General features: G+C 48.2%; 2 protein-coding genes and 1 non-coding gene across 3 annotated transcripts in view; all 3 read right to left on the minus strand.

The window, feature by feature from the left end:
- Nucleotides 1-23,779: 23,779 nt before the first annotated feature.
- LOC126525908 (uncharacterized) lies at nucleotides 23,780-26,620 on the minus strand. The gene is made up of 3 exons (XM_050173878.2): nucleotides 26,594-26,620; nucleotides 25,640-26,294; nucleotides 23,780-24,956 (listed from the first exon to the last, which is right to left on the minus strand). Exons 1-3 carry the CDS (start codon nucleotides 26,603-26,605, stop codon nucleotides 23,941-23,943), a joined length of 1,683 nt encoding a protein of 560 aa, XP_050029835.2. The 5' UTR covers nucleotides 26,606-26,620; the 3' UTR covers nucleotides 23,780-23,940.
- A 39,049-nt stretch (nucleotides 26,621-65,669) lies between these two features.
- TRNAH-GUG (transfer RNA histidin (anticodon GUG)) lies at nucleotides 65,670-65,741 on the minus strand. Its single transcript has one exon. It is a non-coding gene; the product is annotated as a tRNA-His (tRNA).
- A 1,478-nt stretch (nucleotides 65,742-67,219) lies between these two features.
- LOC126525905 (uncharacterized) overlaps nucleotides 67,220-72,089 on the minus strand; it is a 13,395-nt gene continuing 8,525 nt past the window's right edge. The window contains exon 5 of the mRNA XM_050173874.3: nucleotides 67,220-70,648. Within this exon, the coding sequence (XP_050029831.1) occupies nucleotides 69,137-70,648 (1,512 nt within the window). The 3' untranslated portion in view covers nucleotides 67,220-69,136. The remainder of the gene's footprint in view (nucleotides 70,649-72,089) is intronic.

Here is a 72,089-nt window from a genome sequence, read left to right on the forward strand (position 1 = left end):
ATGTCATGAAACAAAACCCCTACAGTGCATGCCTCATTATGTTAAACATTGGACTGCGCATGCCTTTTATGTTAAATCTCAGACTTAAACATTAAAAGTGCGAAACAGTAATAGAAATCTGAAAATGATGCAACTTTTTTGGCGCGGCTGAGCACTGCATCCAGGATCGGCCCACACAAGAGGCCGCATTTCTACAGAAAGCTCGCCTTCGTGCATAGTGTTCGCAACCAGCGTTACCGGGTAAACATTACGGTTACATAAGCTGCAGTTGCCAGGAATTGTGAGAAGCAGTCGGGGATCTTTGAATGCTATCACATTCAAAGTTTAGCTCGGGTGCTCCTATCTAAATACATGTAAAAGGAGAATTCTATTTTCTCGCGGAAACCACTGCACCAAACTTGACTAGGCATGTTACATTAAATATATATATATATATATATATATATATATATATATATATATAGTGACTGTTGGTTTCGAATTTTTGATTAGGTCGTCAATTTTTTTCTAAAAATTGGCAAAGATCGCGAATTTTCAGAAAACCAAACTATGGAGTTTCCAACTCCGTAACTCGGCAATGAAAAATTATATCAATTCTGTGAATCGCATCTGATGGTGCATCTAAAGCGGACAAAATTGATATGTTACACATGAATCTCAATGAATTCATTCGTATCCTTGGCTTACGCATCCAACAAAACGGCAGAAACACGGAAATACTCAAGCAATTAGATAATCATGTACACCAAACCACTCGCCTCATTGCGCGCGTCGGAATTCGACATCACGGCATGAAAGAAAGGAACCTTATACGCCTGGTAACCGCTTACGCCCTGAGCAGGATCACCTATGTCGCCCCGTACCTTAGCCTCAATGCAACTGACAAGCTCAAACTCAATACCATGATCAAGAGGGCCTATAAACAAGCCCTACATCTTCCCATCACCACATCTAACGAGAAACTGGACGCCCTCGGCATTCATAACACCATAGACGATCGAGCTTATTGAAGCGCAGCGTATTAACCAATACGAACGACTCACCAATTGCACCACGGGCCGGCACATTCTAGGCACCCTAGGCATAACCTACACCACCCAATTCGGACCAAAAGTACCCATCCCTTCAAAAATTCGTGCTCAGCTAGTTATCCTGCCCATACCTCGCAATATGCACCCTGAACACAATCCGGAGCGACATGCAGAAAGAGCTAAACAACTACAAAAGCGCTACGACCAAGCCGCTGACGTAACCTACGTGGACGCAGCAGAATACCCCAACCAAAACGCCATGGCGGTCGTCGCAGACGCGGGTTCGCAGTACCGCCTCGCCGCGGCCGCATCAATATTCACCACGCAACACGAAGTAGGAGAAGAAACGGCCATCGCTTTGGCCTACGCGGCTACCAATGCACACTGCATCATCAGCGATTCAAAAATGGCCATTCGTAACTACACAATAGGACTGATAGCACCCCAAGCGCAGAAGATTCTCTCGGGCGCTCCTTCCTCAAGGCAACGCCGCGTGCAGATCATCTGGGCCCCTGGTCACTCGGGTCTGGCTGGAAACGAAGCCGCCCATGATGCCGCCCGAGCTCTCGCACACCGGGCGCATCATCCTTCTCCGGCGTCTTCCGATCCCGACCAGCCCTCTGTTCTGCATCGCGGTCACGCGCGGGACCGAATGGTCACGTTCAGAGAAATTCTCCTGCACTACCGCAGAGAGCGGTTACGCTACCCCCCAGCACACAAAACACTGAACAAGTCTCAATCCACCACTTGGCGACTCCTTCAGACACGAACTTTTCCGAACCCCATGCTTTACAACCGCATGTACCCCGATGCATACTCCCCACTCTGCAAAGCGTGCGAGGCCCGCGCTGACCTCACCCACCAACACCTCCCGCACTAACACACGCATCATAACTACGGCCGAGCAGTGGGAGACATTGCTGCTCAGCTTGGACCCGGAGGAGCAGCTCTGGGCCGTCCGGATGGCCGAAGACGCCGCCAGAAAGCAAGGACTGGCCGCCGTCTGAGGAAAGGGGGGATTGGGGGTTAGTCTCCCGACCCCCGCCACTCCTGAACCCCATCAAGGACATAATAAAGTTTTATCTCTCTCTCTCAATGAATTCAGTAATGTGTAAATACAGCTTTTGCAGAACCCTTGTACACAACGTAACAGATTCACGTAATATATAAATTGACATACCGAATTAGTCCGCTTTAAATTATGTAATGGATGCCGTTTAAACAACCGGAATTTCTTGACGGAGATCAATTAATTTGTAAACTTCGTGCTTATATTTTCTTTCGAATTTTCGCAAAGTATTTCAACAAGATTCACGCCCTAATTCGATATTCCGTTTCAACAGTTGCTAGAATTTATCTTTCTGTCTGAAATGCAACAAATTTCATTAAAATTGATCCAACGGTTATCTCAGAAAAGCGTTTTTTTTTTGCGTTTTACATGTATTTGAACAGAGAATTTTAGTGCGTCCGGTATTCCGGCAAGCGCGGACGGTTTGCCGGTTGAGCGTGGGCGTAAACGTGAGCGACCAGATTGGTGCCGCCAACTGGTGGTGCAAAGCTCAACCGCATAAAGACGGCCAATTACTATATTCTTCTTAGCTGCTGGTGTAAATTTTCGACAGCGGCACAATCTTGTTCACAATTACTGCGCTGCCGAAAATTTGCACCAGCCGCGAAGCAGGATATAGTGGGATACTGCAATTTTAATAATGTGTTTGTCTGGTTGAACTCTACGCCACCAGGCGGCTGCACCGCTCCGGCCGCTCACGTTACGCCCCCGCACATCCGGCAATCCGCTCCCGTTTGCCGGTATAGCGGACACGCTAAAAGCCGCGTCAGAGTTGGGCCAGAGTTAAAACTTCCTCTTAAAGGCGAAGCTTAAACCTCTTCCAAATTTTTCCACGTGCTATGCTTGTTTTCATATGCGACAATAATGCAGGTGCTGGGCTGTTGAGGTCGCGTGCTGGGCTGTGATAGCGTAAACATTACACAATCGTTCATAGCCTGAAAAGAGCGCTTGAAACTAGCGTCTTAACAGCGTGCTGGCCACGTATGCAGAAGGAGCACGTAAACACGCTCCAGTAAAATGGCTCCGAAGCGTGTACTCAGCGTCGAGGACACCCAGGACCAAAAGAAGCGTCGCGCGGAACAGGAGCATCTTCACTCCGCAGCGGAACGCGTGCAAACTTGGCCGGTAAGCTCATGCAGGATGACGATGCTATCACAGAGATCAACGTCGAAGAACGCGTTGGCTACGGACGGAGGTAGCCTTGTAGAGGCATGCCGGTAATACAAGACGGATGGATGGATGTTATGAGCGTCCCCTTTGGAACGGGGTAGTGGGTTCCGCCACTAATCTCTTGTTATTTTATGCTTAATGTCCTACCTGGGTAAAAAAAAAAAAACGATGAATTCCCATAACCAAACTTTCTGAACCCCTATTGTGAACATTGTTTTTGTACGCCTCCGTTGTTGTTTCTCTACTTCCACCAATCTTCCAATCGCCTACACTCTTAGGCAAAGTTACACCCTTTGGCTTGCCCCTTCTGCCACACAACAATAATCGTTATCTGCCTTGATGCGTTTCCTTTCTTTAACGCTGCGAGCCCGGAACTTTCCAGTAACGAACGGCACGTGCGTTATCAGAAGGGGCACTTCAAAGGGTGTAAACTGTTCTATGCTGATAACGTGCGTGCCGTTCGTTACTGGAAAGTACCGGTCTCGCAGTGTTAAAGAAAGGAAACGCATCAAGGCAGATAGCGATTATTGTTGTGTGGCAGAAGGGGCAAGCCAAAGGGTGTAACTTTGCCTAAGAGTGTACACTCTTAAGCACAATTACACCCTTTTACCACACAACGATAATCGTCATCTGTCCTGTCCGCATTTCCTTTCTTTAACGCGGCGAGCCCGGTACTTCCCTGTAACGAACGGCATGCGCGTTATCAGTGCTACGTCATGCTGATAACGCGCGTGCCGTTCGTTACAGGGAAGTACCGGGCTTTGCATTGTCGTAAGTAATTATCCTGTGCTGCGTGATTGCCGTCTGACTGACTTTAGACGATCGAGCGAAGCAGTCCTTGAATTCACACAACAGTCCTCGCAGTGCCCTCTTATTGCCCTCCGACAGCTCGTTGTTGATGTCGATATTTGTAACGCTTTCTTCATCACTGCCGCAAATTTCCTCACAAGCGAAACACTCACTGACGTCCTCCAAGGCTTCAGCGTAAGCGACGGCAAGACAGATGACGATTATTGTTGTGGGACAAGATAAGCCCCAAGAGGTGTAAATTTTTCTAAGAGTGTAGGCAAAGTTACACCCTTTGGGGCGTATCTCCGCCACACAACGATAATCGTCATCTGCCAATGCTTGCGTTTCCTTTCTTGAAAACGCCGCGCCCGCTAGATCTATGCACGCCCTGTTCACCAGCAGCCGTATCGTGTTTCGCAGAGAGAACGCGAAGCAATTCAACGACAAGGAGATGATTGACGATGGCGTCATCCAACCTTCAAACAGTCCGCAGTCGTCACCGGTTGTCCTGGTAAAGAAGAAGGACGGCACTCTCCGTTTCTGTGTTGATTACAGAAAACTGAACAACGTCACAAGGAAAGACGTCTATCCCTTGCCGCGCATAGATGACTCTCTCGACCGGCTACGGCGAGCCAAGTATCTTTATTCACTCGACTTGAAAAGTGGGTACTGGCAGATTGAGGTAGACGAACGCGACCGGGAGAAAACAGCCTTTGTCACCCCGGATGGACTTTACGAGTTCCGAGTACTTCCGTTCGGGTTGTGCTCTGCTCCGGCAACTTTCCAACGGATGATGGACACTGCTAGCCGACCTAAAATGGCAAACCTGTCTCGTCTACCTGGATGATGTGGTCGTATGTTCAGACAGCTGCTCCGGACATCTTAAGCGACTGCGGCAAGTGCTCGAGGCAATCCGATCGGCCAACCTCACCTCAAAGCCTCAGAAATGTCACTTCGATTATGAAGAACTCAAGTTCCTTGGAGATGTCGGGAGCGCGGAAGGCGTCCGTCCCGACCCCGAGAAAACTTCCGCTGTTGCTGCTTTCCCGATTCCTACCGACAAGAAAAGCGCTCGACATTTACTGGGACTGTGCGCATACTACCGGCGCTTTATACGCAAATTTTCTAAAATTTCCGAACCACTTACTCGTTTCACTAGAGACGACACGCCGTTCAACTGGAGCTCTGAACAGGAAGCGGCTTTCGGTGACCTTCGACACCGCCTGGCATCGCTTCCCGTTTTGGGGCATTTCGACGAGGAAGCCGAAACGGAAATTCATGCCGACGCCAACCGATGCGGTGCTCGTCCAGCGGCAGGAGAACGGCGAAAGGGTCACAGCTTACGCCAGTCGCACCCTATCGCGACCCGAGTCCAATTCCACTACCACTACAGAGGAGTACCTTGCCATCGTATGGGCACTTGCAAAGTTCCGACCTTATCTCTATGGCCGCCCATTCCGGATCGTGACGCATCATCACTCCTTATGCTGGCTGGCAAACCTAAGCGACCCTTCTGGGCGACTGGCACGGTGGAGCTTGCGCCTGCAGGAATACGACATGACCATCGTGTACAAGTCAGGCCGCACACACGACGATGCCGACACATTGTCGCGCGCGCCTGTTGTACCTGCCGATCAACACACTGAAGATGACAGCGCTTTTCTCGGCGCCATAAGCGAGGCAGACGTATCTACACGGCAGCGAGCAGATTGTGAATTGTGACCTATCATTGAACACCTAGAAGGCCGCAACGTAAATCTGCCCCGACAAATTGCTCGCGGATTGTCGTCGTTTTGTTTGCGACAGGGAATCTTATACAAGAAGAATTCTGCTGCCAGCAACAAAAGCAATCTTTTGATCGTACCAGCAGAGCTTCGTGACGAAATCCTGTTCGCATGTCACGACGAGACTGCGTCCGGCCACTTTGGTTTCACTCGAACCCTTGCTAGGGTACGGAAATCGTACTACTGGCCGAAACTCGCCAATTGTGTTAAAATATACGTCCAAGTCTGCCGTGAATGCCAGCGTCGAAAGTCGCCCAATGTGAAACCTGCGGGATTGCTGAATCCTATCGAGCCGCCTCGAGGGCCCTTCGATCAAGTCGGCATGGACCTCCTAGGCCCGTTTCCGTTGTCTACTTCCGGAAACAAGTGGATCATCATCGCCAGAGACTATTTAACCCGCTATGCTGAAACAAAGGCTCTTCCTAAAGGTACATTTTCTGAGGTTGCACAGTTTTTCGTACAGAACGTCGTACTACGTCATGGCGCCCCAACCTGTGTCATCGCAGATCGAGGAGCGGCGTTTACGGCAAAACTGCTTGAAGAAGTTTTTCAGTTGAGTTACACCACGCACCGAAAGACGACTGCCTATCATTCGCAAGCAAATGGCCTGACGGAAAAGCTTAACAAAACGATGACCGACATGCTGTAGATGTACTGTACATAGACGTGCAGCATAAGACGTGGGACGAGGTACTACCGTACGTCACATTTGCATACAATACCGCTACGTTAGAGACCACACGCTTCACGCCGTTTTCTCTTGTTTACGGTCGTGAAGTTCAGACGATGTTAAAAGCCATGTTACCATGTGTCAATTCTGACAGTCTTGATGAAGCCGCCGAGAGTTGTGCAGCGTGCAGAGGAAGCACGCCAACTGGCTCGCGTGAACATCAGGACACAGCAGTGTATTGACGCGCGACACTACAACCTCCGCCGCAGACAAGTTGACTACCAACCGCGTGAACTAGTGTTCGCACCCCCGCCCGCCGTAAAGGCCTTTCGGAAAAACTTCTTATTTGGCACTTCGGCCCCTACAAAGTGCTTCGTTGAGTGAGTGGCCTCAACTATGAAGTTCTTCCGGATGGCACCCAGGCAGCACGCCGCCGACAACCGCGGCCCGAGATTGTGCACGTCGTGCGGTTAAAACCATATCGCGCACCATGGTGTTTGGACCACTGCGTTTGTCCTGGGACAAGTATTTCTGCCTGTCAACGATTTGTTTAGCATCGAGTCGATGCTCTTCTGGGAGGAAAGGTAATGCCACGCGCCACTTGCTCCCAGAAAAAGACGAAGACCGACTGGCTCACGGGCTCGCGCCTTGGTCTTTTGTCGGCGCCGCGCTGCTCCGTCGACGACTCGGACGGCTTCTTTCAGAAGTCGCCTGACAATTAAGCGTGTCAATATGATCTAGTCTGGGCGATACATACGGAGGCGGGGAAATAAGTTTGTTGCGTAACAGCGGGTGATGAAATAACTTATGAAAAAGACACAGACGGAACATTTTGCGACGGGATGACAAGGATGGTAAGTTAAGGCTAGATTTCATCGCACGGATATTCGCGGTACTGTTATAGAAAGAATGAAGTGAGTTGAGTTATTTAGAACCATTTCCAGTGAGTGCGTTAGATTTTTTGACCTGGATCCTAGATTGATGTGGCATACCCAAGTTTGGGCCGTATTAGAGTTTTACAGGGGAGTAATTTTAAGGAAGAAGGTGCTTTGGAAAAGTTGCGTCGTAAGTAACCTAGTATTCGGTTAGCGTTACTATATGTGCGATGTGGGTATTCCAAGTGATATCGGATGTGATGTGAAGACCAAGGTATTTGTAGTTGTTACCAGATCTAAGGGAGCGCTATTAAGGGAGCATACAGATATAGTACATTGGTCGTTCTAGATACACGCATGAATTTACACTTCTTAACATTTAATTCCATTAACCATGAAGTGCACCATGTAAAAACTGCGTTAAGGTCAGTTTGAAGCCTGGTGGCAACACCATCGCAAGTTATTTCGGTGTAAATTACACAGTCGTCAGCAAATAGGTGGATTTGAGATTAAACACAGTACGGCAAGCCGTTAATATAAATGAGAAATAGGAGAGGTCCAAGCACCGATCCCTGTGGTATGCCCGAATGAACCGGGCTCAGATTCGAGGTTACTTCGTCAGTTTAGAGAAGCTGTGAGCGGTTATTGAGGAAAACCTAAAGCCAGCACACAATCTTGGGAACAAGGTTTAGTTGGCGCAATTTGTAGATTAATAAGCTATGGCACATTTTATCGAACGCCTTTGCGAAGTCTACAAAAATTAAGTCTGCTACTGAAGAATGGTCAAGTATTAAGTTCAGTCTATGCGTGAACGATACTAGTTGGATGTCACATCAACATGGTTTGCGGAAGCCGTGTTGTAATTCAGAAAAAAGAAACGAGTTTGCTTCTAAGAAGTTGGCAATATGAGAAAACAGAATATGCTGGAAAATTTAGCATAGTATAGTGGTTAAAGAAATAGGCCGATAGTTAAGTGGGGATGTTTAGTACCTGTTTTGTAGAGTGGAATCACCTTCCAATCGGCAGGCAGTGAACCTTTGTCAAGTGATTGCTGGAAAATTTTTGTAAGAACAACAGAACAATACATGTTAGTGTTATTTAGAAACATCGCATTAATTCACAGCCAGGAGCAGAAGAGTTTCAGTGACGCGATTCTTTTTGCTGCGCCGACGGGTTATAATATAAAGGGTTATATATAAAGGTATATATATATATATATATATATATATATATATATATATATATAAGGGTTATATATAAAGGGTTCAGTGCAGCGTAGTCTTAAGATAGTGTAGTTGGACGCGCTTCATGAGAGCGTTTAGAAAAGTTGCGCGTAAAAACGTCATTTAAGATGGATGCACAATCGGCAGGGGTTATCAGTGCTATCAACAGGGGTTATGATGTCGTCATGTCTTTGCTTAATAGTGCGCCAGAACTTTTTCGAACGCCCGCCGTGGTTGCTGAGTGGCTACAGTGTTGGGCTGCTAAGCACGACGGTTCGGGATCGAATCCCGGCCACGGCGGCTGCATTTCAATAGCGGCGAAATGCGGGAACACCCGTGTACAGTCGCGATCAATTTGAAGGTGATCGCTCGAGCGGCGACCGAAACTCGCCGCAGCGCCACGTTACGCCATCGCCGTCAGGCGAAAGGGAAACGTTATTGGCTCCCCTCTTGCTGTTCCCTGAGCAGCTGTCACTCCCTTCACCCTTCACGAGATAACCTGCGAATTCATTTCGATTGCCTTAACAGCTTTTGCACAGAAGCGTTATTGTTAGCCAAGATATGTATGAGACAGCGACGAACACACATAATCGTCATGAAAGGGAAACAAACACAAAAATGTGGCGAGTTAGTCTTGGGGGTGACGGTTGCAGCCTGGAAGAGCATAAAAGGGGGAAGAAGGCAGCGAATGTTCACCTTCGCAGTTCCGAAATCGGCCGCTATGATGCTTGGAAGGCCCGCCGGTCGATGCTCGGGTGATCACCTTCAAATTATTCACCTTCAAGTGTATCCATCGTGTTGGCTGGAACCCGCCGTGGTTGCTCAGTGGCTATGGCTGTTGAGCACGAGGTCGCGGGATCGAATCCCGGCCACGGCGGCCGCATTTCGATGGGGGCGAAAACACCCGTTTACTTCGATTTAGGTGTTCGTTAAAGAGCCCCAGGAGGTCCAAGTTTCCGGAATTCCCCACTACGACGTGCCTCATAATCAGGTCGTGGTTTTGGCACGTAAAACCCTATAAAACTTTTTCGTATCAGTAGTTAGCATGGATGGCAATGTGAAATTTAAAAAGTTATCTTTAGCTTGCTTAAGCGCTGTTACGTAGTCATATGTACCGCGTTTGTAGGCTGCCCATCTTTCACTGTTTGCAGATGTTTTAGCTAGCTGATCTGTACAAACGTTTCTTTTCGCTAGGAAGGCGCTTAATGTGGGTGTTGTACCAAGGAGCGTTGTCATTCTAGGAAAGAGGAAGGAAAGAGGTCATTATAGGAAAATTTTTACGTTAAGAGGAAGCTTCAGCTCGGGCCCAATTCCGACGCGGCCTATTCAAATACATGCAAGAGCGTTTCCCTGAGATAACCCGTGGACCGATTTAATGAAATTTGCTGCATTTGAGAGAGAAAGTTAAATTCTAGTGACTGTTGGAAGGGGAATCTCGATTTAGGGCTTTAATATTATTTAAGGAATTTTCGAAAATTCGAAAAATATAAAAGCACGAAGTTTACAAATTAATATCTCTCCGTCAAGAACAGATATCGCGGTTCTGTAAACGGCATCCATTAGATCACTCAAAGCGGACACTTTCTGTGTGTCAATTTACAGATTACATGAATTTATTACGTTGTGCACAAGTGTTTTGAAAAACCTGTATTTACATATTACTCAATTTGCTTAGATTCATGTGTAACATATCAATTTTGTCCGCTTTAGATGTACTACGAGATGCAATTCGCAGAATTGTGATATTTTTTTTATTGCTGCGATACGGACTTATAAACTTGATAGTTTCGTTTTCTGAAAATTTGCGGTTTTCACCACTTTTTAGTACAAAATTGACTTAAATCAAAAATTCGACACCAACAGTCACTAGACTTTGGGTTTTTCTTTTAACTGCAACAAACCTCGTCAAGTTTGGTGCAGTGGTTGCCGAGAAAAACGAATTCTCCTTTTACACGTATTTAGATAGGAGCATCCGAGCTAAAGCTCCCTCTTAACTGATTTTAGTGATAAACATACACCAGTTCGATTGCACACTGCGGTTATCTAAATAGATCAGGAATTTGTCAAGGAAAATGCAGAGCTAATTGTTTATTGATTCAAAGTCAGCTTTCTTATAGTCATGAATGGTCTTGATCTTTTTTTCTGATTTTAGCTGTGAAATGTTGATGTTGAAATGGATAAGAGAGTGACCGCTTAAGGGCGGTAAGTAAGTAATGTTCGATATAAAATCTGGTCGTGTTGTTAGCAAAAGGTCAAGGGTGTTAGCTACTCCTGGGGGACTGTGTTATCAGTCGACGGAACGAGAACAGTGCGCACAAGCGAAGAAAATCTTTTGCTCACGTGGAGAAAGGGTGCATCACAATGGGTTCGCTACGCCAGGCTATGTTTGGAATGTTGAAGCTGCCCAGTAGAAACAAAGGTAAGAAAGGATAGCGTGTTATGGCGATGTTGATTGCGCCGTGTAATTCGTTAGCAAAGGGGGAAGCGTCAGTAGGGGCGCGATAACAGGCGCCCATTAGAATTTTTTTCGTAATTTATTTCGATGATTGCCCAGACTATCTCTAAGCTAGTAGCAATATTAATGTGCTGCGAGAGTAGGTGTTTATTAATCGCCAGAATGGAATGCCACCACGTTGACGCATCGTACGGTCGCAGCGATAAACTGAGAAGCGATGTGTGGTAGAGAAGAAGATCTCGTGGTCTCCAATATGCGAATACAGCCAAGTTTCGGTAAGTACAATGATATCCGGATTAAACTTGCCTACTGCGGAAGTGAACGAGTCGCGTTTCTTCTAGATGCTTCGCATGTTAGTGAACAGGACAGACGCGGGGCACAGGTGTCTACCCCTCGCGCTTCCACATGGACGATTAGGTGGTGCAGCACACGGCTCGGTGTTAAAGGGACACTAAAGGTTACCAGAAACTCAAGTTAAAGTGGTAGACCAATGTTCTAGAACGTCTAAGGCGTCAATATAATCGCGAACAGAGCTTTAGTAACCGAGAAATTGAGGTAAATGCATGACACGATTTGAGACCCCCCAGCGACATTCCGGTACTAGCCCGATGACGAAAGCACTCCTCATAATTTGTGTTACTAATACTCAACTACTCGTATTAAAAATATCATTTCATTCGATTATAAGACGGAAAAAAATGCTACTTGTCTACGTCTATTCGATTCTAAGAAAAAATAACATTTTGACGTTACCCTTCAGTAATATGGGTGTTCGAAAGGTTTCGTTTTCGCTCGACTCTGCGCGCTCGACTCTGCGCCGCGCACGCTTTGGAGTTTCAGTAGTTTCGTTATCGCGTCGTGCTGTGAGGGTTCTGCTGGCTCGCGAAACTTTCATTTGGAACAAGCAGGGAGAATGCCACGTCCATGTGATGTCGTGGGAAGCCCTCGTTGCGTTCCCGCTCCGGAGAGCCGGTGTCGAGGCCGCCGTCGTAGTACGCAACGACGCCGGCAGTGCGAGCCCTCAGCAGCAGGTCGCGCTCGTCGGTGCTCAAATCGCTGAAGTTGAGCCCAGCATCGCGAGCCAATCTGTCGGTGTCAGGGTCCATTGCGACGAGCGTCGAAGTTTGCGTCATAGAATGAAGTACCAGCTTATGGGCGTCTTGCACTGGAGTTTGAGGTATAGTAGGGGCACCTGGTGGCGGTGCGGGAAACGACATCTGGGTCGTGCCAGCTTGGGTCGTATTGAGCCCTGGTTGTGGCGAAGCACGTTTCTAGACCGAGTTTTGCGTCGATTCGCACTTTGTTATGCCCTGTTGCGAGTGCGAAAAGGCTCGTCACTTCTCACAGACCACGCCGACCACGCTGAGAGCTCGCCGCAGCCTATAGTTTAACGAAAACGGACTCTCCGTGTGCCGTGGGACGTAATGTGGGACGTAATTCGTTTCTCCTTCCGCTAGCCACCATACTCGCGCTTTCGCTCTGCTGTCGGCTCTGTCTTGGCTCTGTTTCTGGCCGCGCGTTTGCGTTTTGCGCAGAAAAGCCGTAGCGCCGTCTGCGGACGCCGTTCTACTCACCGATGGCGCAACGTCACTATGAGACCATGATGTCAGTACTCCTCGATCGGAGGGCGGGCGATTTGAACTGCGCTAGAGGTACGCGGACGCTTCAGATCGCATTTTCTCTTAAAATAAGTCCCTCCTTGGCACGAAACAAGCGTTTCGAGGTTTCTGTGATGGTATTTCAACAGTCCACGTTGACTTAATAGTAACCTTTAGTGTCCCTTTAACACGCGTGTGTTGGGACGCTGTCCGTCACAGGATCGTACGTAAACTTCTTGTTTACGATTATTTTGTTCTATCAGAAATGAAAGAGGGATTTGCCCGGTAACTTCGTTGCAAAGGCAATCAGTACACTTCGAACATGACGGGTGGCAGGTGAGTAGTCGTCACAGATCGTGATGTCTTTATTTTTTAGCATCTTACGCGCAGAAAACGCCCTTTCTTTTACTTTGTGGTTGCTGAATTTCGCTGTAATGGTGCGTCATTTATCAGGTGAATACGGACCGAGACGATGAGCACGTTCGATTGCCATGTCGGGTAAATTGCCAATTACACTTGTAATGATGTGGGCCTCGGATTCTTCCCACGATTCACGAGAATCAGAGATGTCATGAAAAATTACATTATTTCTTCGCGACCTGTCCTCTAGGTTGTTAAACCGAGAGTACAAAGAACGAAGCTGAATGTTGCAGGTCTCTACAGATTTCTGGAGACCTGTGACGTGTTCCTTAAACTGATCAAATGAGTTCCCTTCTTTTTTTTTTTTTTAAAGAGCATATCGGTGGTCTTTCTTGGACGCAGCCAATCTTGCTTTCTATATATATATATATATATATATATATATTGGCTGGGTTTGATTGCTTTAACATCGACAACCAATTCTGTCTAGTTCTTTGAGCACTGAGCCGATCGCAACTGAACATCTTTCAGAATATGGAAGAGGACTGCCATTGGTTCCGAGGGCTCATCAGGTAACATCTGTGTTTAAAGAAAAAAACTGAACGTATGGTAGGCCCAGGATCGATTTCGATGTCACTACAACAAAGTAATACCACCGACATATGAAGACACTCGCAAACAATATCACAAAGCACGTGTGGGCATGGAAACAGCAACAAGCAGAGATCGTCGCTTTCTTTTTTAACGTACAAGGAAAAACGCTCGCACCTGCGAAGTGCCGGAAAGCGGAAGGTGAGCCATGTTGCTGGTGTATACTTCGCGTCTACTGAAGACGGTGTCGAACGGCCTGGAGTTTAAGAAGGCACCGGGGGTTGACGTCACCGTTGATGCCGTGCATGCGCAGTAGGTAGGGCAAGGCTGTCCGGATGGATTCAGTAGGGAGTAGTTATCGGGCAAGTGATCACCTCGAGTGATTCGTCTGGCAGTGCAGCATAGTCGAAACGGCCCGCTAAGGCGCCAGAGGCAAGCGCCGACCACAGCAGAAAAGAGCTGCCAAGGACTAGAAAAAGGTATTCCTCGATAAAATTTGCAGCTCCAAGTCACGTTTCGTCATCTAGATGAAAACACGAAATTGCATTTTGCAAAACTTGCGGCACAAATTTTAAAACTCGTGACCTCTCGACAGCCAATCAGAGAGTCAACATGACGAATAATGGCTGCCGTGCAGCCGCCATGCATATCGAAAAAGAGCCCCTGGACACGTGTAACGTGTAGCCCCTAGTAACAACACACTTGGCTTTAATTGCGCAATTCTCCTCATAGGCGGATAGTTTTCATTGTTCCGGGAGGTGCTGCGGCCTGACCAGCTTTCCGAACTTCACGTGTGAGTGTGTGTGTGTATATATATATATATATATATATATATATATATATATATATATCTTGCACTTGAAGACACTTCGTGCGACCTCGAAGAATTGATCGCTGAAGTGACAGCGTCATATATACAAAACCTCATTAGTAGGAGACAGTTCAATTTCACAGCCTGAGTCCTCTAGGTAGTACAATCTTCTTTCGTGTAATTGTCGTATGCTTGGCTATCACTAATACTGCTTCGCCTTTCCGTCGAAACTGCAGCCTCTCTCTCTTTCTTTCTTTTTCTGTGAGTCCGAGTATAAGCGCTCTTGACTGCTGTTAATTCGGACTTCGAGTGAATCCGGCTTGTCCTGATTTCGGTTACTGAGTAAATTATACAGTGTTTCTCAACTATCATTCACCAAGACTTAAAAAAGAGCAGTTGCGTTACTTGAATAAAACCTTGTGCATATTGTTTCCAGTACCGTGGAGTAGCCGCCAGTAATTCTTCCGTTACTGAGATTTAATTCGGTAATTGCAATTAATTATCCAACTTGAGAAGTACTGTCGTAATTATCAAAGCCACAATGAGGTATTTGTAGGCACCCCCAAATGACACACAACTGCGATGTTTTCAGTGGCGTAATAATTGCGTACAATATTTTCCAACTGGCAAAGAGACCTTACGAAATATGAAAATACCACGTGAGTGCGCTCCCACCCGCATTCATAAAGCAGCGTACTCAAATAAGCTCATTGAAAGCAACTGCATTGCCTGTTGCAAACCCGGAGAGACAGCGCATTACCTTTATTATGGTACGAAGGGGGCACCAGCAGCAGGTTTCGCGACTTCGCAGCTATTCCTTCCTCTTATTTCTACGTCACACTTATTATCCGTCTCTCAAGGCCGACTGATTACATTGATAACAAAACCCCCTTCATAACGCGGCCGAAGCGCCGCTCTGACCACGCACGAAATGCGAAAAGCAATACAATAGGCATAGAATGTTTCAAAATCCCGGCTTTGCTCGCACTGCATCGAAAGAGTGCACGCGAAGCTATATTTCACGCCGGATCTTACTTCGGACTAAAGCCAAGTTAAAGTGACCGTTTTATTTTTCATGAAAGTGAATACGTGCTGCAAAAACAGGTTCGTGTCAAAAAATAAAAGCGAGATAAATAGACCGGGAAGCGACCAACGTGTAGAGAAAAGGCAAAACCGATGCATTCAATAAAGTAACTATACCACTTCTAAGTGAGCTGAATTGACAATCAGGATGTGTGCCAAAAAAAAAAAAAAATACATCAGATTCCAGCGTGCCCTTATTATATATGAATTCGTAAGCTCCGTTGAACACCAGCTGCTGCCTTGAGGACGGGTTCGAATACATCTCCTTTTGCAGCTACGCAGTATGTACTCAGTCTGCATTATCGCATCTTCAGTGGCTTTCTTGATGACCGACGCTGGAATTTGACTGCAGACATCCGTTGTCCTTGCCCTGAACTAATCTGACGTCCGTCTCGATCACGTAAGCACGATCTTTCACTTAACGCCAAAGAAAGAAATCGAGTGGATAGAGGTCAGCTGACCTATAGCCGGCCAATTTACAGGCCTTCCAATCTATTGCGCATGAAAAGTCGCACCCAGCCAGTTTCGTGTTCGGCTGCTGCTGTGTGCGGGTGCCCCATCGTGCTGATACCACAGAAGTGGAAGATGTGACAGCGGGACTTCGCTGAGAAACACATCCACCACTCCTTCAAGGATTTCGTTCACAAAACGCTGTCCAGTTCAGTGTGTGAATGAAGAATATGGGACCGATTATAGCACCGACGTAAATTCCGAACCACACATTGAGCGACCACTGGTACTGGTGCCAATTGCGCTTAACCCAGTGTAGATTGGAGTCTTTCCAATAGTGTGCATTATGCAAATTTACCTTTAGGCGTTTCTGGAAAAATTGGCTTCATCTGTGCGCATGATGTTGCTCAAGATGTCCGGTGCCACATCGGCTTTTGTGAGGCACCATGCAATTCGAGAAATCTAGACGATTCTACAGGTCCCTATCTTCTAAACATTGGGGCTGGTTAAGGTGATACGGGTGAAAGGCCGTCATTTAGAATCCTCCAAACTGATGACTTGGAAATTGGTACCTGGGCGGCAACGTCCCGCACGCTATAGCGCGAGGGTTCGAGGCCACAAATGCTAGAGCATCCGTGCCTAGGCTAGGACTCGCAGATGGAGTCCTCCGCCGTTGTTTCTTGCAGCTGCCTGTTTGTCTCGGGTTCTCACAATTTCTGATGATATTCGATGCGTTTGGTCTACCGCCACACTTGCATGACCGATATATATATATATATATATATATTTGCGGCCTTCCTCTTATTGCCATATGTAGATCCCAAGGCAAAGATCCTGTTTACTTTCTGCTCATTAGAGAAAGACATGGCGAGTGGGACGAAACAAAACGCACCTTTAAACCTCTGCACTGAAGTTGTCAATTAGCTTTTGTGGTGATACACTCTTGAAACGGTTGCACCCTTTGGGGTGTATATTTGTCCCACAACAATAATCGTCATCCGCCTTGCTTGCGTATCCTTTCTTGAAAACTCGGTACTCGCTACTTTCCTGTCGAGAAGCTGCGTCACACTGATAACGCGCATGCCGTTCGTGACTGGAAAGTACCGGGCTCGCAGCGTTAAAGAGAGGAAACGAGGGCAAGACAGATGACGATTATCGTTGTGGGACAAGATAAGCCCCAAAGGGTGTAAATTTTTCTAAGAGTAAGTTTTATGGCAAAGAAAAAAAAAACATCCGTGCACTTTATGTATGCTAATTCTATCACAGCTTGTTTCCAACTAACACCAAACGCGACGTGTTACTTCGGCCGGGCGCAGAAGATGAGGCACTAGCTTGATCACGATGCTTTTCTTCATTTCCTTTATTTCGTTCTGGATAACTCAGAGGGAGCCTGTTCGAGGGCGCTGCTTTATGGTCCGGGTGGGAGCGCAGTCACGTGGTATTCTCCGTATTTCGCGGGGTTTATAAAAGGCTCTGTCGAAGGGGTCACTGAAGTCTATAGGTTTTTTTTTTTTTCATGGTATTTTTTCATGGTATTTATTTATTTATTTATTTATTTATTTATTTATTTATTTATTTATTTATTTATTTATTTATTTATTTATTTATTTATTACAAAAACCCGCATTCGCTCCAAAAGCATTACAGAGGGGGGGGGGGGGGGGATACACATATTTACACATTTACAGATGTAAAGAGAAAGCACAGTGTCACACAAGCGAAACAAGGTTTTATAAGCAGGTAAACAAAAGCAATAGATCGCTAGTACCTAGGTACCATACCCCTATAAAACAAGTACAGAAGTACAGTACAGTAAACAAAAGTACAAGATCAGGTAAAAGCAGCGCTATAGAGCTTGAACACAGATAAAACTGAGAATTCGATGCGATACCCAGAACGGTTACAGGAAACTTGTTCCACTCAGATGCCGCTCGCTGAAAAAATGAGTACTTCAAATTCCCTCTGGAAGTTGTCTCCCGGACTTTGAAAGCATGGGCGCGGCGATACGAAATGTAATGTGGTGCGAGCAGGTAGCTCGTTTTATCTATGCCAGAGCGCCCATGAAAGATATTATGGAATAACTTCAGCATAAGATAACGCCTACGATCGCTCAAAGTTTGCAGTTGCAATCTAGTCTTCATAGCGGTGACGCTATACTTGTGCGGCGATAGTTACCGACGATGCACCTGGCTGCTGGATTTTGTGCGCACTCTAGCAAATATATCATGTTCTCTTTACAAAGATCTCACAGTACACTCGTGTACTCGAGAATAGGACGAACGTATGACGAGTACAGCACCTTTTTCACGCCTTCTGGGCACGCGTGGAAAGCACGAGCCAAAAATGCAAGGGTTGTGTTGGCTTTATTTGCGATTTTTCTTACGTGTTCATTCCATGAAAGGTTATCCGTAAAATATACACCAAGGTACTCTGCCTCATTTACGTACGGTAAGCTGACATTGTTGATAACATAGGAGTTTGGTGAGTCTAGCTTTTTCCCCTCGAGAAACGTATGTAATTGCATTTAGTTGTGTTTATAGAGAGCCATGTGCCAGGTACTACACCATTCATAAATTTTATTCAGATCAGATTGAAGAATTTTGATATCATCTGGAGTGTTAATTGGGCGATAAACAACGCAGTCATCCGCATACAACCGTATTTTCAAAGTAATCCCTTTTGATATGTCATTGATGAAGATTAAAAACATCAGAGGGCCTAACATCGATCCCTGCGGTACGCCAGACGTGACAGGAACTGATGACGATTTCAAGCCGTTCACAATGGTAAGCTAACTATACGAGAAGAAAGCTAGCTCTCCAGCCATTTGAACACATCTTCAGGAAGACCAAGGTAGGCTAGCTTGTAGGATAAGCAACGATGACTGACTTGATGGAACGCTTTCACGAAGTCTAGCAATACGCATTCCACCCCCAATCCTTTATCAATTGCAGACACAAGGTCAAAATGGAATTCAACCAGTTGTGTGTCACAGGAGAAGCCCTGGCGGAATCCATGCTGGTTCTGGAAATAAATACGTGTGCTCACCGAGATGTTTAGCTCTGTTGCTATACAAAATATGCTCCAATATTGTTGATGCTTCGCATAACGGAGAAATTGGGCGGCAATGTTCAACCTTATATTTATATCATTGTTTATGAACCGGTACAACATTTTCAACTGTCTATTCGTCTGGAACTGTTCCTATATTCAGAGAAAGTGCGAACAGACGATGGAGAAGGCGACTAATGGGGCGTGCACATTCCTTCAAAACTTGGTTCGGTAACACGTGTGGGCCGTTTGCCTTGCTAGGCTTTATGGCGCTCAGGAGGAGAGAGCGTCCATCGGTTACGTTACTTGGTTAACATCTGGCAAAACGGCACTATCTCCGGGCGAGTCTGCCCGAACCACTGATTTGAAGTAATTATTTAGGACGACAGCTTTGTGTTCATTATCCGTAATAGTTCCGTCCACCGTAAGAAGATGCGGTATACCTATATCGTGTTTACGATTACTCTGAATAAATTTCTAAATTGATTTGCTGTTACTTCTATGGAAGCTTCCATATGCTAAAAATAAGTTCTTTTTTTTTTTGCTTGACGAATTTTGCTCTTGAAAGAAAAGTGAAGTCCGGAAATTTTATCTAGTATGGCAACTGATTTGACCTTACGAAAGCGAACTAATAAGCGGCGTGTTTTATCAATAATGCTGCGAATTTCACGCGTCATCCATGGCTTATCCCTTCGTCTCTTAGAGCTAAGCATTTTAGATGGGACGTGTCGCTCAATCAAAGTTAGCACTTTAGATCTCAGGAGCAACCATGCATCGCTGACGTCATGACGACTGCGTACTGCGTCAAACGTGGAGCAAAAAACGTCTAGCTCGTCCCGGATTGTGTCGTAATTGCCTTGATTGTGGAAGTACACTTTTCTTTGCGACTGTTTACATTTATGCCGATACGGATACTTGAAAGAAGATATAACTATCTTGTGGTCGCTTATGCCAGGCACGCACGTAGTATCCTTTATAATGGTGGATTCATTTGTGAACAGAAGATCCAGAACGCTGAGCCTGAGCACACCTTTGTCGGCTCTAACACATGCCGAGATAAGTTTAAGCCGTTAATAAGGCTTCCCAGGGCGTCGTGCAAAGATGAGTCTGTGAAAAAAGTGGGTTCTTCACGATTCCACGGCACGTCCGGGACATTAGTCACCACCTAGCAGTATAATATCATTTAATGTCGTCATAAGTTCTTCATACAAGTTTACTATGGCCTCAGCGCTCATACCAGGTGGTCTGTAATATGACCCTACTGTAAGCGTTCTTCCGTTTGACAGCAAAATCTTGCGCAGTGCGACTTCACATGTTCGACACGAATTGTAGATTGGCCAACTTGGTAAGTCATTTTCAACTAGCACTAAAAGACCCCCACCATGCGTGTTTCTGTCAGTCCTGTGCAGTGTATCCCAAAGGGAAGGCGTGGGCATCTGGCACATAATCATCGAGCCAAGACTCGCTGCCAATGATGATGTTAGGGCGATACAATGTTGTAACAAAAGCGAAACCATCAACTTTATTTTTGACACTGCGACAATTTATCACCATTACTATTAGGTCAGTATCAGCTCAATTGCGGAGCTGCTTGGGCCCTTCTAGCTACGAGTTGCAGTACACGACTTCCTTGCCATCTCCGTCATATCTGTACGTCTTATTTTCAATGGAAAGACGGTTGAAACGAAGCTTAAAAGGGCGCTTTTGTTGTTTGGCGTATGAAATTGGTTGTTTTCTTTCCGCACGCAGACGTGGCGAGAAATCTTCACTGATAGCATAACCAGTGTCTTTCAGCTTGCGACCCTGCGACAATATATTTTGCTTGGTTTTGTAGAAGGAGAAGCAAGCAATAAAATTAAATTATGGGGTTTTACGTGCCAAAACCACTTTCTGATTATAAGGCACGCCGTAGTGGGGGACTCCGGAAATTTAGACCACCTGGGGTTCTTTAACGTGCACCTAAATCTAAGTACACGGGTGTTGAAGCAAGCAATAAGCGGACGTGGTTTGCTTGTACTGAAACGTCCCACGCGGTGCGCACGCTCTGTGTCGCGATCATTTAGTCGCACACCGAGATCGTCACAGATCGCGCCTCAGCCTGGTCCCACGTCTCGTGCTCTGTGTCAGCAGTACCGTATACGACAAGATTACAACGTCTACTGCCATTTTCTAGATAATCACAACGCATAGTCAGGTTTGACAGTTCTGTTGTCATAGGCTTAAAGCGAGGCTTAACCAGCTACACGTCCGGTTTAACGGTCTCTATTGACAACAACTCCTGTTCTATTGCACATTGTTTAGTGGTCATAGTATCTAGTTTCTGCTCAAGCTCGGCCTGCTTGCCGCGCATAGCGGTGACCTCGGTTAGCAACTGCTGCTGTTTTATCTCAAGGAAGTTTTTCAATCTGCTCATCAGTCAGGGGTCCAGGGTTTAGCTCTGCGTCATTTGATAAAAGCAGGAGTAACCATGTAACAGAACACGTTCGGCAAAAAGCCAAGCCAACCGAACAGTTTCAAAGCAGCAAGAAGTGAGAATCAAGGGGGATGGTGCCGACAGCAAACGACGTCTCTTCGCATTAAGAACGGTATGGTATGACACACCAACCTGAAGAACAACGAAGCGTAAGCGCATGCTGCTCGCGTCGGCACCGAGTTCCACAGGAGAATGGCGGTTCAGCTGCTTTTGTAGTTGAAGATCAGCCGGTGCTGCCCTCTGACCGTCGAGACTGTTCCGCGCTGTTAGGCACGGCGTGGCAAATAAGTGCAAAGCTTGATGTGCTCTTTCCATTCGTGGCCCTTGCTCGGCAGACGGGGCAGCGGCTAGGCACCAGCGGTCATGTTGGGCGGCCAGTGGTGATCCAAGAGCGGTCGTTACTGCGATCTGAAGAAGAACGAAGCGTAAGCGCGTGCTGCTCGCGTCGGCACCGAGTCCCCACCGAGCGCCTCAAAAAGCTCGCAAAGCAATTTGAAACGTGGTGAACATACAGCAACATATTCATTCTCTAGGCATAGACTATCCATACCTTTATAATATTTAATTGGCTACCTCCATAGCTTTAGAAAATATAAACGTTGTCCTGTGTGCATACTTAAATGTATTGTGTATGTGCATGGTGTTTACAGTGGAAATTTAAAACAATGTTGAAGTGAATGAATGAATGTTTATTTTGACAGAAAAGAAATACAAAGAATCTCTGTCAAAGAGGCTGACAAAAAGGCACGACCAAGTGTCAGTCCCCTTCCCCGACCCGTTCCCCGTGCACAAAACACTCAAGCACACAGGGCAAGCATGGTACACCCCAAAGTGGATACATACATAAAAAAAAAGAAAAGTACATGAAATACGTAACAGAAATATTGAATGCGATTTGTGTACAAAAGAATGAACAGTCATACCTGAAGCGACAGCAAATACATGTTCACTTTTTTTTAAAGTGCTTAGGGACGGCGATTCATTTACTATAGTGAGTAAGCCAGGGTGATTATTCAGAAAATCTGCAACTATAAATGTCTGCTTTTGCATGCCCTAATTTGTACGGATCTTGTCCTGGTAAGTTAATTGCCTTGTGTCGTATTTATGTTCATTCGGGAGGTATGCTTTTAAAGAAGGCGCTTTCATTGAGTCTTACCTCTTTAAATATTGCAATGGCTGTTTTTTTGTTAATAAGGTTTTCTAATGTTGAAATACAATTCTTGAAAAGCGGAGCAAAGTGGCTTCTATAGGGCGCATTCTCAATTACCCGAATCATACGTTTCTGCAAGGTTAGTAAACTATGGATGTTGGTTGTCGTCGTGGTGCGCCGGACAGATAAACAATATTGGAGGCGCGAATGCACTAGGCTATAGCGTAATTGTTTTTTTAATCTAGAAGGTAATAGACTCTTTAATTTATTAATAACACCGATGGATCTTGCAATGCTGGTTTTAACGTTGCCGACATGACTGGACCAGTTCCCCCCGTAGTCGGCACCTATGTGCTCCATCCCATCTTTTTCCTTCCTGCATGGCGCCATCCACGACTGATTACATTGTAGAAAATGGAACTTCGTTATCGCAATTAGCTTTGCTTGTAAAATACTTTTCTCACTCTTGCGCAGAAAATGGTCCACTGCTGCGCCGGAACATCTTTTGACGTGCGGCGATAAACATGCGTGGGGATATACGCAGTTAATCGCGGCATACACAGACAGAGAACGCTACCGCTCCACAAAGTTCACCCCGCATCCAAGGAGACTTCACAGCGTTATAGGATTGCCGATAGTTAGCGCTACTTGATAAACTTCACCGATTGAATAGGTCGGCATCTTTAGGAGCATGTCTCGAAAGTAGTGCTGGAGTGACCATTTCTGGTCAGCAAACATGACTTTAGTACTAGTCTTCAGTATTTAAATTTGAATACATGCTCTCAAGAGAATAACTTAAAGGTAATTAGTGAATATTGAATTAGGTATCCGGACATTGCGATCTATCGCGCAAGGAACGTGACAATTTTTCGTAAGCGCACGTGAATAGTCGAAACAATGCTATGCGAATAAAGAAAAAGTGGTATCCGGCTGCAAACCATGCATCTCAGCAACAGCGACTGAGTGACTTATCTTGGCATCGTTGGGCAAATTAAAAAAGCATTGGTTGCCATGACAGCTCGTCGAAATGTTCGCTGCTGCCAGAGATGTCCCCCTTTGTCGAACACCCACCCAGTGATTAACTTCCGTCTTGTTTGGAAGACTGTCACGAAGCAGCCGTGCGGTTGCTAAAGATATACGACCAAAGAGAAGCACAAGGTGCTGGTGTACATGTTTTATTGCGTGTTGTGAACGCCGTCATGCAATGGTGGGTAATGGAGCGTGGCGGTGCTCTTGAGGCGGTGAATAGGGATACAGTAATAGGGATTAAAAATGCCGCCACGGGTTCAAAAGCGTGGGCAGGTTGCCTACAGGACCTGCATGACTTGCGCAGGGTCGTAGAAGTAGCGGTACTTCGGCTCGCCGTCCCCACCGTAGGTCTTGTTGGGGGCCGTTGTAGGCCAGGGCGCGAAGGTGACTTGGCGCAGGTAGCCGATTATCGGTGGGGTCACTGAAGTTGTCTCGGCGATACGCCGAGACGTCAGCGAATCCAGTTCGACGGGTGGGCTGGCATGACCATACGTGGACGTGCGACCCTCGGTAGTGGGAGAGGCGCCAGCTAGTGCAGCAGGGACGTCGCTGGTAAAAGCGTGAGTCGGCACGGGAGTCGTGTGGATCGCCGTAGGCTCGGCAGCGACGGACAAGGAGACAAAACGTGGCGTCGGAGCCTCAGGGGCCTCTGTACGGGGGACATCGGTCGTGACAGCGTCATGCGTGACAGACACGGTGCGGACCGCGTTAGCAACGGTCGTGGAGTCGGAGGAACGCGGAAGCGTTTCGGTCGTGCCGAGAACAGGAGTGGTGGCGATCGTGGTGTCGAAAACTGTTGCGCGGGTGGATGGTTCGCCAATGGGGGAGATAGTTTGGTCGAAGGAGGAGTTGGCGTAGCCGAGAACATCTTGAGTAGTCGAGTAGTACGGAAGCTCGGTTGCCCTGAACTCAGCCGGATAAGAGGCGAGATGAGAGTCGATGACAACAGCAGCAGGGGCGGCGTTGCCTAATGTGGGCGTTACGGCGATAGTCTCGGTGGTGAAGGTGTCAGCAGGTGCCACGTTTCTTGCGGCAGCTGCGGTGGGGACGAGTGAAGCCGACAGACCAGGATCCGCAGCTTCTGTAGTGACGGGCTTGGAAACAGACACACCCTCGAGCCAAGGAGAGCCAGTGGAAAAGACTGGCGTTGAAGGCGCGCCAGGGACGACTGTGGTCGCCTCACTGCTGCTGGCTGTCGAAGCGGCATCCAGGCGCCCGTAGATGAACGGCCGGAGGTAGTGCAGCAATATCAAGTAGGGAGAAGTCGTGTTGGGAGCGGCCAAGGTCGTGGGAACTGAAAGAAATTGAGGCAATACTTTTGGCCGGACACGAAGCACTGACGGTCTAAACAAAGGACAGATTGTACGTCGCAATGATACAGGACTAAAAGTAACGAAGCGACAGTAGGACTTATGAACGCCAAGCCACCTGATCGTGAGCTAACAGCGACGAACTTTAACTGCAGGTTGAGAGATTCGCCTGAACGCCAGCAGTTGTGATGAAACTTATAGGTGAAACAAGGCAATCCTCCTGCGCAAATAAGATACGCTGTGTGTAACCTGTGACGCTATCGGCTGAAGCGTGGACGATGCAGCTGGTGTTGCCCGGTAAAGCAGAAGTATGCTCACAAGGATGGCTGGGTGGGCTAGATGGTAAAGCATCTGAAAGGGGTGAACAGCGCAGACAGAAAGAAACAGGATAGCGCTAAACAGCTGGTACGCGATTATAAGAACCCACACACAGGCGGAAACAGCCAATGGGAAGGCTAACAAAGCCTAATACAAAAAAAAAACGGACAGTAATTGCATCACCCTCAGCCCTTAGAAAGGGTCATCCAGATATTCAATATCTTTTTTAGAACGTTACTGAAGGCGTGCTTACGCAATTAAGTGTCACAACGTACTTCATATGCTTCGATCACTGAATGTGCTACTCCTTGCGCGCGCTGCGTCTACCACAAAAATTACGAAGACCCACCAGCGATTGTTGTAAAAGGCGATGTAAAGGCATCTTCCGCGCTAGAGGTAGTGGTGTTCGGCGTATTGTTGGCTTCCGCAGCAGTGGTAGGCAACGTAGTGGTAGCGGTAGGCACGGTCGTTGGCCCTCGGCGTCCGCTGACGACCACAAAAGAGTGCGACCCATCCTCCTTAACTACTAGATGCAGCACCGGATCCGGCACTCTGTCGACCTGCAGCGCGAGATCGTCCAGCGACACGGGTGTCGCGTCCGGCACCAGGATCATAGCCTGGGCAGTTCCTGCGGTCGTCGCGTTGGTTTCGGTAGGGTTTGTGGTCGCGGTGATCTGTCCAGTGGCCACCATGGTAGCATCAGTGGTAGTAGTAGCCATGACCACGTCGTCTCTAAAGACTGCGGTACGGCTCTCGTGCAAAGCATCCCCGGCGGTGCTGGCGACGACGACAGGCGTTGTCTGAGGATCGGTGGTTTCGGTCGTCACTGCGGCCGCAGTCGTATTGACGAGGCTGGAGAAGAGCGAGCTGTCGCCACGCAGCCACCTGAGACCAATGTCGAACGTGCCGTCTACAGAGGAGTGTTGGAGGACTGCTTGAGAAAAGAACAGGATGAGCCACCACGAAGCCATGGCGAAGCTTAGGCGGTGGGATGCACGGGAGACCTGCGACGGCGGTGCAGAGAGACAACGCATCGGGGAAAATCAGCGGCATGAACAAACCGGACCCGGTTAACGTGCATAGGATGAAAGCCGAACTTGTGGTCAGCACAACTTTGAACAAAGACAACGAAAACGCAACGGATTAGCCCAGTGCGCTGCGACACTCCAGCATGGCACGCCTAAGCTGAGACACGGAAATAACTTCACGGCGCAAAAAGAACCGCACATGTGCGAGACTATAGTCCCGTTTGCACACTATGTATAGAGAATAAATGGCATCATAAGCAAATCACAGAGCTCACCTGACCAATCATGCCAATTTAAATGACGTAGTTTAACGTCCCAAAGCGATAGACTGGCTACGAGAAAAATGACTGAGGGAATTCGACCACCATAATGCGCGCCTAAATCGAAAATCACGGGAGTTCTTGCATTCCGCCTCCACCGAAATGCGGCCAACGCGAATTAAATAAGCCCGTTAAAGCAAAGATAGTTATGTCGCACCAGCAACAAATTATCACGAAGACCATCATCAAGTTTATAGCAGATGAGCATAAAAAGTAGACACGCCGCAATGCGTTAGTCTTGTAGACGAACGTGTCACCGCACTGCACAGCACGTACCTGCAGTCCTGGACAGCGTCTGCGGTTATCGCTGCGACACACGGCCTTTTGTAGTCGAATAAAGCGGCGGTGGCGCTTCGTTTGATCTGCGTTCTCGTGGGCACGTTTCGTTTTCTTGCACCTGTGCGCGTACAACTCCTAAATCCAAGCGCCACGATGCGCGCGCACGGCCATGTGCTACATGCATACCGCTGAGTAGTTGTTCTGTTGCAATGAAGATTACAGATGATGAAAAAAAAAAAAAGAAACCGAGAAGCAGGATGCATTTTCTTTCTATGTTGTTGTTGCTGTTTAACTTGCCTATAGTTAACAGGAAAGAGAGATAAAGAGTGCATTGCCACGCGCAATTGAAGAAATCGGCTGGAAAGACGGCGTGACACTATACCGATTCCCAGAGTGCGATATATCAACGTGGCATATGCACAAAGCGCATATTACGCGCTATGTAAAACCAGCCCACGGAAGGAGTATTACGTCACGCAGTCAGCCTTCGCAAGCGGACTTTTCGTGAAGTCATTCCCTTCGCTTATTTTTCTCGCAGTATCGGCCCAACACGTGACTTCTGAGGCTCTGCCTATTCGCCGAGAATGTTTGGTTCACGATTGTTTTTAATAAACATGCACTTGTTCGGCTGCTCTGTCGTGGCTCTGCTAGTACCATAGCGTTTTCAACAAATTTTTTTTTTATGAAACTCCATGGCTAGTAACCATGTAGGAAGGAAAAGACTAGGAGGGAGCGTCACGTGACAATCTCGAAGTTTAGTCATAAAAAATTGAGAGGACTGGGATGATGGGAAATAGGGCCTCACATAATAAGCAAGCGGTAGGTTCAGTTGGCTCGCTTTGGTTGCGTGTGCTGCGGGATTTCGGAATATGCGCACATAGTAGGCGTGGCAAAAGCACACCGAGGTAAGTGAAGGAATCCAAGCGTGTGAAGCAGTCGAGTCTGTGTTGTCATTCAGGTCAGACCGAACCCCCACACATTACGCTGACGCGACTTGCCGCAGACAGGCGCCTAGGCTGCAGCGAACGAAGGCGTCGGGTAACCGGCACTGCGCCCAACGACCCGAGGACCACCTCAAGGACGACTGGTCGCGTTCCGGGGCGGTTTTCGGGATACGAGGAAACCTCTCACCCTGCAGACGTGCGCAGGCAATCAAGCCGCCCTTCTGATTCGTCGCGTTCAGGGTCGTCTTCTGCCAATTCTGGAGATAGTAGTAGCCGTGGAATAGTTTAGCGCTACTGTGCAGGAGGAGAGTAACTACATTGCAGCTGATTTTACTCTATTGCAGCTAGTAAGTCAGTGCAGTGATGTAGTCTAACTCTGTGCCGTTAGTTGAGGCAGCTTGACCCCTGCTTATAAATACAATAACTGAAACCATGTTTGAAAAAATTCAAGAACAGCAACATCCAGCTTTGGAAGATTGTAGCTATGCCTAGGTGCGTATCAGTGCTTATTCCAGACTCACCACTGCACTGTACGTATACGTCCGAAGCCTAAAAGGCCACCCTCAGCTACGTAAACTGTCATGTATATTAGGGTGCCTTTTCAGCCTTTTGACATGCATAGTCCGGACATACATACACTGGGAGGCTGCAGTGAGCACTGCCACATATGTAGACATAATCACAACGATTAAAAATTGACATTCCTGCACTTGCATTTTTGAAACGTGCTTTTAAGAACCGTTTTTTACAAGCGGGGACGAAGTTTCCCCGAGCACATAAATTCTGCAAAAGACGTTGCGAACTGTAAAACAAATAAACGCACAATTGTTAATCAAATCATTTAAAATGTAGCGTGACACGAACAAAAACAAGCTCACATAATGAAACACTGGCACATGTTATTGAACTCGGGCAAAATTCTAGTAGCGCACATGTACTTAGTAACAAATGCCAAATACAACTGCCACGCGAATTCAGCCACGGGCAACTGAGAACGCTTGCAGGGCGCCAGGGGCGTAGCCAGGGGCTTATGGGGCTTCAGCCCCCCCCCCCCCCTCCCGAAATTATTTCGTGCAGTCTATGCACCGCCGACCAAAGCAACTTCCGGCGCCGGAAATAATTCTGGATTTTGTCTAGAATGTCTTTTTCACGCTCGAAAAGACATTTCACCGTGAACATTGCGAACTCGGGCTGGATTTCGCGGCAACGCCCATGCACCTGGAGTCACATAACGCAAGGAGCCCCATCCGAGCACAAAGTTTGAAGGGCGTTTTGATGACGAGCGGGCTAGTCGCGGCATCTCGGGGAGGCCGCGGAATATACGGAGTGCATGGATGTCAATTCCGAAACGTTATCGGTATAAAGTTCTCAAACTTTTGATGTGACAGGTGCATTGATATTTCCAAAATTATGCTTTAGATTTTCAGCTGCGGAACTTTGTCGGTTTAATGTTGTTATAAACATTTGACTCCAAAGATGCATTGCCTTTTCTAAACTCTTGCATTGGAACATACAACGAGCCAAGCCAAATCAACACACTATCAGACAAGTTGGCAAAGCAAGCAGCGAGGTCCGATGAGACGAAGCGTTGTGGTGGTTCATTTATGTCGTCATGTCACAGAAAAGAATATCAACATATTTTTCACCTATGCCAAAGCATCCATGTCAAGACACTAAAGCCAGCCAAGGTAACTACGTTGCTATTTATTTTTTCTACTTTGACTTTTATTCGCGAGGACACATTGAGCCTATTCAATTTTCTTGTTCTTGCTACCCTATCCGCGGGCTGCCAGAGCCAGCCAGAGCGCATGCGTTTTTCTCGTGTTGCCCCGACCACAGCGCGGCGCACTTCGGTGCGCGTTCGGTTTTCTCTGGCCGAGTGGATTTTCGCCTGGCAGAGTTTTGGACGCCTTCTGGCCTTCTGGCTACAGACAAGAAACAGGAACAATGGTCTCTCGCCGCCATCACTGTGGGGAATCGACGGATTGCACTGCGTTCGCTTGGGCGCAACCGCTCCGGAAAGTCTTGTCTCGCCGCTGTAGGATACCGAGCAGTATGCGTATGGTTCTCGATGGACCAAGCGTCTCACGTTCTCTTCGATATTCCTTCGGTAGCCACATTAGGTGCCCAAAGTAGGCATTCGATTGAGGCCAACATACTTGCCTTCGCGTTTCTTCATTTCGGTGCCCCCGCCCCGCAGAAGAAAAAAAAAATGACATTGTAGTTGCGCAGCGAATTGTCGTATGGTGAAAGTTCGATTTTGTTACTTCATTTGCGGAAAGTAACACGCCACGGGACGCTTCAGTTACCGGATATTAGAGAGTATTAGAATTGGGGACCCAAGGCTCTGGGAGCCCACGCTAGTTTTCGACTTTTGGGTCTTGGGTTAACGCGAACGCAAGAACCGAAGACTGGCTTGGGTTCTGCGCACGCGCACTTGCGGCCCGCAATTTTCTTGGGTCCCCAAGCCGCTTTGGCCCCCGATTCTAAAACTCTCTATTATTATTATTATGTTATTGCGATAGCAATTATATGGACACTCCAGGCGCATTCGTGCCGTCGCCCTCGCTATTATTTTTCGTATAAAGTCCAAGGGCGATAACATCGTAACCGCGCTCCGCATGCTGTATGCTCGGAGTGAAAGCGTGAAAGCGCGGGGGGGGGGGGGGGGGTGGCATGGGTGAGCCGACGATGGTGGCTCAGCCTTGTGTGCGTAAGGGAGAAAAATGAGAAAGCGCGCCGCCTCCTGTCGCGCGCGACTCATCAGGGGGAGTGGAGGGAGATGGGGCTGTGATCTGTGAATTTTTGGCTGCGCAACATGTTTATTTGCCTTATTTGACGCATTATATATAGTGACTTTTTCTTAGATAAGTAGATTTAGTGGACACATGCATATATTTAAATATCTTGTTGCGAATTTTGTGTATACGTGCAGTGAACTTTGTTTCCAGTGACACTTTTGCCCTTTATCAAGCTGTATTTTCGCATTTGTAGATTCCATTGTATATTCGCATTTCTAATGCACGAGGGCAAGTCAAATGAAAGTGAACCTACCCACCGCGCACAATAATGCTTCGGTTCATTATCTGCGAGGCATTCGCATTGCACACAGGCATCTCTAATTTACAAAAGTGACACGCAGGTGTGAGGATAACTGTTTTTTAATGCTCTCATACACTAGGTTGAACACGGTTGCGTGAGTTAATGGACACTCCAGAACATGAACAGCGTGGTGCCGTGAGGTTTTGACAGCTGAAGGTGTTTCCCAAAAGGAATACAGTCGCCTTATGGCTGCCGTGTGCGTCGAACATTGCATTTCATTGGCCACTGTGAAGCGTTGGAGCAAACGGTTCAATGAAGGACGTGAAAAAGAAAGAGAGAAAGCAAGGACAGGAAAGGCAGGGAGGTCAACCAGAAGAGCACCCGGTTTGCTACCCTACACTGGGGATGGGGAAAGGGGAATAGAAAGAGGAAAAAGGGAGAGAGTAAGCATTGAGTGCGTTTGGAAGGGACACTACACACCGTTTCCTCGGGCGAGGAGGATAGGGCGCGCGGCGAGCATTTCCTCCTCTCTGGCTTGGGCGATCCGGCGCGGCGCTGCTTGAAAGTATTGCTGTCGCGTGCTGCGGAACGATTTCGGAATGTTTTACATCGTACTTTTTGAAATTTGCGCCATGTCCGTTCATATAAGGTCGTCAGGGAAGCCTTTCGGTGCATCGATAACTAGAGTACGCGGAAATATCTCTTGAGGGCGCAAAAATGTGACGCGTTTTGTCAGCCGCGGTGTACACACATTATCAGTCGCGGTGTGTGTATGTGTTGTGAACTATTTTGCTTATATCGGTTTTAGTTCAACAAAGAAAACCGGTGTCTCTGTATTAGCAGCGTGAAATGGTAAATCTGCTCACTATCTGATCGCTTGGCGTAGGGAGTAAAACATAAAGCATAAGAGCGCATGCTCGTGCACGGCCAACCTAAGGCAACCACGAAACATCTAAGCGGCAGGCGCTATCAAATATTTGTGATGCACCGGCATCGTTCTCGCGCATTCCAAGTCTAGTAGGCTTCAAATTACCATATGCCGACGCTAGCCTTCCTGCATGTGGCCGATGGCGCTGCTCAACACAGCGATCACTGCGGTCGGTGAACCAGCACGATACATATGTAGGCTGTACGCTTCGGCATTGCCTTTTTGGCCTGTATACAACCATAGTATATGAGAGGGATCGCATAAAAAGAATGCGATGGCTATTTTTGAGGACAAAATTTCCGTAATACGTGTGAGTGCGTCGTAGAGAACGGAACGAATACAACCGAAAAAAAAAAATTCGGTTATCATCCTCTTTCTCGAAAAAGCAAGACAAAACGGGCTAACGCCGCAATACGACCTCGCATAGTCACGCCGCGCAACGTTTATAGTTATATAACCGCTGATGCTGTATGCTTGGACCATGCGGTATATAGAACGAAGATATCTGTAATACAGCACCTACCACTGCTTGGGACGCTCGCGCAGTTAGTAAACAGTCCCTTTGCTGGACAAGCTTAATTCAGACTGTAAGGTATGCTGCTATTACTTGGCAAAACTATTTTATTCAGGGGCGGAAACCTCATCCATCGAACCAAGTAGTCACGCAATGTAACCTGCAGCGAACAGTTTGAGCACCTGTCAAAGTATAACAGCACAGCTCCTATCATAGCAGAACGGTACCCACGCTGTTACGATCGTCGCGTATGTTTCATGGCTCCTAAACCGCAGCTTAGAAATAGAGGATAATACTGCAATAAGGTCACATTAGTGAATGGAACATTCAGAAATACACATTTGATCTCCGAGGTTGATTGTAGGCTCAAATATGCGCGCACACATCGCGCGGCGTGTTCCGTCTACCTCAACGCCAGTAGAAACTCCGGCCATGACGCCTTAAACCACTCCAGCACGTCTCACAGTACCGCGTTTACCACGTAGAAGACGCACGCCAGACTAAACAGACCGCACTACCGCGAAAACAAACGTCAGAACCTACCGCCGAGCGTATACCTGCCGTGCAAAACACCGCTTTCACCCAAGCCAGTATGGCGCTGCTCATAAGCGGCGCCACTGCGTTCACAATATGGCGGCGCCTACGAAAAAACAGTGTATACGCAGGGACACTATAAATGGTCTCTTAAGCAGGTGCACTTCAAGTATTGCACTAATGCACGAATCGCTTTTCGTGCCAGTGACGGGAGTGGCCACGGTCCGAGTATTTTTGACTCGGTGAATGGTCTTGAGTCCATTCGTTGTAAGGCTGCCCGCAGGGAGAGGCGTTGTACATCGTATCGAGGGCAGGTACACAACAGTGGTTGGATGGTTTTCTCGCACCCACAGGAGTCCCACATCGGGCTCCCGGCCATTCCCAAACGATGGGAGTACGCGTTCGCGAACACCGCTCCCAGCCACAAGCGGCACAGCAAGGCTGTTTCGCCGCGGGAAATGCTAGGTGGCAGTTGTAGCCGTAGCGTTTATGTAATCGGCAATTGAAGGCGCCTGAAACCCAGAGATCTTGTGACTGTGATCATGTGAAGGACGTGAAAGTTGCGAAGACGATCCAAGATCGCGCCAAAGTCATCGTGCAATCACCCCTAACAAAATTGCAAAGGTTGATGAACTGATGAGACAAGAACGGAGGATAAGCATCGATGATCTGGCAGAGCGTGCGGACATCAGTCACGGCTCGGTTCACGCCATAATTCATGAACATCTCAGTTATCGGCTATTGTGTGCGCAATGGATGCCCAAGATTTTGAGCCACCGCCAAAAGATCGACAACTTCGGGGCTGCTTTGACTTACCTGATCCAGTATCACAATGAGGGTGACGACTTCTTGTTTGCACTTGTGATCGGGGACGAACCATGGTGCTACTACTACGAGCCTGAAACACGACGGCAAAGCTTACAGTGGAAACATTCAAATTCACCACCCCCAAGGAAGCAAAGGCCGTCATTTCTGCCAGAAAGGTGTTGCTGACTTTTTTTTTGTTCGATCGTCAGGGGCGATTACTGATAGAATTTGGTAAATCTTGAGAGACTATCAATTCTTTCCAATACTGCGAAACGCCGGAATGGCTGCGTGTTGCAATCAAGAAGAAACTATGTGAAAAATCGACGAATGGGGTCATCTTGTTGCCTGTACCCACGTCGCTGATGTGGTTAATACAAAACTGGCAAAGTTCAAGTGGGAAACTGTGCAACGTCCTCCATACAGCTCATACCTGTCACCTTGCGACTTCCACATGTTGGGGCAACCGAAACAACAGCTCAAGGGAACCAGATTCGTCTCGTACGATGACGTGAAAGAGTCAGTTGCAGACTTTTTGAAGCAGCAACCCAAGGAGTTTTATGAGACGGGAATCACGCGACTGGTTAGTCAATGGGACAAATGTCTAAATGCTCATGGAGACTACTATAAAAGTACCCTGTTTGTCATATATTCGCATTGGCTCACTTTCATTTGACTTGCCCTCTTATATATTGCAGAACTGCTGCTTTTTATACGTGCTCTCTGTTGCGACTATAATTTCGGTGAAATTACTCACGATACACGACTGGTGACAGCTGCTCCTGCATAATACATAGGAACAAATGAAAGCATCATTGATAATTTTCACTGGCCGTTGCATATGTACAAAAACTTAAACAAGGTTCTTGAATGACAAAATTTCATTAACATATTTTGCCTCAACTTGTTCATTTCATGGCCTTTGCATTTGTCATATCAGCGGCATGCACTGTTTTGCTGGTTTCGAACTGATATAGTTATAAAGTTCGTGTGATATTTTTGCTACCTATTAAATAGACAAAAAAACATCAAAGCATTGACATAAGTTATTTTGGGCACAATTTTAGGCACATACGAGTATATTATCTTATTAAAAAATGGGTATTTTATTTGTTTTGACAGTGCGTAGCGTTCAAGAATTCGTTTGCAGCATCTTTGGCAATCGAAATGCAGTTATTATTCATAGATTTGATCCCTCGACAAATTGTTTAAGAGTAAGCTTTAGCTCGGGCCCAACTCCGACGCGGCCTATTTAAATACATGTCAAACGCAAAAACGCTTTTCTGGGATAACCTCTGGATTTCTCTTATCGAAATTTGTTGCATTTGAGAGAGAAAGTTAAATTCTAGTGTCTGCTGGAAGTGCAATTTCGAATTAGGGTGTGAATTTCGTTTAAAATATTTTGAAAAATTCGAAAGTTCGCGAAGAATAGAAGGAAGACGTTTACAAACTAATAGCTCTGCTTCAAACACAGTTTTCGCGGTTCTGTAAATAGAATCTATTATAACAGTCAAAGCGGACAAATTTGGTATGTCAATTTGTATCATGTGAATCGGTTACGTTGTGTACAAGGGTTCTGCAAAAGCCGTATTTCCATAATACTAATTATTTTTAGATTCATGTGTAACATATCAATTTAGTTCGCTGTATATGTACTAATATATGCAATTCACAGAATTGTGATATCATTTTTCATTGTTGAGTTACAGAATATTAAACTTGATAGTGTCGTTTTTTGAAGATTTGCGATGTTGGCCAATTTTTAATGAAGAATTGACAACGTAAATGAAAAATTCGAAACAAACAGTCACTAGAACTTAAGCTTTTCTTTTAAATGCAACAAACCTCGTCAAATTTGGTGCTGTGACTGCCGAGAAAAACGAATTCTCCTTCTACATATATTTAGATAGGAGGACCCGAGCTAAAGCTTCCTCTTAAGGAGGAGGCCGAGCTGCAACGTAAGCCCCCCATAAACCAGCCTCCCCGAACGAAATTTCTGGCTACGCCACTGCAGGGTGCAAACATTTGGCGTCAGTGTGCTTGTGCTTCTCACAAGAAGGCAGCGGCCGGATACGTGCCCCATCCCCCTACACTGTCCAGGAAGCTTACAAGAAGATCGAAAGGGAGAATTGTTTGCAGGGCTAATCGTCATTTTGCCCCATCCCGCAGTTCAGAAGGAAAAATCAAAAAGATAGGACATTTAGATATTTATAAGTCAGTCAATTGAACCCCCAAATGTGTTAGTCGTAGCGAAGAGCATCATCGCTGTTTGACCAAGCAGAGTGCGCTGCTCATGCAGAAAGAAGACGACGGTTCAGAAGCTGGAGGCTCATTTACCAAACTTGGCCTCTCGCTAACCTCGCCAACCATGCTTTTGGGGCGGCTTCACTGGGATCCAGCCACAGGGATGCTTTTCTGGCAGTTTACAATATTATTAGAGGCTCAAAAAGAGTACCTTGCTGAATTTCTAAAATTATCCATAATTTATATTATTTCATTTCTTTACATTTACTTATTTTATCGGAATTCCTAACAATATTTAATTACACTTCTAAATGACAGTACTATCGTCCCACGCTCCACTATACAAATCTAGTTTCTCTCTACTTCTAACCATACGGAAAACCGCCTGCTTCTTAGCAAATCCCCCATAGTGGGTACGCGCCACTGTCTGGGACACAAGACAAGACAAGACAAGGCTCGCGCTATGTTGTGCCATTGTCGGATACGGCATCGACCCACGCAACGAGACAGTACGCGGGGCAGGCCAACCCTAAATTAGACGAAGAAATAACTCACGCAGAATTGTACGAGGCGGCACAAGCCGTAGTTAAGAACGCGGCAACAGGGCCAGACTCGATCACACATCCGATAATTCGAAACATTGATTGGGCGGCATGCACTAGCGAAAATTACAAATATCTTCAATAGCGAGTGCTGCACCAAGGGAGGCTTTCCTTAAGGATGGAAATTGGCTAAAATAATCGCGATCCCCAAACCAAGAAAGAATCCCTCGATCGGTACACTCCGGTCGGTATCGCTCACGTCCTGCCCGGGTAATCTCTATGAAATGGTGATCCGGAGCAGATTGCAGCGATACCTGGAAGAGAGGGGCTGGTCCTAGGACGCCACGATAGGATTTCGCACGGATTTATCTTGTCAAGACGTGTTCCTCCTACATAGGGTCGAAATTCTAACTAATGTACCGTACGGCGACGAGGCACTAGTCCTAGCGCTAGACCTTCATGACAACGTCTCTCACGCAGCAATACTCGAGGAACTCGAAAACGCGGGTTGCGGTGAGCGCACCTACTATTGCGCAAAGGCGTTTCCTTCCAACCGCCAGGCGAGCATCATCATCATCATCATGGTTACGCCCACTGCAGGGCAAAGGCCTCTCCCATACTTCTCCAACTACCCCGGTCATGTACTAATTGTGGCCATGTTGTCCCTGCAAACTTCTTAATCTCATCCGCCCACCTAACTTTCTGCCGCCCCCTGCTACGCTTCCCTTCCCTTGGAATCCAGTCCGTAACCCTTAATGACCATCGGTTATCTTCCCTCCTCATTACATGTCGGCCCATGCCCATTTCTTTTTCTTGATTTCAACTAAGATGTCATTTACCCGCGTTTGTTCCCTCACCCAATCTGCTCTTTTCTTATCCCTTAAAGTTACACCCATCATTCTTCTTTCCATAGCTCGTTGCGTCGTCCTCAATTTCAGCAGAACCCTTTTCGTAAGCCTCCAGGTTTCTGCCCCATACGTGAGTACTGGTAAGACACAGCTGTTATACACTTTTCTCTTGAGGGATAGTGGCAACCTGCTGTTCATGATTTGAGAATGCCTGCCAAACGCCCCCCAGCCCATTCTTATTCTTCTGGTTATTTCAGTCTCATGATCCGGATCCGTGGTCACTACCTGCCCTAAGTAGATGTATTCCCTTACCACTTCCAGTGCCTCGCTACCTATCGTAAACTGCAGTTCTCTTCCGAGACTGTTAAAGATTATTTTAGTTTTCTGCAGATTAATTTTCAGACCCACCCTTCTGCTTTGCCTCTCCAGGTCAGTGAGCATGCATTGCAATTGGTCTCCTGAGTTATCATCAGGAGACTAATAATATCATCAGCGAATCTCAAGTTGCTAAGGTATTCTCCATCAACTTCTATCTCCAATTCTTCCCACTCCAGGTTTTTGAATACCTCCTGTAAACATGCTGTGAATAGCATTGGAGAGATCATATCTTCCTGTCTGACGCCTTTCTTTATTGGGATTTTGTTGCTTTCTTTATGGAGGACTACGGTGGCTGTGGAGCCGCTATAGATATCTTCCAGTATTTTTACATATGGCTCATCTACACCCTGATTCCGTAATGCCTCCATGACTGCTGAAGTTTCGACTGAATCAAACGCTTTTTCGTAATCAATGAAGGCTATATATAAGGGTTGGTTATATTCTGCACATTTCTCTATCACCTGATTGATAGTGTGAATATGGTCTATTACTGAGCAGCCTTTACGGAATCCTGCCTGGTCCTTTGGTTGAAGGAAGTCTAAGGTGTTCCTGATTCTATTTGCAATTACCTTAGTAAATACTTTGTAGGCAACGGACAGTAAGCTGATCGGTCTATAATTTTTCAAGTCCTTGGCGTCTCCTTTCTTATGGATTAGAATTATGTTAGCGTTCTTCCAAGATTCCGGTACGCTCGAAGTCATGAGGCATTGCGTATACAGGGTGGCCAGTTTTTCTAGAACAATCTGCCCACCATCCTTCAACAAATCTGCTGTTACCTGATCCTCCCCAGCTGCCTTCCTTCTTCGCATAGCTCCCAAGGCTTTCTTTACTTCTTCCGGCGTTAGTTGTGGGATTTCAAATTTCTCTAGACTATTCTCTCTTCCATTATCGTCGTGGTTGCCACTGGTACTGTATAAATCTCTATAGAACTCCTCAGCCACTTGGACAATTTCATCCATATTAGTAATGATATTGCCGGCTTTGTCTCTTAACGCATACATCTGATCCTTGCCTATTCCTAGTTTCATCTTCCCTTTCTAGGCTTCCTTTTTTAGGCTTCCTCCGTTCTTGAGAGCATGTTCAATTCTAGCCATATTATACTTCCTTATGTCAGCTGTCTTACGCTTGTTGATTAACTTCGAAAGTTCTGCCAGTTCTATTCTAGCTGTAGGGTTAGAGGCTTTCATACATTGACGTTTCTTGATCAGATCTTTCGTCTCCTGCGATAGCTTACTGGTCTCCTGTCTAACGGAGTTACCACCCACTTCTATTGCGCACTCCTTAATGATGCCCATAAGATTGTCGTTCATTGCTTCAACACTAAGGTCCTCTTCCTGAGTTAAAGCCGAATACCTGTTCTGTAGCTTGGTCCGGAATTCCTCTAGTTTCCCTCTTACCGCTAACTCATTTATTGGCTTCTTATGTACCAGTTTCTTCCGTTCCCTCCTCAAGTCTCGGCTAATTCGAGTTCTTACCATCCTATGGTCACTGCAGCGCACCTTGCCGAGCCCATCTACATCTTGTATGATGCCAGGGTTCGCGCAGAGTATGAAGTCGATGTCATTTCTAGAGCGTCGTGCTGATAGGCGAGCATCAGTACTGGCCAAATCACATCGGAGGTATTTAAAATGCCCAACAACGGAACACCTCAAGGAGCGATAATATCTCCTCTGCTATTCAACGTGGACGGCGATGCGTCACCTCGCGCGCGATGTGGATCGGACACCCGGCCTATAACGCTATCCTCGCGATGATCCCCGGATCCTTCAACCACCGTCATCGCCTACTCTGGCGCCCGGGAGGCGCGGGGGTACAGAGCAACGAACAGGCTAACGCGTTAGCCCGACGCTCTACACTAACCGTGCGGCGACGTCCTCTTCTAAACCCATCCACTCGCACTATCCCTCACAAAATCCCATCAATTTAAAAGCCATGGACATCTTTGCTCAACAGCGCAGAGTCTGCACAAAAAAACCCGCCGCCACAACTTAGCGGGGAAGGGCCGCCGATTGGCGCAAAATACAGACCGAGGTATTCCCCAGTCTAACAATGCTAAACGCCAAGTATCTCCCTCGCTGTAGGGCCAACTGCCCTTGGTGCGGTGTCATGCCCACCCTAATACATGTAACGTGGGTGTTTTCGCCCGCTCCGACCTTTCAACAACATTTTATGACAATTTCACAGCTGACCTCTACCTTCGTTCACTTGAGTCCAACTGGTTACTGTCTAAATCTGAACTCTTCCGTCTGGTCATAATCTACGTTCCTACCATAACAATTAATGAACGGAAACAATCCACATGGCTTAACTTCTCTTCCGTTCTGCAAACTCTTCTCAATCCGAACTTAAGTGGGATAAATATTATCTTGCAGTCAAGCAATATCACAAGCAGGTCGCAGAGGCCAAACGTGGATTTTTTTTCCAACCACTTTGCCCTCTACGTTGCACTATAAAACGTTTCTCGCAGTGCATTAATCCTCGACGGTCCAACGCTGTCTTTCTCCGTGACAGTTCTGGCTCCCCAGTCACCGAAACCGAGGTCGCTGACGCTTTAAACACTGCATTCTGTTCTGTTTTTACTAATGACGACCCTGAAATCCCTGCCGTATTACCGCCTTACACTTATCCCTCTATGGCAAACATTACTTATAATGGGAACGGAATTGTTACAATAATCGATTCCTAAAAAAATTCGCCCTCTTGCGGTACTGGCGGCATTAACTCCAAAGTATTAAAAAGCACTAAGCACATCAGCAGTCTTTTTTTAACGCTAATATCTCAACAGTCTCTCACAACAAGGATCAGTCCCCGCTGACAGGAATATTGGTAAAATAATTCTCATCTTTAAAAAAGGCGACCGTACAAATCCTATAATAACTACTGTCCACTTTCGTCACCAGTGTTTGCTCGATACTGATGGAGCACGTTATACATTCACACATTGCCACTTTTCTGTCGTGTGTCAAATTATTTCATCCTAACCAGCACGGATTTCGCAAACCTCATTCTTGTGACACTCAACCTGCTCTGTTCCTACATGATTTGCATCCTTATCTCCATTGCACCATCCCCACTGACGCTCTCTTTCTAGATTTAGAAAAAGCTTTTGATAAGGGGTTAGATATTCTTCCCCTGCATTAACTCTCACACGTTTATCTTCAACCAGACATCGTTAATTTGATCCATGAATTTCTAACCGATTGCCTTCAGTTTGTTTCCGCTAACTCCATCTCCTCAATCCTATCTCCTGTACTATCTGGTGTGCCCCAAGGCTTTGTCCTTGTTCCTCTCCTCTTTCTCATATATGTTAATGGCCTTCCACTGAACTTATCATCCAACATACGCGTTTTCGCGGATGATTGCGCTTTGATGACAATGAAGTAGCCAGTAAATGGGAAATATACTGGGACAAAAATCTACGGTTCAAATACTGGTGCAAGCCAAGATAAAATGGGAAAGTGAACGTTGGCTCTCAGAAATACGTGAGAAAGGAAGGCCGCACCTAGAATATTTTGGAACCACATAATATTATTAGATAGGGAGTCAACAACAATACAAAAACATATCCTAGACGAAGATACTGACTGAAGATACGAACTGGAAGAAAGCCGAAGAGAAAATTCCTAAGCGCACAGCCACAGGGCTAGACGAAGTTCCCGTTAGGCTGATTAATGAACTAGGACCAAAAATTAAGAGAGCTCTGATGAAAGCAATGGAAAAAAAATGTAAAAGATAGAAGAATACCAGACAGTTGGTGACAAAGTAGACTGAATTTAATTTATAAAGGTAAAGCGGACAAAAATAAAATTCACTCGTATAGACCGTCAATCATTACATCGGTAATATACAGGTTAGCAATGCAGACAGTTAAATCAAAGCTGCAAGCATGGCCAGAGAATAATGGCATTTTGGGAGAACTTCAGAATGGCTTCAGCATAGGTAGGCGTTTGGACGATAACTTATTTGTCCTTACTAAGTGTATTGAAACATCAAGGGTAGAAAGCAAACCGTTATATGGTTTGCTCTAAGAGCCTGTAAAGGCTTACAGTATTAATAAAATAAATAAATAAATAATAAATAATATGGGACCTTTTCAGGCATGACAGGAGTGTATGACAACGTAGACCGCAACATTTTGTGGGATATTCTGGAAGGGGAAGGCTTAGGCGACGATTGTCTGCAGCTTTTGAGAGATATTTACCTAGAAGGTACCGTTTGCGTTGAATAGGAAGAGATTAGGAGCGAGGAGAAAGTTGATATCAACAAGGGAGTGAGGCAGGGGGTGCCCTTTATCTCCACTGCTGTTTATGATGCACATGGTGAAGGTGGAGATGGCGCTACAAGGAAGTAATACCGGGTTTAACCTCTCATACAAACAAGCAGGTACAGTCGTTGAGCAGCAGCCTCCAGGTTTATTTTATGCGAACGACATTCTGCAACGTAACAAGCAAAGTGATTTGCAACGTCGGTCTAATATCTGGGGACAGGAAGGCAACAATTTAGGTTTGAAATTTAGTGTTAGAAAATCAGGTGTTATGGCATTCAATGAAAACAGTGAACAGACAGTGGCAATACAGAGCCGGGAAATACCTCGGGTAAGAGAATATAAATACCTTGGTATATGGATAAACGAAGGCAATATATATATGGAAACACGGGAAAGAACTATAACAGTAAAGGGGAAGAGAAATGCAGCCATAATGAAGCACAGAGCGCTATGGGGATACAATAGGTACGAGGTGCTCTGGGGTTTGTGGAAAGGTGTAATGGTTCCATGACTTACTTTTGGAAATGCGTTTGTTTGCTTGAAATCAGTGGTACAATCAGGACTCGATGGCAACCAAAGGTCAGTGGGACGCCTCGCATTGGGCGCTCACGAGAAGGCTACAAATGAAGCTGTGCAGGGTGATATGAGCTGGACAACTTTTGAATGAAGGAAACTCACAGTAAAATTGATTATGAACAACGACTGAGGAATATGGAAGCAAGTAAATGGGCTGGGAGAGTGTTCAGGTATTTGTATAGGAATAACGTTGATCCACAGTGGAGGAAAAGAACTAGGAAGCTTACCAGGCAGTATGCGGCCTGTAGGGTGAGCAACACAGCAACAAAGAACGATAAGCAGAAAGTCATAGATGCTCAAATAATCGCATGGATGGCGGCGATGGAAAAGAAACCTGCGATGAGTAACTACTTAAGAGGAAAAACGAAATAAGGAAAGAAACAATTTATGGTAGCTCAAAAGGAAGCTCATCACTTTTCGAAGCGAGATCAGGATGCCTTAGAACACGCACCTATCAAGTGAGATATAAGAACGAAGAAGCATGTACTTGCTGCGCTAAAGCTAGCCAAACGATGGAGCATGTTTTATTGGAATGTGAAGATGCCCTGCCCAGCGGTCGATTTAAGAATCTCTGGCCTCCTTGAAGACCTTGGGTTCAGAGAGAGTAGGGGGACAGTAAACATGTCCGCAATAGAGATTGGTATCGATTGGAAGATTGGTGGAAGAAAAGTAGAAAAACGACAAAAAACGGAGACGTGCAAAAACAAAGTTCACAATAGGGGGTCAGAAAAGTTGGTTATGGGAATTCATCGTGTTTTTTTTTCCTTTTGTCTTTTTTTTTAACCTAGGCAGGACATTAGGCAGTATAATAGCAAGAGCTTGGTGGCGCCACCCACCGCCCCGTTCCAAAGGGGACGCTCATAACATCCATCCACTCATCCCTCCATCCAGAGCGGTGGATTCGCCGCTGCAGCTGCTTTTTTGTCAAGTGGCGTAGACCATTCGCGCATCCGGCAACATCACATGGAAGTTGAATTCTCTGCTGCTTTGTGCGAGCTTCACGAGCCACCAAAACCAGCGCAGAACTACGCAATAACGAAACTACTGAAACGCGAAAGCGTGGGTGGAGCAGAGTCGAGCGAAACGAAACCTTTTGACCGCCCGCCTTGTTGTCAAGGGTAACTTCAATTAGTTCTTTTTCCTGAAGATGAAATAGAACTAGGCATGTAGCATTTTATTTCATCTTATAATGCAATACAAGGATGTTTTTTGCAACGAGTGGTTAAGTACTAGTGAGATAATGCAATACAAGGATGTTTTTTGCAACGAGTGGTTAAGTACTATAGTGCGATAATTTAATCGAGGTGTGCTTTCGTCACCGGGCAAGTACTTTAATGTGAAGTCTCTAATCATGTTCTGCATTTACCTCGATTTCTCGATAATTAAGGCTTTTATTAAGGATTATTAAGGTTATTAAGGTGGTGGTGGTGGTAAACTTTATTCAAAGGGGGAAGGGGAAAGGGGGAGGTGGCTGAGGGATCGGGCTCAAGTAAGGCCCTGGGCTTGCTTCGCGAAAATAGTGACGCCTTAACGCTTCTCGAGCGCTAGTCTTTCACTTTAGCTTGACTTGAATATTTGCCTTTAGTGGCGCGAATGATTTACTGTAGCTGTAACCTGCGCGTTTACAAAATTCGTCTAAACCGTTTCAGGGACCCTTTAAACAGCGCTATCCTATGTCCTTGTTTGTTTCTTTTCCCTTCAAGTGAATGTACTTACTTCCAGTATATGTAGAAGTCGACGCGCAATAAAAATAAGTCGTTTGTCAGCGCTGTGCTCGTCTCCTCTCGATGCCGTCCTGTTTTCCAGCGCTGTTTCCTTCACGTTCAAATTGGGGTGGTCGACATTACCTCCCGCCCCCACATCGGCGTCTCCGTGTGTTGCGTGGGACGTTCAAAAGGCATTAAATAAAAACACAGTCAGTTTACAGACTGGTATAAGGTATCCTTCCATGGACTACATTGTAGCCTAAAGGGCCTCCTCTCATTGTGAGTGGCCTTCTATTATATTGTATAGAAAGGTTTCTTTACTAACACAGCTCAGCGCATTTTCTTCGTTATTGTCTCTTTAAACCCTATTATTAATATTATTATTATTATTATTATTATTATTATTATTATTATTATTATTATTATTATTATTATTATTATAAAGCTGTACGATGCATAGTAGATAGATGGCACGGCAAGGCGAACAACTTGCAGGTTCGGTACCACTGGAGGTGATCAAACCTCCCCTGCGCCGGCTTTCTCCTGAACCTTACGTTTAATGGTCACGTGAGAATCGCCTGCATAAGATATTCCGCTACCGAGCGCATTTGTCGACCGACGACTTGATCAAACGCCGAAAAGAAAGAAGAGGGAGGGGGCACCCTCGTCGGGAACCCTCGAGAAGGGCGACAAGGGGTGGGGGGGGGGGGTCGCCTTCTGCTATCAACCGCGCCGGTGGGAAATGTCATCGTCTGCTATATTAACCCGTCTGCTCCCGGCGGCGGCCGTGCGGCGCGGGCACAGGTTCAAGGACATCGCGGCTGCGGCGAATGGGATCGAGCCCTCCTCTCCCTGTCGCAGCTCTGCTATAGCTGTTAATGCATTCCTTCCTCCTCCATCTCTCAACGCCAAACAATGACCATTATCGTTGGCAGGCGCCTTTCCCAGGAAAATCTTCGGGCAGCTCCGGGCGACGGGGGATGGGAGGGGGCCTGTCTATCGCCAAAGCAAGAAACTTGCCTCGAATGTTTTGCAAGTCGCGCTGAGCAAAGCAGAACGGCAGAATGGGCGTCATGTCCGTGCAGCACCAAATATTTGCGTTTTCTTACAACGAAGTTTGGCTTCGCAAGAGTTGTTGGGGATGGCATGGAGTTCGTTTGCTGCTAATTCAAACTTCTTTTAAGACACGTAAAATATTCCTTCAAAGCTCCATTTTAGCTCATTTCGAGAAAATGGTTGATTCTTTTTTTTATGGATGAAACAAAGGCCAGGCTTCCATTTCTGTAATTTTGTGCCGCCGCCAGTACGTCAGTGTGACGTCGCAAATTTAAAATAATAGTTCATCGTATCTCTTGACGCGGAAAACGTTCTCGAAACTGACCAGATAGAGTTCCGGTTCCTTTAGAATCGATGTAGTGCTTCTCTGCCGAAAAGGGCCGAAGTAAAGCAGAAAATAACACTGTCAAAATCATGCGTGACGTCACGCCGAGGTGAGGCGAGTGTGAAAAAAAAAAGAAAGAAAGATAGGAACGTTGCTATAAATACAACGATAATCGTCATCTGGCCTTGCTTGCGTTTCCTTTCTTTAAATCTCCGCGCTCGCTACTTTCCTGTCGAGAATACTATGTCACGCTGATAACGCACATGTCTTTCGTGACCTGGAAGTACCGGGTTCGCAGCGTTATAGAAAGAAACGCAAGCAGGGCAGATGACGATTATCGTTGTGGGACAAGATACGCCCCAAAGGGTGCAAACATTTTTAAGAGTGTAAAAAGTTTGCTCTCTTTGGGGCGTTTATCGTCGCCGCGCGATAATCGTCATCTGCACTGCTGGCGTTTCCTTATTTTGAAAACGGCACGCTCACTACTTTCCCGTCGAGAATGCAATTGTCAAGTTCGTCGTCTTATCAGCTCTGCAATGGACCACAGGGCCTCTCTGATTGGCTCGAAATGCCGCGAGTGCAGAATTTGACAACATGGCGGAATTCAACACTGTTTATAGAGTAAGCTCAGTGCCATTTTCCGCTTGTTTGTTCTTCTCTCCGCAGCTCGTGAGACTGAAAATTCGATGTCGGCGAGCGTGCGAAGAAAACGAGCGCGTTTGTCGTGGCCGACGTGAGAGGACGAAGTAAACACGTCTCGCTCTGAGAGAGAGAGGGCAGCTTTTCAACAGTCAGTGTTGCAACATACCTGGGTACAGAGTAATCGTTTTAAAGCGAAAGCTTTACTGGCCGCGAACTTGAGATTTCGCCGTGGCGGTCCTGTGAGGAGGCACATGACGTCACAACGCGCGCCTCGCCACGTATATTTCTCTCTCTCTCGCTCCCTAGTCACTGCTGCGCATGCGCCACTAGTAGCACCGAGCCATAGGCGTTCCGCAGCTGCGCAGCGCCGCGCCTTTCCGCCTCCGCCGTTTGGTATGACGTCACACCGCGCTCCTCGTCGTTGCGCTCGCCTCCGCTCGCTTCGCCAGCTGCGTCACATGCCTGATAACATGTCGGAGGATTGAAAAGGAGAGCCCGCGTGCGCCGCAACCACAGTTGAGGCGGCAGTATGACGGCGACCATTCTGATAAGCAGGAGGAGGCGTGGAATCGACATCGGAACGAGATGAAGAGAAAACGAATCGCCCAGGAAACAGACGAACAGCGCGCCGAACGACTGGCTAAACGCCGCAACAAAGCTAGACAACCAGACTAACCTGGACTTGGAATCAAGATTAACGAAGGCTAACCATGCTATGCCTTAGCTTTCGCTACTTATATCCTGGCATAGCCGAGCTAAGCCACTGCCAATTTTTTTACTCCGCTTCCATTGCGCGCCGAAATTACTGTGGTAAATTACATTTCAAAGAAAGAAGCTATAGTTTTCGACTGTGGCGTTACGCTGCTAAGCACGAGACCGCGGGAACAAATCCCGGCCATTTCGATGGGGGTGATATCCCAAAACGCCCGTGTGCCGTGCAGTGGGTCCACGTTAAAGGTTTGGCCATTTTGAGCTGTCAAGCGCCGTACATACAATGCGCGCTAACGATCGCCTCTGCTAAGTCACTAGCGCCGCGGAAAGAGCTTAAATTTCATACCGTTGCTCTTCTCGCGGGCGCCGCGCTTCCAACCGGAGAGTCGACGCATATTGCACAAGTGCGCCTACGTCCACGGCAGTGCTCTGACGTAGCTCAAAGTGGCACGTGATTTCGAGAATAATTCGAGGCAACATCTGTTATTTGTGTAAACTGTTGCATCGATAGACGAATTAAAGTGTACAGAACTAATAAAACACACAAACCGAGTGTCTGCGTGTTTTTATTTTGCTTCACACCGCAGCAAGAGAAATGTACAGTCGGCGTCACCCTTGTGTAGAGCGCGGGAAAGGCGGCCGCCGGGGCGCTCCGGAGGCAGCCAGCGAAGGCAGCTGCTGGCCACGTTGGGGCCCTGGAACAGGGCTGGGGCCCTGGACGAGCGGCTGGGGCGGCGCATGCTTAGCAGTTAGGCGCGCGACGACGAAAAATATGACAACCATTCTACTCTGTGAAGATGGAATGGCAGAGAAAGCTGACGGCAGTCAAAGCTCTCAAACGAAAAGCAAAGAGCTTTCGCTGCCATTCCATCTTTACAGAGTGGAATGGTTGTCATCTTTTGCGTTGCGAGTCTGGCGACGTTGCTCGTTCGGAGGTGCCCGGGCTCGCGATTGTCGTTTTCGTTCGGCATCGCGGGAACGTTCTTCGTCGGTGGTCGTTTCGCGCCGGCGCCGTTTACATTCTCGTTGCTGTTCCCTCCGGCGCTCCTCGTACGCACGTTGTTCTTCGGGTGTACGAAGTATACGTGTCCGCCCCATCGATAACGCAGCTGTTTTTAGCGCCGATACATCTCCTGATTATATACTGCTATAACCTTGACGTCACGCTATTGTTCACGGCGAGCGTTCTAATCTGTGCCGCATTTTGACATCTGCGCCGCCGCATTGCACCAGTATGGGTTTATTAGAAATCGCAAAGTCCGTTTCTGTTTGCCGGACGCCGAAAAAGCTACGGAAGGTTAGCCATATACAGCTTTGCCTGTAAAACACTGTGGCGCTGTGGCGGCTCTGCGCAACGTTACTAGATTGGCTCTGCGATCAAAGTGAATTGTGCCGCAAGGTCGCACCGTTGGAAACTGCTGGCGATACTTCTCGGAAGGGTCATTCGTACTACATCGCGCGCTGGCATATGCGTTCACACCGCTCAAGTGCATGGTCCTTATAATTGTATATGACATGTATTTATGCCTTAGGGATAGATGCCTTTCTTCCTGTTCTTTATTTCATTCTTTTAATGATGCTCGGTGATTGCGCGTTGTTGCATATCGCACCGCTGGCACGAGTTGTTGGGGTCTCGGTGCTGACGCCCGTTATTGCCAATGGGTCGCAAGCCCCAAGGGTAGCGTTGGCCTGGCGGCCTGGGGCACTGGAAGCATCCGAAGGTCCCGGCAAAGCATGAGTAGACTGGTAACAGAACAACTGGTTTATTCTAACATAGCAAAAGAGCGGCCGGTCAGGTCGACCGAAGTGGAGAGACGGGAGAGCACGTAACTCAACAGAAGAAATCGGAGCCTCTCTCCTGGCGTCCGGGGGCAGCTGCTCTTATACTCTCGGCGTCGCGGGCCAGAAGGAAGGTCACGGGATGAGCCCACGCGACGGCGGAGCATGAGCCCACGACGGCGCGCACGGTCGAGCCGAGAGACATGGTGAACCGAGTGCAGTGACGCATCGCCAACCCGCCGACGGACAGACCTGCTGGCTCCTCACTTGGGGAGCTCCGCTCCCCGGCTGCCGCGCTTTGACAAGCGTGGGCACACACACACACACGCACATACGAAGACACGTGGCACTGAAACACGCCTGGACACGCTTGGCGGGGAGGCGTTGCGGCGGCGTCGAACGGGCCAAAATGTCTGCCGCTTTGAGCGAAGCCCCGGCGTCCGTTGCATCCGCGCCGGCATTACCGCGCGTTGTAGGCGAAACGTAACAGACCGCCCCGCCGGGGGAAGGAGATCCCGATGGTCAGGGGACTGCATCCGCTGTCCGGAGGGATGTCGCTCGATGATGCTCATAACCGAAGTCGGGCGTCCTTTGGCGTTTCTTGAGCGCAGCGCACAGAGAAGGCCTCGTTCTCACGTTCAGGTGCACACAGGACACTGCAAAGTGACTTCGGGAGAGTTGACATTTTTGTTCTCGTTTCCGGCAAGCGTTAGAACTACGCCGAAAGTCAACCGCTCAGTCAGCAAGCACGGCACAACCCTCACTAAGCCCTGCCAGGCTCTTTCCCCTTTTATACTGCTGCCTAGTTCCTTACAGTAGTTTAGCAGCACTCAGAACGCGTCCACAAATCGGAAAATTGCACTAGAAAGCACATCATCACTTTGAAACACTACACAAAAGCAATAGGTTAAAAATCCTGCCTCAGGAAGAAAAACATCAGTAACAAGCAATTTTGAGGCTGATTCCCACGTTAGGGGCTTCGACTTAAGCCATCGGCGTTACCGTTGAGACTCCCCTTTTTGTAACGCACCTCAAAGGAATATTGTTGCAAAGCGAGGCTCCAGCGCAGGAGGCGGCCATTTTTGGGAGAGATGGTCTGCAGCCATTGGAGAGGGCAGTGATCCGTTTCAATGATAAACCTCGAGCCGGCTAGGTAACATGACAATTTCTGAACGGCCCACACGATACACGCACACTCTTTCTCGGTGGCGCTATACGCCTGCTCACGACTCGTCAGCTTACGACTAGCATACAGGACGGGGTGTTCTACTTCTCCATTTTCCCGTTGGCACAGTACAACGCCCATGCCTCGCTCACTAGCATCACACTGAACAACGAACCCTTTTGTGTAGTCGGGCGATCGTAGCACAGGCTGGCTTGTTAGGGCGCTCTTTAGGGCGCTAAAAGCTCTTTCCTTTGTCTCGTCCCAGACGACTGTTTGCGGCTCTGTCTTTCTTAGAGCATCCGTTAGGGGGGCCGCGATATCAGAGTACCTGGGGATGTACCTCTGATAGTAGCCGGCGACACCTAAGAACGACCGAATATCGGTCTTCGTGCGCGGTTGCGGGAAGTCTCGCACAGCGGCCACCTTTATTTCAGAGGGGCGGCGACGACCCCGACCAATCACGTGTCCGAGGTAGACAACCTCGGCCTGTGCTAACTGGCACTTGGGAGCCTTGACTGTCAAGCCCGCATCGCGCAGGCGGGTTAGCACTGCCCGCAAGTGCGCCATATGCTCAGGCCAGGATGCGGAGAATATCGCTACGTCGTCTAGATACGGTAAAGCGAATTCTTGCTGTCCCCGCAACACTTTATCCATGAGGCTTGAAAAGCAGTATGGCGCGTTCTTCAAACCAAAACTCAAAACTTTAGGACGGAATGTCCCCATTGGTGAAATGAACGCCGCATACCTACTAGCCTCTTCTGTAAGTGGAACCTGCCAATAACCCCTGACAAGATCTAGGGTGGAAATAAACTGAGCGCTACTCACTCTCTCAAGGCGCTCCTCGATGTTAGGGATCGGATAAATTTGATCCTTAGTGATGGAATTAAGCCTGCGGTAGTCGACGCAAGGACGAGGTTCCTTGCCCGGTACCTCAACTAAAATCAAAGGGGAGGTATAATCACTCTCACCCGCTTCAATAACACCGAGCTGTAGCATTTTCTTTACCTCAGCCTCCATAATATCGCTCTGGCGGGGTGATACCCGGTACGCCTTGGATCGTACTGGCTCTGGGGAGGTAAGTTCTATGTCATGAGTAAGGACAGAAGTCCTACCAGGCCTCTCAGAGAACAGACCTTGAAACTCTTGTAAGAGCTGGTGTAGTTCGGTTTTCTGCTCAGGCGACAGCGATGCTTTACTTATTAAGTCACTAATGACTTGATCGGTGTCTTTCCTGTTCGTCACTGAGCCTAGTCCCGGAAGCTCGACCGGAAGCTCTTCGGGAACGTTTACCATCATGCACACCACTGCTTCCCGTTGCTTATAGGGTTTGAGCAGATTACAGTGGTAAACTTGCTGTGCTTTCCGCTTTCCTGGCAGACTCACCACGTAGTTAACGTCCGACAGTTTTTGAACAATCCGTGCTGGGCCCTCCCACTGCACGTCGAGTTTGTTCTTTAGCGATGTGCGCAATATCATGACCTCATCGCCCACCTCAAAACGACGGGCCCTGGCTGTCCGATCATAATAAACCTTGGCCCTCTGCTGGGCCTTTGCCATTGCTTCACCTGACAACTCCTGTGCCCTTCTTAAGCGTTCGAGGAGCTTAAGCACGTACTCTACCACGACTGGGTCGTCGCCCCTGCCTTCCCATGATTCTCGAAGCATGCGAAGCGGAGATCGCAGCGAGCGACCGTACACCAGCTCAGCTGGCGAAAACCCCGTAGCCGCATGCGGCGCGGTCCTTAATGCAAACATCACTCCAGGCAGACACAGCTCCCAGTCAGTTTGATGTTCAAAACACAATGCTCTCAACACGCGCTTCATGACGGAGTGGAGCTTCTCAACGGAATTCGACTGGGGGTGGTGCACTGAGCTGTGTAACAGCTTTACCCCGCACCTTTCGAGAAAGGCTGTCGTCAAAGCGCTAGTAAACACTGTACCCTGATCTGACTGGATTTCTGCAGGAAAACCAACTCGCGCAAATATGGACAGTAGTGCATTGACTATCTCAACTGAGCTGAGTTCTTTAAGCGGCACTGCTTCAGGGAACTTTGTCGCTGGGCAGATCACAGTCAAAATGTGTCGGTACCCCGTGGCTGTTACCGGCAGAGGTCCCACTGTATCAATAACGAGCCGTCTAAAAGGCTCCGTAATGATAGGTACCAACTTCAACGGCGCCCTCGATTTGTCCCCTGGCTTGCCCACCCGCTGACAGGTGTCGCATGTCTTCACAAAGTGGTCTGCGTCCCGAAAACACCCTGGCCAATAGTACTCTTGCAAGAGACGGTCCTTAGTTTTCTTAACTCCTAGGTGTCCGGACCACGAACCCCCATGCGACAAGCGCAACAGATCCTGACGATAGCATTGAGGCACGATCAGCTGATCGAACTCCACTCCCCTGCGGTCTAGATACTTCCGGTACAGGACCCCACCTCTTTCCACAAAGCGAGCATTTTTCTTGGCGATACCTTCCTTGATAATGCAGCGTATGTTTTCTAGGCTGCCATCCTTCTTTTGCTCGGCTATCAAAGCCGACCGGCTGACTTTTAGCAACCTGTTAAGTCCGTCTGACGTAGGCGCGATGAGCAAATCTGGAGACAGCTCTTCTAACTTTCCCGTGTCGGGATTTTCCTCTCCAGTATCTGGTGCCTTTAACGCTACAGGCGCAATTTTATTCAGTTCGGGCGTGCTCTGAATACCAGCTTGCTGCGCCTCTGACCCTTTCTCATCGTTCAACAACGTCGGCCCCGCAACTACCGCCTTTGCAGCGAGCTCCCGAACCTTCGATCTGGTTAAGGCCTGAACGCTAGCCTCACCAAACAAAAGCCCCTTCTCGCGCAGGAGGTGATCGGACCTGTTCGAAAATAGGTACGGGTACTGGGGGGGGCAGCATAGATGACACTGCGGCCTCCGTCTCAAGTGCTCCGAAAGGTCCTTCAATAAGCACTTTTGCTACCGGCAGACACACGCTATGAGCTTCCACTGCTTGCTTGATCCATGCGCACTCGCCCGTGAACATATCGGGTTCTACGTAAGAGGGGTGAACTACATCCATTGTAGCTGCGGAATCGCGAAGCACTCGGCACTCTTTCCCGTTCACGAGGAGGTCTCGCATGTAAGGCTCGAGAAGCTTCATGTTCTCGTCAGTGCTGCATAAAGACAAAAACACGACTTTTGTTTTTGTTTCTGGACACTGCGCCGAAAAGTGACCCGGCTTCTGGCACGTATAACAAACGCGCGCTTGCCTCGTCTCGAACCGCTTTCTGCGTTCGGCTTCGGTTGCCGCCGTCTCCTTACGTTCGGTCGGACTGCTTTCACTCGCATCCGAACTACGTGTGTCCCCCTTTGCTCTCATGGGTGTGAACTTCGGCCTCTCAAACTTGGAGCCAAATTCACCCTTTTGACCGTCCTTAGCTCCGCGAGCCCGACGCGTCACAAACTCCTCGGCTAACTCAGCGGCTCTAGCCACCGTACTAACGTCTGGCCTATCCAAGACCCAGTACCGCACGTTCTCAGGTAACCGACTATAAAACTGTTCTAGCCCGAAACACTGCAGAACTTTCTCGTGGTCACCAAACGCTTTCTCTTCTTTGAGCCACTCCTGCATGTTTGACATAAGCCTGTACGCAAACTCTGTATATGACTCACTTTTGCCTTTCTCATTTTCCCGAAACTTCCGACGGAACGCCTCCGCTGACAGCCGGTACTTTTTTAGCAGACTCGATTTCACTTTGTCGAAATCCTCTGCCTCCTCTCTCTCCAAGCGAGCGACTACGTCGGCCGCCTCGCCGGGTAGCAAAGTGAGCAAGCGCTGTGGCCACGTTTCCCGAGAGAACCCCTGCTTCTCGCACGTTCGCTCAAAGTTAACCAGGAACAAACCAATGTCCTCTCCAAGCTTAAACGGCCGCATCAGGTCAGTCATTTTGAACAATACTCGTTCTCCTGCACCGTGTGCCTGACTTCCATTACGAGCGCGTTCCATCTCTACCTCGAGACGCTTCATTTCCAAAGCGTGTTCGCGCTCTTCTTTTTCTTTCTGTTCTTTTCGTTCACGCTCATCTTTCTCTTTCTGTTCTTTAAGTTCATGCTCATCTTTCTCTTTCTGTTCTTTAAGTTCACGCTCCCTCTCCTCAATGGTCTCAAGGCATTCCGACAGCTCGTCATCCTCAGCTTCTAACTCAAGAATAGCCCTTAGCAGTTCTGGTTTTCTGAGTTTGTCTGAGACATCCAGACCCAACTCTCTTGCAAGCTCCAGCAATTTCGGTTTGCGCAACGACTTCAAATCCATGGCTGCTCTGAATGCTGCTTTCTCTACTGCCTACTATTGTCTTGCCGCAAACTAACCCGGCAGCAACGACAACCACAATTACCAGCTCTGTTTCTAACACTAACAAAAGCCTGGCAAAACTCATAAGAAGAAAGTCCCGCACTCACCAAACCTCGCAGCCAAGACTTCAGCGCAGTCGTTCCGCTGCAGGCAACCAGTCATCACACAGGGCTCGTTGCACTGCTCCCGGATGGTCGTTGTGCTGCTCAGCATACATTCAACCGCGTCTCTTCGCTGCTGGCCTCCGTTGTCGCGATCTCACCGCTGGCAACCAGCTGTTGCATATCGCACCGCTGGCACGAGTTGTTGGGGTCTCGGTGCTGACGCCCGTTATTGCCAATGGGTCGCAAGCCCCAAGGGTAGCGTTGGCCTGGCGGCCTGGGGCACTGGAAGCATCCGAAGGTCCCGGCAAAGCATGAGTAGACTGGTAACAGAACAACTGGTTTATTCTAACATAGCAAAAGAGCGGCCGGTCAGGTCGACCGAAGTGGAGAGACGGGAGAGCACGTAACTCAACAGAAGAAATCGGAGCCTCTCTCCTGGCGTCCGGGAGCAGCTGCTCTTATACTCTCGGCGTCGCGGGCCAGAAGGAAGGTCACGGGATGAGCCCACGCGACGGCGGAGCATGAGCCCACGACGGCGCGCACGGTCGAGCCGAGAGACATGGTGAACCGAGTGCAGTGACGCATCGCCAACGCGCCGACGGACAGACCTGCTGGCTCCTCACTTGGGGAGCTCCGCTCCCCGGCTGCCGCGCTTTGACAAGCGTGGGCACACACACACACACGCACATACGAAGACACGTGGCACTGAAACACGCCTGGACACGCTTGGCGGGGAGGCGTTGCGGCGGCGTCGAACGGGCCAAAATGTCTGCCGCTTTGAGCGAAGCCCCGGCGTCCGTTGCATCCGCGCCGGCATTACCGCGCGTTGTAGGCGAAACGTAACAGCGTGCATTGCGGCCGCAGTGTCGGCTTTCATTCTACTGTGTTATTGTACGGTTCCCTTTGGAGGACAATTATTTTTCTTGTTCTTAAAGCAGCATGTATCTCTCGCGTGCCTTTTTGCGCATACAGTTTTCCATCACTAGGTTTTGTGAAACGCAGACGGAAAAACATGTAACCTCCCTGCTTGCCGCTTCAAAAACAAAAACACATATCTACCGTACCCGGCGCCCTGTACACAGATTTACGGGAAGTATTCTTACAAAAAAAAAAAATATATCTGCAGTGCAACATTCCATTCATGTTTCCGTCTCTCTCGCGTAATAGAATGCGGAGTAATTGGTACGAGTTCTTTTCTTGCGGTTGGACCTAAAGCAACGAAACTATTTTAGGTAGCAATTTTATATGCTAATCTTTGGCCCGTAAGTCGTGCAAAATGTTTTGTTCAGTCCATGCTTAAGGAGAAAAAAAAAAGAAAGCGGCGCGGTAGCTTAATTAATGGCTGCATAGTGGATATGGCGTTGCGCTGCTAAACTCGAGCTCACGGGTTCAAACCAGGTCGCGGAATTGGATGGGAACGAAATGGAAAAACACTCGTGTACTTCTCTTTAGGTGCACGTTAAAGAACCCCAGGTGGTGAGAACTGAACAGGGTGCCTCATAATTATATCGCCAGACGTAAAACGCCAGAATATGTTTAATTGAAAAAATGAAAAAAGAAAGAAAAGGAGGTAGCTGCGTCTTTCGACTTTTTTTTAGGGGTGTAAACGAAAGAAATTATTCTCGAGGCTGATTTCTGAGAAAAACATGTTACGCTCATCTTACATTGCATACCTAAATGTGATGCCGTTTCCAACTGTACGTCCGCTCAACTAATTAAGCAGCTTCCGTATTGTAAACGGCTGCTTTCAGTTATCCGGTGCACTATCCTGAGGACAATAATGAAGCAATTAAAGGAACGGCATGTCTCACGTACACGTAGAGATATTTGTAGATCTGCTGCATTCGTTGAAGAAGTGTGGTACCACATTGGGAACCCAGTTTTAATGGGTTGCAGACATAGTTAAACTGTAAAAGAAAAGAAAATGTTTTCCTTGCCTGGGGAATCAAGTTGGCAGATTTACAGGCTGCCGGAAAACGGGGCATTTATACTGAATGACAGCTAGAAACTTCTTCAGCAGAAAAGATTAGCACCCGTGAATCAATTTTCTCAGGAACTGTTTCGCCTCTGCGCAACCGCCACGACTCTCCAGAAGCACAATCATTCGGAATAAGAGTCCTCATTTGCATCGGCCCCTCACCTACGAGACTTCAAAAGTGCTGTTATGCGTTAGACTTGAACGGAAGCGGCTATTCGATAATTTTAATAGTGAATTCTGAAGTTGAATACAATCTGAATGGCAAATACCTTTCGATTGATCGATTGGTTCACCTGGGGATAGCGCAGCTTTTAAAAGAAACACGCTTATTCCAGCCGGGAGCTTTCACGTTTTTAAACAGCGCATTTATAGTAATTGATAATTTTTCTCTTAAATATATGCCGTGGATATATATGTTTATGTATACTTATATTTACTTAGAAGCGCATTGGTCATCTGCATCTCTTCGCACTACGCAGTTAATAAACCTGGTTTATTTCACTGTAGTATTGTTATCTTTGATCATTGACCCTGATCAATATTTCACCAACACGAACCATGCGTGAAATGACACGATATCAATAAAATTTTCTTACGTAGCTTCATGTTACAGGTAGGCGGCTTCTGTAGCAAAAATTACGTGTTACTTTCAGAAAACAATTAAAAATAGCTGTTCGCCTGACTAAAGCTACAATTGGTTCCGGCCGACAAGAATCATGGGCGCACCAAAGCAAGTAAAACCATAAAAAAATTTACGGCACTGACTTTCTGCGAGAAAAACTGGCCGTCCGCGCAACGAAGGCGCGCTCGCTAGCAGACGGCGCACTCGACGACAACAAAATTGAAGACGTCATTTTGTATGACCCATACTTAAAATGTGTGGGAGAAAGGTGTCAACATACATTTGCAGTTGAAATATAGCACCGTTATAAGAGCGTACGCGCGCAATCAGTCTCAGCGCCCGCAGCGAAATTACGTTGAATATGCCGTGAAGCGCGTCTCCGCCCCAATCCAGTTCGCTCGCAGCGCCCTCGCACAATTTTTCCACACGCGGCGCCTCACAGTGTGAGCGGCGTTCGGTCCACTCGACCCATAGAGTTTCATATTAGTATTTATTTAGAAACTCTATGACTCGACTATAGAGGCTAGAAGATTTTCCTAGTGTTACGACCGAGCCGGCGCAGCTGAAATAACTTGCTATGCGCAAGGCAGATGGCGCTACCGCCCGCTGGCGCGCGGGCGGGCGCAAGAAGCCCATACGTGGGTAGTGCTCTCTGGTTCAGTCGGTTGATCGCGTGTGTGCTGCTGTCACTGCTTTGACAAGGCGTTAAAGTGCTAAAGAGAATGCAAACTCTGGCATAGGTTCTCTTGTCATTTAGATTCGACACGGACTTGCTGTAACGCCGACAGCGTGCCGCGGCAGGAGCAAATGCAAGCGTCACATCGGGCCCCACCTACTGCGCCGTAAAGAAGCGTAAAAACACTTCTTGTACATGATACCGAAACGAGAAAATGAAGCGGGACAAATTGCAGGGTGGAATGTCTTTATTACACAAGGTTCCATGACAACAATATACTAATGCCTTTCCTTGTGCGAAGTGCCCTGTGCGAGGCTACCGACAGCGCTTCATTTTCAGCAGCTTTTTCTTTTATCGCTGCGCTCTTTGTTTACTGACTTTACAAGAAAATGCATCCTAGTCAAGGCGTAAAACATCATCACTTCTGTCGTAATTCGACGTCCATGCTCCTCACAGCTCACACCCGCAGAGAACGCCTACCAGACGCTAAAAGAGACACTGATTCGCCGTGTCACACCTACACTCTTAGGCAAAGTTACACCCTCTGGCTTGCCCCTTCTGCCACACAACAATAATCATTATCTGCCTTGATGCGTTTCCTTTCTTTAACGCTGCGAGCCCGGTACTTTCCAGTAACGAACGGCACGCGCGTTATCAGCATAGAACAGTTTACACCCTTTGGAGTGCCCCTCCTGATAACGCGCGTGCCGTTCGTTACTGGAAAGTTCCGGGCTCGCAGCGTTAAAGAAAGGAAACGCATCAAGGATGATAACGATTATCGTTGTGTGGCAGAAGGGGCAAGCCAAAGGGTGTAACTTTGCCTAAGAGTGTACAGAGCCGGAGCGTCTCCAGCAGCTACTGCGGAAGGCCGAACTTGGCGACCGCCGACCCAGCCAGTTGCTACGCCACATGCAACAACTGTCCGGCGGCGCGACAGCAAGCGACGGCCGTTTAGTGCGGGAACTGTTCCTGCAAAGGCTTTCCACAAGCGTACGGATAGGTATCACGGCGTCGGGCGAGACAGACCTTGCCAAGATGGCCGAGCTCGCCGACAAACTCACGGCTGCCGCCTTGCCCACAGTCGCGTCGGTGCACGCAGACGCATCGTCCGCCAATTCCATGCAAGATGCAAGGGGAAATTTTTCCCGTCACAGACACCGCAGCGCTGCACTCGAGCGGCAACCAGCGACCACGACAGCGTACCACATCACAACCACAACAACGCAAGGTGTGCTGGTACCACCGCAAATTCGGCAACTCTGCACGGAACTGTGTGTCGCCCTGCGAAAATTCGGGAAACGCCCCGGGCGAGCACTGAGGGTGACCAGTGCCCCCGCCCCGCCGGACAGTCCCCATCGGCTTTCTTTCTTGACCGATCGCGAAAGATGTGCTCGTTTCCTAGTCGACACAGGGGCGGAAGTTAGTGTCGTGCCGGCGTCGCCAGCCGATCGCAAACGACCGTGCGCAGCACCGTTGCAAGCTGTCAACAATACGACGATACCGATGTACGGGCAACGCTCTCTCTCGCTGGACCTGGGCTTCAAGAGGACGTTTCGGTGGATTTTCGTCGTGGCTGACGTAAAATTTGCCATCCTGGGAGCGGACTTTTTGCGCAACTTCGGACTGCTTGTCGATGTCCGCAACCGGCGTTTACAGGACCCCCTGTCACAAGCAGAAGTGCGCGGGAAGCCATCCAGGCATCCACCCCACAGCCCCACGCTCGTAGCACCGCCGGGCGCTACACGATTCACCGGCATCCTCGGCGATTTCCCCGAAGTGACGCGGCCACCACAGGCCAGCGCGGCCGTCAAACACAATGTATGCCACCACATTGTCACCACAGGCTCACCAGTTTACGCACGCCCGCGTCGCCTGTCCCCGCAAAAGCTGCAAGCAGCTCGACAGGAATTCGACCACATGCTCGAGCTCGGCATAATCCGCCCGTCCGTTAGTCCGTGGGCGTCTCCACTGCACATGGTGCCGAAGTCCACACCAGGAGACTGGCGACCCTGCGGCGACTATCGAGCCCTCAATCGAGCAACCGTGCCCGACCGCTATCCGGTACCTCACATTCGTGATATCACGTCCAGCCTACATAGTGCGGCGATTTTCTCCAAGATCGACCTCGTTCGGGCGTACCATCAGATCCCCCGTTTTATCAACAGCGTTTTGCATGGCCTCGACTTCTGCCATGCATACCTCGACGACCTACTTATCGCAAGCACTTCACCGGACGAGCATGAGGCGCATCTGCGATCCGTGTTTCAGCGCCTGGCGGAGCATGGCATCCTGGTGAACACGGACAAGTGCGAGCTGGGTGCCGAGAAGCTGACTTTTCTTGGCCATGTTGTTTCAAGCTCTGGCATTCAACCTCATCCAGACAAGGTTAAAGCTGTCGAGAAGTTTACACGACCCACCACTAAGCGCCAGCTCCGCGAGTTCCTTGGCCTTGTAAATTACTACCGACGTTTCGTACCTCGGTGCGCGGCCGTTCTACACCCTCTCCACCTCCTGCTATCGACACACGAAGGTGCTGCTAGGGCGCTGCTCTGGACGGACGACGCCGAAGCGGCTTTTCAAGAGATCAAGAGACACCTCGCCGACGCCACACTTCTCGCCTACCCGCAACCGGGAGTCCCACAGTGCGTCATGGTCGACGCCTCGGACGCAGCTGTGGGTGCTGTCCTGCAACAACTCAACAAAGGAGTATGGCAACCGATCGCTTTCTTTTCTCGGAAATTGACACCCTCCGAGCAGCGTTACAGCACTTTAGGACGCGAGCTATTGGCCGTCTACGCAGCAATCCGGCACTTTCATCATTACTTAGAAGGGACGGGATTCTTTGTAATGACTGATCACGAGCCTCTCACCTATACGGCTTATGCTACCTCAAATCTGATGGCGGCACGCGCACAGCCCGCGAGCTGCGGCAGATGTCCTACATATCGGAATTCACCACGGACATTCGCCACATAAAGGGAGTAGACAACGCTGTCGCCGATGCTCTGTCACGCAGCCCAGTAAATGCCATCACTCACACGGGAATAGACCTCGCAAAAGTGGCGGCAGCGCAACACGACGATGACGAACTGCGCCGTTTGCAGGAAACATCGACGTCACTCATCCTACAGTGGTTTCCTTTGCCCGGAGCAGGAGACATTTGTTGCGATACATCTACAAGTAGCCCTCGACCATTCGTGCCTGCTTGCCTCCGTCGGGAGCTATACGCTCCGTTACACGAGCTTTCACACCCAGGGATCCGGGCGACCCAGAAGCTGCTCACGGCACGTTTCGTATGGCCTGGCATCAACCGCGATTCCAGACAGTGGACTCGCGAGTGTCTTGCGTGTCAACGGTCCAAGGTTCAGCGTCACACGGTGACACCGTTGGAGACTTTCCCAGGGCCAGACGCTCGATTCGACCACATCCATGTGGACATAGTCTGACCATTGACACCTTTCCAGGGCCAAGCGTACTTGCTCACTTTGGTCGACCGTTTCACGCGGTGGGCAGAAGCTATCCCGATTCCCGACATTACAGCCGAAACTGCTGCTCGCGCTTTTGTCAACCACTGGCTATGTCGTTTTGGTGCACCTTCCTCCATTACAACGGACAGAGGAAGCCAGTTTGAGTCTGCGTTGTTCGCCAGTCTGACGAAACTGATCGGCGCCTCGCGCATCAGGACTACGGCCTACCACCCGATGAGCAATGGAATGGTCGAGAGGTTTCACCGGCAGCTGAAAGCAGCACTCATGGCAAGTGAACATGACTCTTGGGTGGAAGCATTGCCTATCGTGCTCTTGGGCACACGCACATCGTGCAAGGCAGATATCGGCTGCAGCGCTGCGGAACTTGTCTACGGCACGACGCTACGTCTGCCCGGTGATTTCTTTGCATCTGGCCAACAGCAAGCTCGCATTTCCGCCAGCGACTACGCATCTCGCCTCCGTGACATCATGAACAAGCTCCGAGCTACACCTCCGCGGCAGCCCACAGAGAGGACACACGTGAGCAACGAGCTTGAGTCATGTAGTCACGTCTTTCTGCGTAACAACGCTGTACGACGACCACTACAAGCACCGTACGATGGGCCATTCAAGATTCTCCGTCGTGGGCGGAAGACATTCACTATCGAAATGCGGGGGCGGCGGGAAGTTGTCTCGTTGGACAGACTTAAACCTGCGTACATGGAAACGCAGTCTATGACACCAACCTCCACCCCGTCGCCTGGAACCCATACAAAAGTGCCTCGTCCCAGGGCAGCGGTTTCCACCAGGGCGGAAAATGTACCCACGCCTGATACTCGCACCTACCACACGCGCAGTGGCAGACGTCTAAATGCGCCAAATCGCCTCAACCTCTAATCGCACGACTGTTTTGTCGTGCTGGTTCCGTTCGTGTTCTCACTAGGCGGGAGTGCTGTGGTGAACACAAATATGCCGCGGATAAGCCGCGGTGCTGCCAGCGCGGAAAGGGCCGGCGCTACAGTGTACTAGAGTGTACAGAGTACACTGTACCGGCGCACAAAGAATAAAAACTAGTTGGCACCGAGACTCCAAGCCCCACGCCTCATCTCTGCTTTCGAGCGAGCGACTGCCGCTCCGCCGGCGCTGTGCGATCCAGAGAAGGGTCAGGTGCGCACGCACGAAGTTGACTACTACCCCTATAAGATTAATATGCAGAAGACAAATATAATGATGAATAGCCGAGAAAGGGAACGAGAATTCAGGATCGCCAGTCAGCCTCTAGAGTCTGTGAAGGGGTACGTTTACCTAGGTCAAGTAATCACAGGGAACCTTGACTATGAGAAGGAAATTCACAGAAGAATAAAAATATGTAGGATCGCATACGGCAGACATCGTGAGCTCCTCACTGGAAGCTTACCGTTATCATTGAAAAGGAATGTTGTTAAGAACGGCCCGCTGAGATGCAAGTTTTGCCAGCCTGTTGCGACAGTAGCGGCAACCTTGTCTCGTAACGCCACCGTTACGCTCTAGCCACGTCGCCATTGTTACTAAACGGGCTCGGCGGACCAAATATTGTTACTGAGCCCGCGGGAACGTCTACTGAGACCCCTTCCCACGCGCCGACCAAGACGCCAGACAATGGACAGGGGCGGAGGCCACTGTGCGAGGTCCGCTCTGGAATTTAGAGGCGCCGGCTTGCGTCGCGCGTGAGCACCTGGCTACGGGGACGCAGGACAATGGACAACACGACGGCCGCGTTGCGAAGGTCAGCTCCGAGTGCAGTGAAAGTGCGTACGTGTGTGTGTAAACCGTCCCGCGGAAGGGCGGCTTGTTTACGATGACGTCGAACGTTTTGCCTCACCTAGGGATCTAGGGAACATGAAGTGTTTAAAAACCGCTGTTGTGCGGCTGCTCAGGGCACTCTCTCTCAAGCAGTCACGTTAGACTGACACACATTCTCTCTCACGCAGTCATGTTAGACTGATGTACTTTCTCTCGCAGTCATGCTGAACTGCATGTAGATACTGTAAATAAACCCATATTCCTCGTTCTCGATGAGAGGCAGTCCTTCCCTTCATCAACGTCCTCAGCGTGGATAAGTTGGACGACGGCATGGGCCAGCTACCTTCTAATTCATGCCGGACTCCAATCTTGACAACGGGTTACGAGCGATGGGATTGAGCCCCCAATCCCAACAAGGTATACAATCAGTGCATTTTACTGGTGCTGACATATAGGGTAGAGACTTGGAGACTGACAAAGAAACTTGAGAACAAATTAAGGACTGCGCAAAGAGCGATGGAACGAAGCATGCTAGGCATAACTTTAAGAGACAGAAAGAGAACGGTTTGGATCGGAGAACAAACGGGGTATAGACGACATTCTAATTGACATGAATAGAAAAACTGGCGCTGGGCAGGTCATGTAATGCGTAGAGTAGATAACCGTTCGACCATTAGGGTGACAGAATGGGTACCAAGAGAAGGGAAGCGCAGTAGAGGACGACAGAAGACTACGTGCTGCGACGAAATCAGGAAATTTGCGGGTGCTAGTTGGAATCGGCTGGCGCAGGACAGGGGTAATCGGAGATCGTGGCCCCCTTTGCTAGGAAATCCATCAAGACTACTCCGTGCTCGTACCAAAAGACTGTGAGTATGACCTTGTCCGCCGAGGGCTGGGCGCGTGCCTTCTTTGGAGGCGGTGAGTCCAAGTGCTTCCATTGCATCGACTGGACTTTAGTATCTGGATCATAATGATGGACCCAGCTTTCATCCTGTGCAATGAGTCTTTTGAAAAAGTCCTCCTGGTTTCCATGGCACATGGTCAAAAGAGCCTTGGAGCATTCGACTCGTTTCTGCTGTTGGAAAGGTGTGAGCCGCTGGGGAACCCAGCGAGCGGATACTTTACGCATATGAAGATGGTCCTGAATGATTTTTTTCACGGACCCGACACTAATCTTGACATTAATCTTGGTCAGCGATTTTCCGAAATGGCGGCCTCCACTTGCTGGATGGTGTGTTCATCGATGGCTGAGTGGGGTCGCCCTGCAATCGGAGCCGTTTCCACCGAAGTCCGACCACATTTGAATTGACGATGCCAGTTCTTCACTACATCATATGATGGAGAATCGACCCCATAAACCTCATTTATCTCATCGAACGTCTCCCTTGGAGTGCGGCCTTTCAAGTAGAACTTGATGACTGCTCTGTATTCCACTGCATCCATTATCACACCTCGCACCACTTTAGCGCCTGTAAAAGACCGTTATTAGTGCAGAGTTGCACATTGGCGCGGGACCTATAGTGACTGATGTCATTACACATGCGCAGTTTCAGCATCCTGCAAGAAATAGAAGTGAGTCAGGGGAAATCTTTATTGAACGCCCCTCGTATCTATGCGACGCAGCCTGCTTCACTACGCAAGTTCTCGTGTCTTTTTCAATACTGCATGTGCCCGTAGGGTTCAAAGTTTACCGTACCTTAGCTCTAACTACATGTTTAACTGGGTGCAGATGACGTGTGGAAATATTCGAAGAGTATTCGAAGAATATTTGCGTTTACGAATAGTGACTATTCGATTCGAAGACCGAATTGAATATTTGACTCGTTATTTGAATGTTTCGAATATATTCCCAAGAAAAAGACATTGTCATAATTTTGGATCGGTATATGCAAGAATGAATTCTTATCGCTCGATTCACCCGCCATAGTATGTAGCGGTGTGCTGGCGAGCTCGCGGGGTCGATCCCCGCCGCGGCGGCCACACTAAATCGATGGGGCGAACCGCAAAAACGCTCGTGCACTTAGATTTAGATGCACGTTTCATAAAAAAAATAAAGAATAAAAAATAAAAGAATTATAATATTAAAACTTAGAACCCCCCCCCCCCCAAAAAAAAAAAAAAAAGAACAACAGTGGTCACCGGCCCACGACGGCGTGTCTCACGTACAAAACAGGTCGCTGTTATTGCACGTAAAATCCCAGAATTTTTTTTTTCTCGCTCTACACTATTTCTTCCTTGTCGTCAACCGCTCGCAGTCGGGCGATTCCCGGGATAACGGGTCAGAGCCCTAACATTATTCGGCTGTAAGCTACAACGCTCTGAGTAACTTATACGCTACCGATTTGTGAGTACAAATATTGCGACAGCTTCGTGAACGCTGTGAAAGTGTATTTCACGTAAGGTATAAACTCATAATATTTAGCTTTGTTTCAGATGATTTAACAGATACGGTGTATAGAATTTGCGCGATACTTGCTTTTAGTGCAGAGTTACGGATATGTCAACTTTGTGCTTCGTTTCTTTAAACTTGCGTTTCTGGCAATTTTTGTAAAAACAATGAGCCTATGAATGCAAATTTCTGCTTTGAACTGTCAGTATAATTCAACTTTCCTACCTAAATGCAGCGAATTTCATTCCAATCGATTCAACGGTTACCGTTAGCAGCAAACATGACTTCTGACGGGATGGTTTTTACTCGCACACTTCGTGCGTCAATAACAAACAAAACGCCTTTATTGCGCATGTATGTTTAACAGAATAAACACATAAAAAAATCAATAAAAAAAAAATCTGCCGTGACCAGGATTCGAACCTGGGTTATTGCGGCCACAACGCAAGGTACTAACCACTATACGATCACGGCTACCCGACCGGGCGGTAAGGTTGGCCGAATAACGACTATATGAAGGCAAACAACCAGCTAACCGCTACTTTTGCGTTATTAGCGGGCAATTTTAGCATGCAATATGCGCCCCACCGCTCGTTTGTCGGGAAGCAGCCATGTCCGCACTCACCTTGCCAACTTCGCACCATTCTAGCGCAACAGCGCGTATGGCAGTGCGTGTCGAATCGGCGACTGATGGCTTTCAGTGGTCCCATGCATGAAGCACGGAAATAAACGAAATAAACTAGGAGGTAGCATTACACCACGCCAGCCAGCCTTAGCAAGCCAACGCTCTGTAAAGTCATCCCCTGTGCCTTCTCTCCAAAAGTCGACCCACGTGACTTCGCGCTCGGCAGATTCGGCCGCGTGCTTGGTTTCCGGTAAATTTAAAGAGATGTGCGAATGCTTTGCCAACCGCTCTAGGTGTATTTTTTTTTCCAATGTGTTTGTGCAGCTCACGCGCGGTGTCAAGATTCTAGGGACCATATTCACGTGCTGGGCTGACTTTTCGTGGCTTCAATTTTGTTACGCAATGCTCCCTCCCACTTTTCTCCATCCTTTACGCAGAACAGGATAATTTCCGTAGCAATGCTTATTCACACTTGCGATTCGCATAAGGTCGTGCGACGGTTCTGGACGAAAAGAGACGGTCGCAGGCCAGTCGCCCGCTGCTCGAAATCGCGAGCCGCTAAACTAGAGAGCTGAACCAATCGACGAGGCTCCGGAAGCAGCGCGATACTTTTGTGCATCCGGTTGTCATTGCAAGCGGCAAACACGAAACTGGCGGGGTGAGGTAAAACAAGAGTACTCCACCAAGGTCATTCTGAATGCGATCAGCGAGTACCCATTCCTCTATGACGAGAGACACGTGGACTTTTCGCCTTATCTCGCAAGTACCATGCACTTTTGAGAAATGCATTTTGAGACTGGCAAGAGCAGGACTTGCTAAGTATATAGTACAAGCAGAAATATTTTTCAGGCAATTTCATTGCCCAAAATTAGCTTTAGAGCAAGCGCATTATTGTAACGAATAATGATATAGTGAAATATACCTTGTCGTGTGCTCGCAGATCGCCTACCGCCGTCGCAACTGCGCACGCGTTTGAAGTGCCTGTACGGCCACCGGTGCACATCAAAACCGCCACATCATCAACCTCTTCACTCAGGCAGGTCGCACACCGAGCGCGAGTCGCGGTCAAGGCAGACGGAACTCCCGTAAGCGTGCAGACAACTTCGAGTTCGTTGCGAACGAGAAGGCGACCCGCAGGTCGCCCTTGCAAATGTGAACGTCGGTGTGGTCGAGCCTTGGTCGCAGGCGACTCACAGGTGTGAATGGGCCTGTAGCTTCAAGCGCACTAAATTGAAGCGTAGCACTTACCACTGAAGTCTTGCAACAGCCGCCATTCCTCCTCCAGATAGCGTGAGGGCCCGATAAATGGATACGGGTACAACGGAAGCACGTCTATGTACATTTTTATTCACAGAATTTCCATATTTATTCTTTTGTACCATGGCATGACCTTTGAACCGAACATAAGCAAAAAAAAAACAAAAAAAAACACTCCGTGATTCTGTACAGAAGGCCATGTCGGCCGTGCTCACAGTGAAAGCAAAGGAAACGGACATAAAACGTGCATAGCTGCAGGCATGAAGCGCTCCCTGTCACTGATATCAATGCAGTTTGCATGACATACTTCACAATCAATAAGTAATGATGCACCCAATTAGCTGAGAGGTTAACATTTAAGTGTGATCGAAACATTTGCATGCAACTTTCCCAATTCCATCTAACCATGGTGGTGACAGAGCAGGGACTGTCGTCAATCACTCTCGGACACCATAAGCTTTCATGGCATGATGAACCTCGCCAAGCTGTGTCGTGCACTTGCTGCTTGACAGGCAAGGAACTCAAGGCACTAAAAATATCTCAGCAATCCGATATTGCATATTGGTGTTCTTGAACCTGGGGTACGCCACATTTGACTTCAGGAAACAGGTACTCTTCATGGTCTTCAGAAGACAATACAAAACAAAACAAGAACCAACAGAATATATTATGCTAGCCCACTAATCTATCAACAGCCTTCCAGTAGTATTTACTAAACTCTGCACTAAGTACTGCAACCAAACAGAAAGCACCACAAATGGGGAGGGGGAATGGCCAAAAACTGAGTATGCATGCATGCCACAGTTACCTCTACCGCACCCTTTCCCAAGAAGTTGATCGCAGTGTAGTTTATAACAGACACATTCTTACATAATTTACAGAGAACATTGTGCCCTCTCTTTGGACTTTAAGACACTGTGGCAGATGGCTGAAGCCCCTACAGTATGTGTGCAATTTAAATGCTCAACCAGCACTGGTAGTGAAAAGGCTTGCATTGAGAGTGCAGTACCAGACCTGTACATATAGGGAGAGCAGCAAATTCGGTTCAGTTTCATTCAAAGTATGGCTAAATATCTTCTACCTTGGCCGTAGTCTGAAAGAAATTGACCCTTCTACTGTTTGCACAAAGCAGACATCTTGGCTGCCCAATGTATTGAGTGTCTCCTCATTATGACTAATCACACAAAATGTGATGAAAGAAGTGCAACATAATTCAAAAACAAAATATTGATGAGAAAGAGCGAAGCAAGATAAACTTGTGCACCTTAAATGAAAAGATACGGACTATTTCGGATGAACAGAATGCCATATGCAACTTTTAGGCACTTTCGCATGGTTTGGAAACTACTGCGTCTAAAAATACTATTGATTGGAGTGATGAGTTGTGTGCTAAAAAGAGCACTTTAACAAACTGCATGTTAGCACATAGGGGAAAACAAAAGCAGTTACCAACAGACTGTACACTAAAATAATGAAAATTGCAGTTCACTAACTGTAGCATGAAATGTTGCATTCATCAATATCAGAAGTGTCAAGATGTCCTCTAGGGCAAAATGCAGCATTTTGGAAGGTTTTTTGAGCACTTAAAATTACGTTCGGCGAAAGTTTTGCTGTCTAGCTGACTAACCAGCCTGTTTTGCATCCAATGGTCAAGGAAGGTACACACATGCACCAAGACAAAAGCTGCCTACATTCAAGAAAGCAAAAACTCTCTCTGGCATTAAAGACGGCAAAGCATTGGATGCGCCTCAACTACAGAAACTTGCAAATCTGCAGGACTACACTGTCATCTGTCTGGAATTTCTCACTAAGCACTGTACAAACTGCGACTCTCACACCGAGCGGCAACAAACCACTGCCATCTTGGCTCACTTTGTGTCTTTGATCACCCTCTTAGATTTGCTTTCTATTGTACAAGCTGTTGTGCCCACCTCTTGACACCCACTCTCAATCGAGCATAAACAGCAGCACCAAAATCATGTGCATCTCACTTTATGTCCTTGGGCGCCTGCTCATTGCTTCGATCGCGGAAAAACCCCGCCTGTGTCCGACACTCGCGCACAGTCACCGTGACCAGGTTGGCCGTCACATCCGTGATGAGGACTTGATCCACTACTGGGCTCTGCTTTTGCCAGAAGTCTGGGATGATGGCAAGCTGGCTGTACTCTGGCTCGGCTACAGCCGGCTCAGCGCTGGCTTCCTTGGGTGGCAGCAGCATTGGAGGAGACGCAGCCTGGCCATTGTGACTGTGCATCGGCTTTCCTTGTGAGACGGCTGACACTGCTGGTTTGCAGACATTCTCGCGGTCGCTGCCTGGCTGAGGTGGTGCGCTGTCGCGGCCATTGAGAATGGGAGTTGCTGACGGCACCGGCTGCTGAGGTGCCACAATGCCTGCGGCAGGAACAGGGTGCGTAGGAAGAGGGGCAGGGGAGCTGACGGGTACAGTAGTGGGGTTGGGGGTAGGACCGGCAGAGTTGGCAGAACTCGAATTTGTTGCGACCTGATGAGATGGTGAACTGGCTGGGGGAGTCAGATGAGGAATAGGAGGCCGCGAGATTCGTGCAACCGTTGCCGGTCCGAGCTGCCCGGTACCCAAGCGGGCGGCTACGGGGGGCACTGCAAGGTGTGAGGCAGGGGGGTGAGAGTGGTGAACGTGCAGCGGCGGTGGCGTCACGCTGACGGCAAGGCGCGGAGTGATGGGCTTGAAGGCCATCGGTGGCCGCAGAGGTGCCCTCGCTGGTGACGAGCCATTCATGAATGGTGCCGCAACTGAAGAGATGGGAGGGGGCTTGCCAGCAGTGCTGACTGCAGGCACATCCACCGGCCTAGACAACCTAGGCATCTTGCTGGGCGGTTGCTGGACAACAGCTGTGACCTGAATGTGTGGACTAGATGACGCGTGTGTTGGCTTCACATCTAACTTGCGTTTGGTTGCGGTGTCTGGCTTCTTTGAAGCTTCTAACACTGGCGGGAAAGATGGACCTGCCTCAACCTGGTTTGGCTTCGAGACGGGGGACAATGTTGCTGGTTCAGAGCTCTTTTCAGATGGCGACTGACTGGGGGTCGCATCTGCATTGGCTGCAGTCAGTGGTTTGGCCTTTTCTTCCTGTTCTTTGTGGCTCTTGGCACTCTGAAGTGTTTTTGGTGGGCTGACTGTCGCAGCAGCAGGCTTGGGCTTTACTGTCGGCTCCTTAGCCTCAGCTGGCTGTGGCTTCGGTGTCGCAGCAGTTGCTGGTTGCTGCTGTGCTGATGTCGCAGATTGCGACGTGGACACTGAAAGTCGCGACACAGCTGTCACTGTGGAGCTGTCTTTATCTTCAGTTGCTGCTGCACCAGGTGACAACACAGGTGGGGGACTATGCGGTGGAGATACTGCAGAGTTTGTCTCTGTGCTTGAGCTGTTGCCGTGGGGAGTTGCAGGTGCATCGTTGGAGGTATCGTCCTCGCTCTTGGTCTTGCTGGAGTCATGCCGGAAATCTTGCTGCGGCTCGCTGGTGCTCTGTGAGGAAAGTCAGGAAAAGCCACAAGGTTAGGAGAGGCTGGAAATATAATCCACTGTGGACCACTACACATTTACACAAGTGCTGAATTAGGCAGGATAGATGTCAGTAAATCTAAGAAGCCTGCAGGAATCTGGCACTTGCCCTCTTACATGTGAACTATACCTGTATGTTTCTTGGACATCTGTCGCAGAACGGGATAGACTCAACATAGACCTCTCCAACAAGACCTCCCTAGACATCAGCATAATGCCCTCTCGACTGTTTAATTCAGCAGCATGCTTCAGAAGCAACAGACGTGAATTGAATATAGTCTGCAGGCAACGCCTGATAGTCAAACGTTAAAGGGGTCCGAACCACCTCTCCTGCTAGGTGAAAAAACTCTTCGCGGAGAGCATATACTACTGTGAACTTGGACAAATATTGCACTCGGAAGTGGACCTGACCCACTATGGGGCTGCCATAAATCAAGAAGCACAAGTCAATTATCGTTTGTTCACGCTTGGACGCGTCCACCCATGTAGGTATGGAAGTTTGGCCTCACTGCTTATCGAGGTGTTGTAGCTGCTGGCTACGATAAGTCTTGAACATTCAACTAGCCTCGAACTACACGAAACTTAAGGCCAGACCACACGTACACTATGCCTGCCGCACTTCATGATGAACAGTGATCAGCATCCCCAAGGGATACACCAGTGCGCTCACTCCTGGCTAGACAGGCTTCGTATTGAGTGCTACAAATATGCAATTTAGGTGTGCCTAGTATTCATGCAGGACAAAGCCAGTCCGCACCACGCAGCATGGCCAGGCTGGAGCATGCACTCCAACTCTGCTGTGCACTCACCAATTGCACATAGCTGCATAGTGCAAGTACTGTGGCCACCGCGGAGTGCTGTGACGAACCCGCTCGCCATAAGGCCGTAGGTGGAGTATCACTACCAGTACTCCTTCGGAATAGATGACATTGAGGGTGAATGGCAAAGGCAAATACTTAAGCGTTTTTGACTGGCTTGGCCGGCCGGCCGGATCTAGGCTTTCAGGCGTGGCAAGGAATCTTTCATTGCCACTAGGGGCATTGAAGTCTGCCCCTGCCCTTCTCTACATCCTACCCACCTTCCCACACCCCAGCATAGGCCTCACAGGCATCCATTACAACCGATTTGTACACTTCAGCAGTAGCACAGCTCATTTTTCTACCTTGTTTGTCCACTGTTGATCTGATTCATTTGGAATGGTCATCTTTAAAATGTTGAATGTCAGAACAGTATTGTGCAAATGTGTCCTTGCAAGTCGGCACAGTAAGTGGATACTTGCTTCATATCTTATTGGGCTATCTGCTCACACACTCATGCCTATTGGCATTTGCCAATGCTCCTGCTCATACTTTTCAACACCCATTTGCATTCATACTCACGTCCATTCACACTGAAACTGGAGACG

The sequence above is a fragment of the Dermacentor andersoni genome, chromosome 8 (genome assembly GCF_023375885.2).
Source record: "Dermacentor andersoni chromosome 8, qqDerAnde1_hic_scaffold, whole genome shotgun sequence".
Classification (NCBI taxonomy): Eukaryota; Metazoa; Arthropoda; class Arachnida; order Ixodida; family Ixodidae; genus Dermacentor; species Dermacentor andersoni.

Excerpts from the sequence above, each read along its gene's own strand:
- LOC126525908 (XM_050173878.2), bottom strand. Across the intron at positions 24,957-25,639 it reads GCCTTTTACAACAATCGCTG|TTCCCACGACCTTGGCCGCT; the intron begins GTGGGTCTTCGT and ends AATTTCTTTCAG.